At 42.9% G+C, this 72,089-nt stretch overlaps 1 protein-coding gene and 1 non-coding gene across 4 annotated transcripts; one reads left to right on the top strand and one right to left on the bottom strand.

Annotated features, from left to right (window-relative positions):
- Positions 1-32,357: 32,357 nt before the first annotated feature.
- Positions 32,358-44,058, top strand: LOC142776669 (uncharacterized). 3 transcript variants are annotated; one of them, XM_075880726.1, is made up of 5 exons: positions 32,358-33,059; positions 38,042-38,096; positions 40,239-40,327; positions 43,488-43,647; positions 43,745-44,058. In XM_075880726.1, the coding sequence occupies exons 1-5, from the start codon at positions 32,913-32,915 to the stop codon at positions 44,005-44,007; spliced, it is 714 nt and encodes a 237-aa protein (XP_075736841.1). In that variant the 5' UTR covers positions 32,358-32,912; the 3' UTR covers positions 44,008-44,058. The 3 variants fall into 3 exon arrangements, with proteins under 3 accessions (XP_075736841.1, XP_075736840.1, XP_075736842.1); XM_075880725.1 differs by having other exon boundaries at positions 32,364-33,059; positions 40,239-40,465; XM_075880727.1 differs by having other exon boundaries at positions 32,921-33,059; positions 38,034-38,096; positions 40,239-40,465.
- Positions 44,059-45,138: 1,080 nt separating this feature from the next.
- Positions 45,139-45,211, bottom strand: TRNAF-GAA (transfer RNA phenylalanine (anticodon GAA)). Its single transcript has one exon. It is a non-coding gene; the product is annotated as a tRNA-Phe (tRNA).
- Positions 45,212-72,089: the final 26,878 nt, after the last annotated feature.

Genomic DNA, 72,089 nt, shown 5'->3' with positions numbered 1-72,089 from the left:
TGTCATTATGCGTTTATCACATATTTTACCAGTGTCATGAACCGCCTAAGAGATTTGTTTTATTTTCTTAAATAGCATTTACTTGTAACTAAAATTTTGGGCTCGCGATGTTTTTGCATGTTCATCTTCTTGCCCACAGCCTTTTCTGGCTGATGTTCTGTTGCCTCTAATGTTATGGCTTATGTCTTTATTCCTAAAGATCCTTGGTGCCTCCAGACAGTAATGTACTGCACCTTTTTGTTTCCATCATTGCTTGCTCTTGTGTATGTGGTCATGCCTGTAAAATGCAGTGTGGTATACAGTAAAATGCCCGTGTAGAAAATATTTTCGAACACTGATGACTCTTCATTTCACATATCTCTGCATTATCTACATTGAAAAGTTCAATGGACACAATGGACAGAATAGAGCAATTAAGCATTACGAGATGGAGGAAAAAGGTGGTCCACAGCAGATTGAAACAGCATTTGCCAAAAAAACACTTTTCTTCTTCACACCAGTATTACTTGTTGAGTGGGCAACCACAGCTGACGTGATGCCATCGAGATTCACGGCATGCTGGGCTGTGAGATTATGGAGTTGGGAGATATAGATAGGTTTCTGTCCCTGTATGGTTGCGCTGCTGGTCCATTATGAAGTACAACCAACTGGCCCAAGTTATTCTTAATATATCTTGGACGTTCACACTTGCATGTGATTTTCAGCATGCCCCTGCACTTGCCTACTGACCCGTCATGGCCCTGGCACAAGAGTAAAACACACCATCATTTTTTGTATTCCCTTAATGTAAGCATTCTCTTGCAGGCCTATTGCTGTAATTCTTTGTCAGACAACAATTCAGTGATTGAGAATGATTAATTTGCTTTGTTGAACTAGCAAATTAGCTATAGTAGACTCCATTGTAGTTGCGTTCATCACACAGACCAACCAGGCCATATCTTGTGCTTCTTCTACTGGCTATTTCATAGTATAAAATTCATTGCAGTGGTGTTCGACTGCACATACTATGAAGTACCTGACAGTTCTCATCTCATGTCGACTGAATATTGTGTTCACCTGTGCTCCGTTGAGAGTCGAGAACAGCCAGGCTCTCCGCTGTCAAAAGACCCCCCTCCAGGTAATGGCATTGCTGCGTCATTGTGACGATTTAGGTGATCAACTTTGTGCCGCACTCACGCAAGCAATTGCAAAGCATCTCACAAAGTGGCAGCGACATCTAGCGGCTCAGAGACACCATTGGCTGGGGGGAGAACCTTTCACAGCCAAAAGGTTGAATTGCTCTCGACTTGTAACTGAGAATACATATGAATACTTGTACGGTCAAAGCAGCAAAAACCAAAATAACGGCCAAAAAAATTTCGAAGCAGTGCTGCGGTTCCCGACACAAGGTGCCACTCGGCAACTTCGATCTTCCTGGTCGCGAGGTAGGAATTATTGCTTAGGTATGCTTGGCTGTGGTGCAAAATACATTTCATGGAAAAGGTGGCAATGAGAAATGTATTTTTGTTACAGCCAAGCATGCCTAAGAAATAAAATGTAAGCACCATTTTTTTCTTAAAAGAAAACTTTTTTTAAAAGAGTCATTGTGCCGCTGGCACGTTGTACCTGGAAGCTAGTGGATTGCCCTTATCAGTCTTGTAATGGTGGCAGTATAGTGAATATTTGGCTAATGCTAGAACCATAGGTCGACAAAAAATTGTTAAACTCACTCAGACTTGCTCGGACTCAAACTCAGACTTGCTCACTCTGACTCAGACTAACAGCTGCATCTGAGTTTGAGTGAGTCGACTCATGAGTGAGTTCGCCGAGGTATTGCTGGAACATGGGGAGGGTCCGGCCCTCAAGGTATAGTTTTCACAACTGAAGTTTCGGAAATGCCAATACTCTGTGCTTGGGCAAAAATAGAATTTTTCTCCGTAGAATGTTCGTGTGAAACTTAGGTTATTGTGACTCTCATTACCAGAGGCAATGCAGCAGGCAACACTATTTACATTCTTACAGAATTGTACCCTGTGAGCCTCACATCACCTTTGAGCGCTGTCATAATGGCATTTGTACACTACTTGGAGGCCAGATATTATGTGAAATCATGTCAAATGGAAAGTAATTAAGCGCAGGAAAGTAGAATTTGTCTAAAATAACAAACCAATTAGACCGCCTTAAGTAAGTGTACAAGAGAAGCTCATTCAGATCAACAATAAGAAAACAAGAACACTGGTCGATGAAACCAATGAACATGTGTTCCCAGAGATCTGTCTTGGTGCCAGGTTGGAGTTGATAAGTGCACAGTGTATCATGCAGAAACACATGTATACCCAAAGAAAAAAACCGGGTCTTTCGTTGCCACCATGCCTTGTCTTTCATGAAAACCTACCTAGCCCTTTTGACAAAATAAATGGTTAGTGAGCACCAAGCATGTCCTTCCATGAATGCAGGGAACTTAATATGCAGTACATTAAGTACAAAAATGTAAATGTGAACATATTTGACAGAAATCTGTCTCATTGAATAAATATTATACGAATAAAACAAACTCTCTGGCCGCTCTTTAATTTAGGTTTTTAAATGTGAAAATTAAAAACTAGCCCTACGTTTCCAGACCCATTCAGTCTCTTCATCAGGGAGTAAACGTCCAGCTGGTTCTAAAGCTAGCGTATTTGCTTAGTAATTTTCCTCCTCTCCACAGTTATTCTTCCCGCTCTCCTTGTTGCTGCTTTGTTTACTCTATTGCTTTCAAAGACCATGAACATACACACTTGGCTAGATTCCAGTTGAGCGGTTGATCTTTCCACGTGTCATTTGAATGTGCCAAGACTTAGAAATGCCATTTAGTGTGGCTACCTTCTGTGTCGATGACCCGAGCATTGTCGAAGTTTTTAATTTAACATTACAAACAGACTAAAAATTGGCCGGAGAATTTTTTTCTTAAGATAGTGGCTGTTTCTTGAACGGGTGTCTGATAGGGTGAATTTAGTGAGGCTGTTGTGTTGTTAGCCAGCACTCAACTTCAAGTAACTTTCTCCTCCACCAGGTCTGCAAGCAGTTTTTGTGATATAGTTTAAATTATTTCCACCTTTTTTTATGAAAAGCAGAATTGTAATTCAAGACTCCACACTTCGGTAGTCTCAACAGATTTACAGGATATGCTTTCTGCAAGCACAGCATACCCACTCTGCAACGTCAAAACATGAACCTCTATGGCATTTGCATATGATTGGTGCTTCTAAAGTTCAGTTATTCAAGCTATGAGTATAGCACCAGTTCACCCATTCTGCAGTCCTCTTCTAATCTGTGGTAAATAATAGTGGGTACATGGCATGACATCATGTACAACCTACATATTATTACAAATGCAATAATTGGTATGGTCACAAAAATTTCGCCTTTTGTTTACTTCTGGAAAATACCTTTTTAGTAAAATTTAGGTATGTTTCACATTTTTTAGCTGTTTCTCTGGCTGTGCAGTTTGTGACTCCTGCCCAGTTTGTTCAGTAGTGGTTATAAAGTGCTGCTAAGTGGTAAATGAAATCGGCAGTAAACAGGCTCTTATTTCAGCTTTATGCTAAGCAAGTATGTCCTCCATAGTTCTGAATAAAACGATGTTATTTGCTGGAGGAAACCTCCACATGTTATGTCAAATCGAAGTCATCTTCAAAGCATAATGATCTCTTAATAGATTAGTTAATTATATATAAAGAATTCTTCCGTTTGTTCATTCAGTATGTGCCTCTACGTTTGCCTTTTCATCATTTTTTCTCAGGAAAGTGCATGTTCTACTACAATTCCTGCATAAAACTGATCAAACTAAATTACACTACTTGTTCTACAGCAGTAACTGGGCATCGCCAATAAATAAGGTTTTGCATGACCTGTATGCATTCTTGGCAGCACTGAAGATGGAACAAAAGGAGGGAAAATAAAGAAAAAAAACCGCAATAATTGCAACAGTACAGCAGTATATATAAAATGTGTATATGCACGCGTGAATTAATGCATAACAAGCTAGGAACACTTACAATATTTCCATGCTGGCATTACATTCTTCCTTTGTGACAGCTTCTCCTTTGATATGCATTGTTAGAATGAAACACATTCACAATTGCCCCGTGCTACCTAGTCCTTTTTATATTACTAGATGCTACATAAAAGTGCTGCACCATTGCAGCGCACCATAGTTTCAGTTTGATTATGTCCTGAGATTTCTTTGTGGGAGCATAATTGCCATTGTCATTTCACAGAAGATGTTGCCCATTGTCACTTAGTTGCAGATGTCATCACAATCTGTTTCTCTCTTATGCCTGTTCAGTATCTCTGAAAAACCCAACACTCAGCACCTTTATAACAGTTTGACTGCGGTAACATAACCCATGCCATTGACATCGTGATTGTTGTCAATATAATAATCATCTCATCAGCTCCTTGCCTTGCACTAACGGCATCATATTATTGTTGTCAATGTAATAATCATCTCATCAGCTCCTTGCCTTGCACTAACGGTGCTACTCCCAAATGATGCTACATACGCAGTTACCTGTGAAATACTTTGCATAATCTGTGTTTCAACAGCGCAGAAGTTGTGAAAATTATTTTTCACTGTATAGGCATTTTGGCTGTGCCAGCAAAGTGGGGCCACTTCACTGTATGTTCGCATTTTTTTAAATTTGTGTTGGCAGAGACAGACATGCAAGTAAGTTTCCTGCCATGTACAACTATTACTGTTCTTGTATTTCTTGGGTACCCTTCTTTCTAATACGTGCAATCTACAGACTATGGTTAAAAAGAACTGGGGTTTGCCATGACTGAGGTTGGCAAGCCCTTCTAACTACGGTAACACACTTCAAATTCAACCCATACCATCATGTGTAAGATCTTTGCCTTGCTATAACTTTGGTGTTATTCTCTTTATATAAAATGTAGGAGAAAAATAAAGTATGTAATATTGAACTCGTGGGTGCTGTCACATCTGTCATAATTTGTACAGGTGTAGTCCTTTTCTTTTGTATATCCATACCACGTCTGCCATAGAAATGAGGGTAATAATATGTTCACTACAACACAGTGTGTGTACAGCACGTGTATGTGCCCCTAATTTTTCTAGAAATTTGCTGTATTTATAAAAGTATAAAAAATTGGGAAGACAATAGGTGTTTTTTTACTAAATTATTAAGAGGAAAAGCAAGACTTATGGTTAGTAAGTCCTACATCCTGGGGAGAAGGTGGGGAGGGGGCATTCTGACCTGAACAAATTTCTCATTTTATTATATGTATATATATACTCATGAACATATTTAAAGTGTGACTGACCAACACCCTTCTCCAAGATAGCATTTCTGGCTATGCCACTGATCTTGCAGGTATGTTATTTTGGACAGATTTCTAAATTCTTCAAATACTCAAAACAGGTCCTGCAAAAGCTCTTGTTGGGAATAGAACCAATACATTTATTGAGACTATTTCAATATGCCATGTTCAAGTGGTGGAATCATATAGGGATGAATAGATAATGATAGATTGCCAAAGTCTCAAACATCCTTGAGTTAGATATTGCAAAGCAGCTTATATTCTCTTTGACGGTGTTGTGTACTATTGCACACACAAACTGCTTTTACTTCAACTCACTCGAAATGTGATACGCGGACATGCACACGATTTCCTAGGAGACAGCTAGGGCTTATTTAACTGCAGTGTGCCGCGCATTTCTGCAAACAAGGACATTGCTGAACACCCACTATACTTGACGAGCTCTTAGATGTGCCCCATTCAAGAGGCCATGCCAAAATTACAATTTGTTTGCTTAGACTGGGAAAAGTGACGCAGTTTCCCGTATGCCTTGAAACCTCTTTGCTCATATACTTTGAGCCCAAGAGTTGATAACCTTTAATCAAAAACAGAATAAGACTAATTTCAGACTAGATATTTATTTGCACACCAACTCAGATTAGATCCTGAAACTTCGCAGATCAATACATTGCCACTTTCTCTTTTCTTTAATGAAATATCAGGTGCCTTAGAATCGAAATGCATAAATTTGACACAATTATGAAAAATCCATCATTAATTGTCCCTGAAGAGCATATATTAAAACGGGTTTGAGCTTTCGTCAGTATGTCTATACCATAAGTCATGGTGGATCATATTGACTCACATTTTGCATGTATGAAGGTGAGGTTATAAAATCTTAGCCTTTATTTATAATGTTATGAAAAGCTAGTAATCCTAATATTAGTTTATTGAAACTATAAATTACAATATTTCTCAGCCCTTTCTGTACTTACATGACTGGGCTTAAGTACTGCTTAGGTATCCTTGTGCAGGTAATTATGTCATGCATAAGCTTGTACTAACCAGACAACGCCTGTCTTTTTTTTCTTTTTCTATTGGTCCTGCACTTAAAGCTCACCTTGAACTTGAAATGTCGCGAGTTCCGAGAGTCTGGCGTTTCTAAACTGCTTGCCTGTCTCTGAGGCAAATTATGTAGACAGAACTAAAAATGCGTGATTCGGCACGTGCAGCGCTAAAGTGTGTCACGTTGGAAGCCCTGCTTTACACACATACGGTTGTTTGTACTTCGCTGCTAACAATAGAAATAAAGCGAATAGCACTTTCATTCACACGGGACAAAACTGTTGCAACATTAGTTTTGTTCATGAATATAGGCGCTTCGTCACGACCCGATAGAAACAGCTGTGCGCCTTCGGCCTCCCGTCAACATTCTAGGCCTAGAGGCTCAGAGCGATATCAGCGGCTGCGAGAGCCGGCAATCAAAATTTGGGCGGCACACCAATTCATCACTGCGGAAAGCTCACCGCTAGCGTTGATATGCCAAGTAACACCATTCACGTAAAACGAAGCTGCGCTCAACATGGATATTTTCTTCGAAGCTGCTTGTATGCCGATCGTGCATGCAGGGGCTCGTTCTCGTTTACTGGAATCGCCGTGGGTGTACTGCATACAACGCGCTGCATTACGTATCGCACGACGTAAACAGAACACCACAATGGGCACAATAACGTGATAGTCTAGATGTTAGTCTGTGAGATGGTCGTATGTTCGATGTGCGACATTCGGGTTCTGGCTTGAGGAATGGGGCCGGTGTTCAGTGTGGTTGAGCGGTGCGAAAGATCTTGTCACGTTCACAATAAACACTAATCAGCTGTTACAATTGCTTAGTGTGCATTGATTATTTGTTTTCTGTCGGCAATAGATCATACGGTGCCCCACAAAAGCCACTGAAGCTTCACACGACCATTATTAAACGGACGCTCGCACGGAGACGCCAGTGAGCGAACCCGTGGTGACACTTCCGAAGCCCCCGTCGCCGGCGCACACCGGTCACCGGCAACATTGATGCCGGGGTCTAGAGAAGCCTACTTCGTATCGCTTCAAAGTTTTAGACGGTTAAATTCCAGAGACAAGAGCTGACAGTCGCAGCAGCTTACATTTGTTACCACTGATATCATTATTCGCCATTAATTGTAACTCGGCATATTGATGCGAACTATTCGCGGTATTTCGGTGAGGAATCGAGCCGATATCCAGCGCCGATCAACGGTGCAAAATACCTTGATGCGTTCACGCTAAACACCAACCGGCCGTTGAAAATACTCGCTCCACTGATAATTTCATTGTCCGTCAAGAAATGCTCACATGGTGAACCGCACAAGGCACTGGAGCTTCACACCAGCGTGCTAAATAGATGCCCATATACCCTCGCACAAACTGACATACACACACGCAGGCATGTCGCGACCATGGTGTCCTTTTTAACTCCTATAGGGAAATTGTAACCACGTGATAAGCACGTTTTGGCCAAAAGTACTTTTAAAAGCTCCCACGGGGAGTTTCTAACCTCGTGACCTGAAACTCCGTAGGGAGTTTAAGAAGGTTTTGTCGTACGTAAACTCTGTCATTAAGCAAGGGGCGTTTCACGACATGTGCCGGCATCACTCCGCTACTACGGAGTAAATAACTGGGGCATGGGAGTTTTGATACGTCGTATGCTGGTAAAACTCCCATTTCGGCTAATTTCTGTTTACAGTGTAAGGGACCCTGAACTGAAACCTGCCGTCCCAAATTTTGACATTTTTCGGTGCTATGGATCAGCTAAACTTGACGATGGCGTACTAATAGCTATCCATGCAAGTTTACAGTGCTCAGCCATCAACGTTTCTTCCCCTCTTGAACTGCTCTTTGTGCGCTGCAATGCTTGTTGCCCACCAACTATTATTGGCGTTTGCTACCTTCGGCCCGACGCTGACCAATCATTTGTCATTCATCTACACTGTGCGCTTCTTTCCTTAGTATCTTCCTATCGCCTGGCGTCCATTCTTTTGTTCGGAGACTTTATTCTTCCGCAAATAAACTGGTCAAATCTTGCTGCGACAACAGCTAGTCATAACACGGAAGCTGAGTTTGTGAACACATGCATTACTCTTAGTTTAACACAGATCGTTACTACTTCAACTAGACAGACTGACAACAGTTCCACGATCCTCGACCTTGTGCTTTCTTCAAATCCAGATAGCGTTACGTCCTTTAACTTTCATCCCGGGCTATCTGACCACTTCATTATCCACATCCCAGTTGAAGGCCATATGCCAGTTCAGCTGCGAAGAAAAAATGATAACGCTGTACGATAAAGGCGATTGCTTCAGCATGAATTTCAACTTTATCACTTTTTATAAGAAAATATTGCCGGATTTTCTCCACTGAATGATTATTCAGTGGACAGTAACTGGTTACTTTTGAAGAAAAAAATGCAGACTCTCCTTGAAAAATACCTTCCCATTATTTCTGTAAGTGAACCACCAGCTAACCCTTCGTTTATTATTTAACTCAAACGCCTCAAGAACAAAAAGAAACTCTAATGTAAAACAGCAAAGCTCAAAAATAATCCGAGTGCTTGGGATACCTATCACCAATCTGGGAAATTTCGATTGATTGATATGTGGGGTTTAACGTCCCAAAACCACTATACGATTATGAGAGACGCCGTAGTGAAGGGCTTCGGAAATTTAGACCACTTGGGGTTCTTTAACGTGCACCCAAATCTGAGCACACGGGCGTACAACATTTGCGCCTCCATCAGAAATGCAGCCGCCGCAGCCGGGATTCGAACTCGCGCCCTGCGGGTCAACAGCCGAGTACCTTAGCCACTAGACCACCGCGGCGGGGCAATCTGGGAAACTTTACCTCTCGCTTTCCGCTAAAGCCAAGTGATCTTTCTATAACACGTCCCTATCTAGTATGCTACAGAAAGACCCTAAACAGTTCTGGAAAATAATTAATCCGAAGCATTCAAAACCGGTCTGCTTGCGTACTGAACGCAACAGTTCTATTCCAGCTTTTCACGTTGCCCAGAAATCGAACTGTGCCTTTGACTCGGCGTTCACCAGAACCTGATACAGGATTACCGCATTTTATTCCCGGAATTACCTTTTAGGCTAATGGTATAATCAAACTGATTGGATCCCCGAAACTCAATTCACCATCGGGTGTTGACAGTATCAATTCGAAAATCCTAAAAAATACTAAACACATATCTAGTGCAATACTTTCACTCGTCTTCTAACAATCACTATTATCTGGAGTTGACCCAGAGGACTGGAAGGAGGGAAAGATCATTCAAGTACCAAAAAAAGTAATTCAGCAGCCCAGAGTAGTTACCGTCTGATCTCAATCACCTGAATATTGTGTAAATTAATAGAACATGTTATTTATTCCCACATAACAATATTCCTATTGTACCAGCACTTTTTTCACCCCACTCAACATGGCTTCCTAAAAGGACTCTCGCGTGACATTCAGTTAGCCTTATTTATTAACGACGTCAGTACCAGCTTTGATAAAAATGTTCCTGTAGATTCCCTATTTCTCGAATTTTAGAAGACATTTGACAAAGTTCCACAGAACTGATTTTTTTCTGAAGCTATCTCGTCTAAACCTTGACCACGCTGTACTGACTTGGTTACAAAAGTTCTTAACTATTCGTAAGCAGTTTGAATTCGCTGACTTACCCTCTTCTAGTTTATCTTCCGTTCTCTCAGGAGTGCCTCAAGGAACATTTTTGGGGCCCTTACTAATTCTAGTTTACACTTTTCACTTGACAAATACTATTCAATCTAACATTAGACTATTTGCTGAAGATAGCGTCTTGTATCGTCCCATTTGCTCTTGTAACGACAATTTAGTTCTCCTGCGTGACCTGATTATTATTATGAATTGGTGTAATACATAGCTAATGTCTCTTAATGTCTTCAAAACTTCATTACTGTCTTTCCACTGCAGAACGACATACGTCCCGCATTGCTACGTAATTTGCAGTTCTAACGTTTCATCTGTCGAATCCTATAAATATCTGGATGTTTTCTTAACGCAAGATCTGACTTGGTTAACTCACATATCAAATTTGACCAACGATGCTAATGGCGTTCTTGGGTATCTGTGCCGTTTTTACGTTTTTGTTCTTCACCCGTCAAATTGCTCGCATATCAAACATTGGTCCGACCTAAACTTGAGTACGCGTGTGCGTTCTAGGATCCCCCTCTCTAACTCATCTCATATATTTGAATCTGTGAAAAACCATGAGGAAAGGTTTATTCGGCGTACTCCTACCATACAAGCATCACTAAACTAAAAAGATAAGCTAATCTTCCCCTACTCGTAACAAAGCGTTAAGTCAAGTGGCTCTGCTTGTTTCAAAAGTTTTATCATTCACGCATTGCTACAACAGTCATTGAACAAGTCCATCGTCACTCTGACCGCATCAACCACCCATTGACTGTTTACTCAGGAAAGACCCTCACCTCTGCCATCAGCATTTTTTATCGAAGCAGCAAAACACTGGAATGATATGCCAACCGACGCGTTGTAAACTGCAGCCTCACCCATTTTCACGAAGCAATCGAAGACATTATGTACTGAAACTGTTTACAGGCCACCAATGACATTGTTCACAATAAATGCCAACCCCTCAATTAAGACCCCTGAATAGGGGCCTTCGCGGTATAATAAACAAATAAAAAACTACTTCAGCAGATGGGAGGACACTGAAACCAGGATGAACCAGTTGTTGTGTTTCGATAAAAATGTCTTATGATAGCTGTTGCGCATCATTACATTTTCTTCTCGCTGTTCGTTAGCTTTTGCTATGCGTGCTGCCACACTGCATTCTAGATTAGTATTTCCTTACCTAGCATCTGTGTTCACCTGCATAATTGTTTCGCTCATGAGAAATGTTGGAACAATTCTTGTATACGGATGGACTTAAATAAGATCTTTGGATGCCGAAACCCGAGACAGAACCAGGGACCTTTAAATCTTCTTTCTAAAGGTCCCTCAAACCTTGACAAAGAAGATCGAGAGTGAACCGGGGCTAAACAATTGTTGCGTATTGGTAAAAATGTCCTATTATAGCTGTTGCACAATAATACATTTATTTTTCTTTGTTCCGTTACCTTTTGCAATGTCTGCTGCTGCAATGCGTTACGGATTAGCATTTCTTTATCAAGCAAGTGTGTTGACCTGCATAACTTTTTCACTCATGAGATGTATTTCGAAAATTATTGTATACCGACAGAATTGTCAAAAAGTGCTTTGGATGCTGAAACGCGGGATCTAATTTGGTACCTTTTAATCTTCACTCTTACCCCCGAATGTCTTGAGCAAGTCGGCGGGAAGCAAGCAGCGGACTTGAAAACGCTCAAGCCGGCCTTCGCGTTTAATAGATGCTCAGGCTGTCTTGCTTGGTCAAGTCAGGAACGTGCTTCAATACAGAAACACGTTGCTCGCCTGGTAACAAGGCTAATATTGAAGTTGTTCGCGTAATGCACGTGTCAAAGCAAAAAAAAGTTCGTATATTTCGAAATACATATCTGTTCAAAGTGCTAAAAGCATATTTTTGTTGTTTTACTGCTACCGAACGCCCCCGTGATGCCCGCCGCGCCGCGACGCGCAGTGTTGTTTGTGGAAAGCGTCCTTTTTCAGCCGGTTTCAGTGGTATCCCAAAAAAGGCGCGTTTCTCCAGGTGTTCATTCATCGTATTTTGCTATCGAATGCAGCGGCACTTCTTTGGGTCGCAAGTGTTAAGAAAGCATAGCGATTTCTCGTCGTACTCGCCTTTCTATTCGCCATTGGAAATGCCTGTAGCGGGCTACGTTGTATTTATACTGTATTTGTATATATTGTATTTACACATATATTTATACAAAAAAAGCAACGCAGTGTACAAAACACGCAATGTACAAAGCCCCTGTGGGTGTGCTGACACAAAAAAAAGCTAAATCAAATCGGAAATGCTAAAAGTTAAACTACATTCATTAAGAAGATAAAAAAAGCGGAGGAGGATTGCGGTGTTCTACGGTCCTTTTTTTCTAGGGGGAAGGGTCATAATAGTAATATTTAAGTACTTTTGATTTGCATTGTCAATAGAAGGCATTACAGCAGAGATCATATGCGTTATGAATCGAGGGTTTTACGTCCCAAAGCCATGATGTTACTATGAGGAACGCTGGATGAGAAAGTCCCAGAAATTTCGACCACCTGGTGTTATTTATCATGCACAGATATGGGCCAGTATATGGCCATGATATTTCGCCTTCACCAAAATGAGCCCAAATTTGTTTTACATGTTAGTGAGGTGAAGGGTGGAGGGGGGGGGGCACGATCACGGTCAGCCTCAGGATGCCTGCTGGAAGCTTTGTCAAGAACAATGAAAAGGGCACAGGCCTGCGAGGTGAACGAAGGGTTTATTTGCCCTTTTGCAATGCATAGCTACGAGGAAATACGCAGAAAACCTTCATGCTTCTACCCAAAAACTTGTTGTAGTCTGGGGAGAAACCACGAGAAAGAGCCGCTTTTTTGTGAAGTTTTTGTAGATTTGTGCTGCAGATGGATGTCTGGCGTTTTTTGCAAGCCCACACGGCTGCACGAAACGAGAAAAAAATTCCTGGAATGTCTGCTAGGAAATGACTTTTGGGTAAAGCAAGGCCCACCTCGTCACTTTTCTGAGCGACATCGTCGAGTCAAGGAGGAAAAACTACTCACTCCGAGATGTCGCAGCAAAGTATGCTATCGTCCCAAGAGACACCTACACGCAAGGCGGCACCGCGCTTCACCGAAGACGAGAAGACTGTGCTTATGGCTCTCGTGGGAGAGTTCAAGCACATCATCGAGTGCAAGAAGACTGATGTTGCGTCGATAGAGAAAAAAAATAAAACATGGAAAGAGATTGCCAAGCGCTTCAATTACAACCACGGAATCACCCGGCGCGACCACGTGCAGCTCAAGAATTGCTGGAATAACCTGAAACAAAAATGGAAAAAGGGAGCTGCAAGAGAGAAGCGAGAGCGCCGCAAAACTGGTAAGGGAAACATAATATGCATGGCTGCATCACTTTTGATCTTCAACACGTTTTGTATTCGGTAGAAATGTAAGCACTGAATGCAAATTGTCATGACCATTACATTTTGCAGTGCATGGCAAGAAAAAGAAGTACTCAAAATCACATTTTCCTCGAAGAACTGCCTTGAAGTTGGCATATAACATGCATAATCAGTGTAAACACTTTTCGAGAACTTTAATAGGATGAAATTGTGCACAACTGACGCATTTCGTTTTTTTAGGGAAAATGCGATTAGCGCGCTTTTGTTTGTTCTTCGCAATGTTTTGCTATTTTTTTTTTCTTTGAGTTGAACCAGGTAAACTACATTACACTCAACTCAGGGGAGAGGAACATTGGAACTGCAGAGTTTTTTTTTTGTACAAGATGTTTATGAAAACTTGCTTCATTCTGCGATGAAACTTTATTTCTGATTAGGAGGGGGATCTACACCTTCGCCCATGGCTCCTGTCTACGAATTGGTTGGATCCATAGCTTCCCACATGGCGACAAGGGTGGAAAACGCCTTTGATTCGGACGCCACAGGGTACCACCCCCCGTCAGAAGTCTGCCTGTGGTGAGGCTGCTGCAGCCTATGACTGATAGTCGAAATGAAGCGGACTTTGATTGCCAAGGTATGGTGTGTTGCATTTTAGAGCGTAATGATGATCTCAAAAATTTAACGATATGTATTTCCCAGAAATGCCTCTTCTTTACATGTGGTGTACAGGTGTTTGCGTTATAAACAATGCTCCACTAGTACCATTATGCCATCTTTTCTTTATTGCAGACAATCTGTGGCAAGGTGCCAACCCTGTCGAGCCGTCACACTTTCCGACAGGCACAGATGCCGACGAGGACAGCAGGTGCACTTCTATAGCACAGCCTGATGCAGAAGCAAACATTTCTGTGGAAGGTTGTGCAAACAACCACCAAGCCACCGGAGCTGCTGGAAGCAGCACTCCTGCAGCAACTGTTGCTGCTGAAACATACAGGACACCCAGGGGCCAGATGGCTGTTTTGGAAAAAACACTGGCCACAGAAAATGCGATTCGTGCAGAACTCCAGAAAAAAGAGCACGCAATGCGTATCTGGCTTATGCAAGAGGACCACGATTACAAGATGCAGGAACGGGAAGACAGAAGAAAGTTCGAGAATCAAGTGCGATATCTCGAGCTTTCAAAGCTCAAAAACGAGCTTGAAAAGCAACAACTTGAAATTGACATACTGGAGATAGAAGAAGAATTAAAGAAGGAACAGCTCCACAGGCTGCAATGCAACGTGCCTCAATTATAAATAAATGATGGGATATCTCATAATATGATGAAAGCATGTCAGTGTATATTTATTTTCATGCATGGTTGATAAACGTATGAGCGTGCACAGCCGCCATAAAAAGAGTTTGTATGACCGAGTGTCGAAAGTTATGCAGTTTTTGACTATGTGAAGCTCTTGCGTATGAGCAGGTCCCGTGCTTGATTTCCTGAACGGCTGTCGGTGAGGCGATCAACAGGTGGCAGGTGCACTGTTCTGGTTGCCACTTACTGATAGGGGAAGGCTGCGGAACCCTTTGAGCGGGTGGTTCTGGTTCCCTTAATAAGCAGGCCAAGTTGTGGAGTGCAGCACAAGCTGTGATTATGTGCACAATGTTTTTGGCCTTGTGCTGCATTCCCATGTCCAGGTAAGGGAAACGCCTCTTCCACACGCCGAACGCCCTCTCCACGATGTTCCGAGTCTTTCTTTGGGCTTTTTGGTACCTGGGCGAATGAACGAATATTGTGCATCCCTCCACAAGCGACTGGATTCAATGTCACACCACAAAAACGTGCTTCGGCTTTTTGTGACCATGAACTGACACGTGAACTTACCTTCCCTTGGGTGTGTTCATGGGGCCTGGTTCTGAAAACGGTGTAAATAAATATGGCTGGCATGCGTATCCAGCGTCGCCCAATAGCACTCCAGGCACCCGGTTTTCTTCGTACAGCACCCGCAAGCGGGAGTTGTCAATAATTCTGCTGTCGTGAACAGAGCCGCATTGTCGAAAAACTGGAGTTTTGCTCCAGCCACAGCCTGCATCAGCATACAAACAATCATAAACACGGCATTGTATAGCGCCTTTCACTTTGCGGGTTCGCTATAAAGTACATGCACAGCGGAAATGTTTGTTGTTGCACAGAGTCATGGTCGGTCAGAGTGTATTTTGATGACAAGATACAAACAGTACTGTTTCTTCGAAAATATTCACGAAACCTGCCTTCCGGAGCAAAAACTCGAGTTCAGCAAAACACAGCACGAAGGCGCGAGTGCCGGGCCCCTCGAATAACTGCTGCATTATTTTCTCGCTCTACTTATTTCGCTAATGCATGGAAGCAATGGCTAAACACAAGGACGTTGTTTACTGTATGGAAAAAAGTTTACGACCCGAGTATTATTTGAAAAAAAACGAACGAACTAAACTGTTCAGAGACTTTCAAATTTCATTGCTTACCTGCACATTAAAGGAGAAATAGCCTTTGCGGTTGCGAAACACTTCGGCATTTTCACCGCCGGGGCTTTTAATCTGCACGTGCGTGCAGTCTATGCATCCCGTCACTCCAGGGGATTCGGCCACTTTATAGAAGTCCCGAATAACTTGTTGAAATTCCGCCGGCTGCGGAAAGCGCAGCAGTATGGAGTACAAGTGCTTTGCTATCAGCATGGTCACTTTTCCGACTGCACGGCACACTGTAGACTGCGGATTGCGGACGAGGTCCCCGGTCACTGTTTGAAACGCCCAGCGCCGTAAAATCTCAGCACCATCAACAGCCGCAGCATAGGTGGCACAGGCTGACCTCGATTGTCCCCGCTTTCTTGGAGCGGCAGCATACACAGCGGCTGCCACACGGCGTGCTTCGTGAACTGGTAGCGAGCGTGAAATTGTTCCTCGTCATAGAGCTCCATCGGATTTCCTCGGTCACGAAGGGCGGGCCGTGGAATCTTCGGCAGGTAATGGGCCTCCGAAAACACAACATCCATGGCGTGGCACGCGAACTCAAAAGCGGCCAACCTCCACGCGACGTCCATTCGAGAGGTGGCCATGTTGGAATAACGCATGAAGTCGCTTTCAAGCTAGCCCCGCAGCTGACATGAAACTAGTCCTGACTTGGACCAAGCCAAGTCGCCTTCAAGTCATCCTCAAGTTCGAGAACGATTTATGGTGACCGGCAAGACTGTCTTGAGTCAAGAACGAGTCAAGTACGAGTCAACTAACATCTTTGCATTTGGGGGTTACACTCTCCTAACATAGCTATTTCAGCAGATAGGAGGAGATTGAAGCCAGGACTAAAAAGTTGTTGCGTTTTGCTGAAAATGTCTCATGATAGGTGTTGCGCATTATAACACTTTATTCTCTTTGTTCCGTTACCTTTTGCAACACCTGCTGCCATGATGCAATATGAATTAGCATTTCTTTAAAAGCATGTGTGTTCTTCTGCATAATTGTTTCACCCATGAGATGTACTGCCAAATTAATTGTATACCGAATTTAACAAAAAAGATGCTTTCGATGCCGAAACCCGGGATCAAAGCAGGGCCCTTCAGATCTTCACTCTAACGCTCTGCTAACACAGCTACTTCAGCAAAAGGGAGGAGAGTGAAACCGGAACATAACAGCTGTTGCGTTTCGCAAAAACCACTTTATTATAGCTGTTGCATATTATTACAATGCTCTCCCGCTGCTTATTACCTTTTGCAACGCGTGATTCCTTAGTGCATTCTGAATTAAAGTTTCTTTATCAAGCATGTGTGTTCACCTGCATAAAAGTTTCACTGATGAGTTGTCTTGAAAAATTTTTATACCAATCTTAGTAACAAAAAAGTGCTTTGGATGCCAAAATCCGCGACGAAACGAGAAACCTTTATATCTTCACTCTAATCCTAACCTAACATATCTATTTTGAAAGATAGGGGGACAGTTAAACTGGGACTTAATAGTTGTGGAGTTTCGGTAAAACTGCTTTATTATAGCTGTTGGACAGTATTCTGTTTCTTTCTCGCATTCCCGGTAATTTTGCAATGCCTGTTGCAACTATGCATTCTGAATAAGCATTTCTTTTTCAAGCATGTGCGTTCACCTCCATCATTGTTTCTCTCATGAGATGTATTGTCGAAATTCTTGTATAACAAAACAAGTGTTTTGGATGTGGAAACCCGCGATCAATTCAAGGACTTTGAAATGTTCAGTATAACGCTCTCCCATCTGAGCTATTTCGGCAGACGGGAGGAAGGTGCATCCGGGGTTAAGCAGTTGTTGCGTTTAAGTAAAAATGCCTTATTATCCCAGGCAGCACAGAAGGTTGGCCCAATATTGGGGATAGATCGGCATTGCCTGGCCCATGAACGGCCCAGTTTTCACAACGTACCGCCAAGATTGGCTATGCCAGCCAAATAGAAAGGCGACGTTGGACCAGCGTTGACAACGTATCCCCAATATTGGTTCTGCCAGCCGAATAGAACGGCTATGTTGGACCAGCATTAACAACATTCCGCCAATGATGGCTGTGCCAGTCTATTAGATTGGTTATATTGGGCCAGCTTTCAGAACTTTCCGCCCATATAGGCTGTGCCGGCCTATTAAAACGGACACATCGGGCCAGGTTGTACAAGTAGCAGCCAATATGGGCGGAGCCATCCAATAAGACCGGCATTATTGGCCCGCCGTTTGAACGTTATTGCCGGCGTCAGCTGAAAAGTCAACATCACGATGTCATAATATTAGAATATGAGCCAATTTCTGCGTGTGCTGCTTTTTGGCGCTGTTCTGGCCCCAATTCACGCGCCGATTTTTCAAGTTAGAGAGAGAGTAATATATGTGCCGGGCACAATATTAGAACTATCTTTTCGTCATTAAACCATGCCCCGCCGCGGCGGTCTAGTAGCTAAGGTACTCGGCTGCTGACCCGCAGGTCGCGGGTTTGAATCCCGGCTGCGGCGGCTGCACTTCCGATGGAGGCGGAAATGTTGTAGGCCCGTGTGCTCAGATTTGGGTGCACGTTAAAGAACCCCAGGTGGTCGAAATTTCCGGAGCCCTCCACTACGGCGTCTCTCATAATCATATGGTGGTTTTGGGACGTTAAACCCCACATATCAATCAATCATTAAACCATGCACAGCTCGTTGAAATTCATAATCGTTGGTTGAAGTTGTGCAAGGTAGACTTTTTAAGTGAGAAAAAATTACCGATCAAGTTTCTCTGACAGACGTGACGTCCGATGCGGTGCTATTCGTACGTATGACGAACCTGCTGCGGATACCGCTGTCTTACGCGTGCATGTAGACGTCGAATATCTGACGCAAATCTTATCGTATCATGTGTCGGGCTAGCTATCTACGCGACCTATTCGAATCTGTTTTGCGTTCACAGCACAGTACGGTTAACGGCGCTTGCTGCTGCTTGACGTGTGGGAAGAGCGGGGGTCGTCAGTTGCGTTATGGTGACTGAATCATACAACATATGCAGTTGCCGTGATCTAACACACAGACGCGCGTGCGCACGCACGCACGCGCTATATTCATGTAACGACCACACGAATTCCCAACAACATCGCAGCGAACGGTTGGTAAGGTGTTGCGGAGTGTGTGGGCGTCGTAGGGCACCCTGTCGGTGCCCAGCTCGTTGCGAACGCGAATTTCGGCGTGGAACGCATCTTTTATATGTACTTTTTTTACGTGTCCCCTAAACGGTAGGCTGCGCGATACGAGAAGTACGACACACAAAAAAAAAGAAGAAACGTGAATGCGTAGGGCAAATCGTTAATAACAAAAAAAAAAACACGCACGCTCACGCCACTGTGTTTTTTTGTTATTAACGATGCACATGTGCTTCCATAAAACATGACAGCCAAGAATGATGAAGTATTCATTTACATACAAATTACTATGAGTTGCTGAAACTCACGCAAAAGAACATAATTTTCTTCCTTGGATATTGATCGAGTGCCTTGGAATTATGCTATGTGAATTTGACACATCAACAGTGCATAATGATTCCCACCATAAGGGGCCACAATCTTGGCAAGTAATAGAAGTACTCTTCCCACCTGATGTGCACCTAACGTAAAGAGGCCTTGTTTCTCAAGTTAGCAATATATATATATATATATTTATATATATATATATATTTATATATATATATATATATATATATATATATATATATAACCACTGGAAAAATATACCAGGTGTAACCAGAAAAAGGTGTACCTGCAGTTTTAAAGTTTAAAAGAAGCAATGACATGCCAACCACCCAAAATAGAATGCCCGAGAAAGGAGCATCAATCAGTATTACAGCAGCTAAAAGCCTGCTAACAGCTGAAGGTAGTCATGCTGCTCTTCCATTCAAGTATAGTGTACACTGAGAAAAGATACTGAAGATACACCATCAGCAAATGACAAAAGCAATACAGACAGAGCTTTCTCTTATAATACAAAAAGTCTTTAGCTGAGGAGGCAAATAAGTCATTGGCACACAATAAGTGCACAAAAAAAAAGCTGTCGCACGAGGCTGTCAGCGCTTAGACAACACAGGCAAAAATACAGTAGACTGAAGAAGGGAAAACCCATAGCAAAAGTTACCATACTCATGAGTTCTTGCTTTGCGTGCAAATGAAGCTAGCGTGAAGTTGAACACTAGATTAAAGCACCACAATCAAAATCTGGAAGTCAATGCTTTAGGAATAATACAAAGTACTGAAAAAGCATGCAAAGAGCATTCCTGTGAAGGCAAATATAAAAAAAGACTGAAAGCTCTGTGGCCCTGAACAAGACAACTCCACAACCAATCGAAGAGCCGTTCGGACACACCAGCAGTTCTGGCCAACACTAAAAAGTCACAAAAACATACCTTTAATGCCTTTTTTCAAGAGAACTTCAAAAGAAATGTGCATACACCAATGCCAGAAGTATCGATGGAAGCTATTACTCATATTCAGCTCTTCATTGAAACACTGACAGATGATACTTGTAGCTGGATGCTTAATTACTTTGGTACAACCCAAGAGCGTCGACGCCAAGTGGCAAAAAAATTATGATGGAAGACTACAATGTGATCAAATGCACACGTCAATCACCAACCAAGGTCCTATGCTAGAGTGAATATCGCAAAAAGTCTTGAACGCCTAATGTCACTGGCTCATACTCAGCGTTCTCAATCAAAATCTTGACCTCCCACACAGCATATCATTTCAACAACCTGCCACCTCTCACCATGTCATGAAACAAGCTCGAGTATACACAAACCCTCCTCACCGTTAGGTAGTTAGATAGCTCCACTAGTGCTTCACTCTCGGAACACATAGACCAGGGCCGTAACTAGACGGGTAGTGAGGAGGTTCTGAGCCCCTGAAGTGTTTTCATGCTCTGACTTTTCGTCAACAATAGCTTAATCTGGGCAAGTTGGTTCATCGTGGTTGTGTTCTAGTAACAGTGAGAGAAGTTCAGGAAGAGACAAAAAGGACAGGAAAGAGCGCTGACTGCCAACTAAATTTTATTGAAGGTACTACGCCCACTTTTTTACAGAGTACAAGAACAGTGCTCATGCACAACGACACATGTGAGACCATGATAATATAATCTTAACTGAGAAAAGAATACTCTCTCTCCGAATGGATGAGTGAAGGTATACTGATGCACTGATCCATGGCCTTCCTGACAAGAAAATGCTTTCACAGTCTCTCTTTCATTTCTTATTCTTGCTTTTTTCAAAAACAGTGTTTTATGAAACATAGAGCTGCACTTACATTCTTTACAGTGTATGGCCATGCGACTACCATAGCCATTCTTAACATTTTAAGCATGCTGTCTTGCTCAAACATTGGGGCATTGCCCAGTTTGTCTTATGTTTACGCTTCCACGTGTCAATAGTATCTCATACACAACATTATATTGGCATTCAGTATACCTATTCTCGTGACGAATGGTGAAATAATGGCTATTCCTGTTGCTTTTTAGTACACACACTTTTGAAAACTTGCAAGGGATGGCAAATAACAAGATAAAATCATATCGGCTCGCTATTTTCTTTATATTGTGAAACACCTTATGTACGTACGGTATAGCATGCAAAGATCTTTGGTCATTCTGTTTTTATTTTGGTCCTGTTTTGTTTAACTTGACTTTCTGCAGGAGGGTTTAGCACACGGGTGTGATGGTGCTGTTGGGATATCCAGCATCCTTTAGTCTTTTAATCTGGTTTTTAAGGCTTACCTCATCCTTGTGCTCACATGACTTCTGAAGGGTGGCCTCAATGCACGTGGTGGCAATTCCTCTGTGTAAATTGTGTAAATGTGTAATTATGTGTTATGATGTACTAAAAAAGATGTCCCAAGAATCAGAATAAGTGACAGTAGTCAAAGTTTTTGTCACTGCCTTCATACAAATACCAGTTTATTTGTTGCCTCCTACAGTATTTTAGGGCCTCTTATATAGATAGGATGTTTTCTCACTTTTATTACATTTTTGTATTGATGATGCCATATGCTCAGGAGGTAGAATGTCGTTATGTTCTTTCTGATAACTTCTAGCTTCTGAGCAAAGATAATGTTTCAGAAAAATGAAAAAAGGCTAGCATAATATTAAGACATGAAAAGAAAGCAGAGTTTATCAAAAATGAATGCATTATTTAGGAATGAGAAAAAAAGATGGATGACAGGTCAGTAATGTCAATTAATTTATATTAGGACACATGAAATGTAGCAGAAGGTGGCAGGTGATTAGTTCCAATGAGATCAAGAAATTATCAGCCATAATATGAAATTGGCTCATACAGGACAGGGAACATTGATTGGGCTTCCACCCTGGAGTGGACATAATGTAGGCTTAACGCTAACAATGAGCAAAGCCTGTGAAATTAATCCTCCATGAAATGAGCAGTACTGCACAGATTGCTGTGCTAGACTTCCCATTTTGCATGTTTTTACCAGCTTATCCTGCTCGCTGTTCAGACACAAAGCTTCACCAGAAAAACAATGTTATACTTGGTGAGGATAATGCCAGTGAATGCAGTGTTTTATCTACACCTTTCCTTGCATAAGTCCTCCTCCAAACTATACGATTTTTCTTGGAAATGTTCTGCTTACAGCACACCAACCGATCAAGTGAAACAACTTTATTGGGGTCCTGCAAGACGTGCTCTAGTATGCAATCACCATTTCACTTCACGTTACAACATACTGGTGGTAAAAATATTCTCTGGCAGGGTACAGAAGTGCATGCACTGAGCTAGCTTGTGCAGCGCGGTCTATTCCAGAAAGCTGAACCTATGTTTGGTACAGAATTTTGTAACCACACGATGCTTGCACAGATTAAATGTGGCCCCACATAGCAACTTCTGAGCTTTTTTATGAAATGATCTCGCAGTATCTGAAAACATTTGTTTTTTTGTTTACTTCATAGTTCCCAGTGAAATATTTCTCTTGTTCCTCTCATTGAATAATGGCATTTGGTGTGACTAAGGTGTTCCTAATGCCTCACTATGAGATCAAAAAAACGATTCTCCTTGACATTGGTTCACAAGCATTTCCTAAGATATTGAATGACACTGCTTGCACATGTACAAACATTTGCTAGTTTTATTGAGGGTTGATGATAAAGGGAATCAGTTGGTGCATCCAAGCCGGACAGAGATTGACTGGCCCTGAAAAGGGCCGTTTAGTTATATATCTTGCAGCTTGTTCCAGGTAGACAGGGCTTCATTCTGTAGAAATGGTAACTCATCACACTGGTTCCCCAGCATGAAGAACATAACTTGATGCTAACACTGACTCAGATGTTCTGAAATGTCGTAGAGGGTACATGAAGGCTGGGTACATGAAGGTTGCAGTTATACTAACTGTACAGTCAGCATGCTTGTGTGATATGTGCATAGCTGCATCAAAGCCACGTGTGAGAATTGCGTGACCAGCTGAAAATCTCAATGGCAGCATAGCTTAAGAAGTCTGTCATCCCTTTTTTGCCAGTTTCCAATATCATCCTTCCCTTTTCATGCATCTTCTTTCAATATATCTGGGGTTTTAATTCCCAAAACCACGATATATTAATGAGAAGCAAATTTTGAACATCTGGTGTTCTTTAACATCTTCACTTGTTTGCAGCGCAACACCAGAAACACAGGACAGGGAAGGAGCAAAAGAGAAAGAAAAGACGGCGCCGACTCTGAAAAAGACGGCACTGACATCATGACACGCACATGTCGTGATGTAAGCTGCCCAAAGAGTGGCCTCCCGTGAAAATAGTGAAGAATTGGGAATAGGATCTACCAGTAAGGGCTTTGTGTGCAATTCACAAACAGTGAAAAAGATCCACCAGGGGTGAACCACAGGTACATGGTGCACTCTGGTTGAGAGAGAGCAGAGTAAAACAGATGTGCCAGACAGGAGATTATAAATGGTTTTGTCTGGAGCTGGTGCCAGACCGAGCTCTGATTAAGCGTAAGAGAGTATTGAGCGCCAGGCCAATCTGATCCCATTCCTGTGATGGGGTGCAATATGATGACAGGTGCGAATTCCATTTTCTTTTTTTTCCATGGGTTTAGGGAAATAATTTTTCAGGGATCAGATGAAAATACCTCCGACATACATAATAACATGCTTATTCTTGGGCGTAGTCATGCCTAGCCACCAGATTGGGAGAAAAAGGAGTGTTTCCCGAAATGTGCGATAAAGTGTTTGGTGCTACGCCTTGACGGAAGTATTGATAGGTGCTTTGGAAATCGGTACGCCATTTCTGTAATCGTTAAATATGCAACTGCATGTGCCACTGCTAGGGATAGCGTGACACTCCCAGCCATTTCGGGGTAAGCCATTTTAATCTACGTGAAGATGTTAATGAGCCCGTTCTCCATCACAGCAGTAGCTGTGGCCATTCCTTCAACTAGGCCTACTGCAGCGCGAACTAAACGTCTGCATGAATTTGCAGCTAGTACCGTACATAATAATCAGCACAGGCCTTGGGTTCACTTCGATGGTGTTGTGAATTCATCTTGCGTGACAATGGTTTAAGTTGCATGCGTGCCTGAATCATTATTGCAATAGGAGACCATGATTTATCGTCACGCATGGTGTTGCTTAGCTCGGTCCTCGGTGTTCGAAACAGGTTCCGCCTTGTGTGTGCATGAGAGAGGCACAAGAGTTGATTTCTGCTCTGTGTTTCTATAATTCCCTAGCCTGTATTATACAGGAAGCGGATAGTGCTGGTGTGCGTCAGCTGCCTCGGTGCGCTCTCAACCGCCTGCCTGGTAAGACTGATACCTCATTCTATCAGCGCCTTGTCGTACTCCCTCCTAACACTGCGACATGTCCTCCACTTGGAGGACATGATGACGGAACAAGATGATACGAAACCCAAAACCGCAATGTTTGCAAGCCACAACCCGAGCAAACAATTCAACGGTGAGGCCAGAAAATCTACCTGACTAGGCCTGGAGCAACAAGCCAGAGAGCATATTCTTGGCTGGATAGATGGATGGATGTGGCTGTACCCTTTAGATCGGACGGCGGCTAACGTCACCTTGCCGTAATGCTTAGTGAACTAACCACTAGATTTTTTTTCCCCTTTAAATAGTAAAGTTGGACGGGTACTTTGAAGTGAAGGGTTTAATTTTCAATCGTGCCTTGACTTTAGCCACCAATCAGATAACCTCCTTCTAGTTAAGTCTACCCGCTTAAAGTCTATTTTGCCCTCCCTGTCCCTAAATACCAGTGCTTTGAAAAACTCTGCGCCATCATCTTGAACTATAAGGTGAAGCCCATTACACAGCATTGTCAAGTGTTCGGCAGTTTTTTCTTTCTTTTCGCACGCACTGCATATTGTGTCTACCTCTTCATATTTGGCCCGATATGTCTTGGTTCGCAGTACTCCCGTCCTGGCCTCAAACAGTAGAGAACTACCCCGAGTATTATCATAGGTCCTTTCCTTGGCGATTTCCTGCTTAAAAGTTCGATAGATCTCTAGTGCGGACTTCTTAATCATGCCCATTCTCCACATGTCAGTCTCCGTTTCCTTTACTTTCTTCTTAACCGATACTTCTTTTTGGTTTGGCCACCTGCTGTTTTCTAAGTATTTACCAGTCAATTTCCTGGTTCGCTTCCTTCATTTTGTATTGACATTCTTCATGTACAAATAGCTGAAAACCTTCATAGCCCAACGCTCCTCCCCCATTTCTCTCAATCGCTTCTCAAATTTTATCTTGCTGCTAGCTTCCCTGCCATCAAATGATGTCCATCCCATATCACCTTGTACTCCCTGGTTTGGTGTATTCCCGTGAGCTCCTAAAGCAAGCCTAAATATTTCACGTTGCCTAATTTCTAATCTTGCTTGAACTTCTGACCTCATGCACAAGACCGCGTTGCCGAACGTCAGCCCAGGAACCATGACCCCTTTCCATATTCCTCTCACAACATTATACCTATTGTAATTCCACAGTGCCCTATTTTTCATCACTGCTGCATTCCTGTTATCTTTAGTCGTCACGCATATTTCGTGTTCCCTCAGGTGCTCGGTCCCATTGCTTATCCATACGCCCAGTTATTTGTATTTATCTGTTATCTCTAGCGTGACTTCCTGTATTCTAAGCTCACTACCTCTGTTATCATTAAAAATCATGACTACTGATTTTTTCTAACTGAATCCAAAATCTAACCTATCTCCCTCATTACCACAGATGTCCATCAACCTCTGCAAATCTTCCTTGTTGTCGGCCATTAGCACTATATTGTCACGGGGTCGTGACGTGGCCGAAGACAGGAGACTTCGTTTTGGGATTTAACTGTTTATTTGGGCGAACCTGCGCCCGGTAAACGGAAAGTCCAATTACAGCAGCAGTCTCGCACAGATAGCAGTCTCGGACTGATAGCGGCGAACGGAGCGTCGGCCTTCGATCAACAACTGACAAGCGGCGAAGCGCGTCGGCATTTATACTCCCGCCGTCGAATGTTCTAGCGCTACCGCTGGCGGCGGCGTACGTTCCAGAACAATCTGTACCATTCGCACAGTGGGCGTGATCTTATCGAAATGATCTACTACAGTCCGGAACCCTCTCGAAAACTGCAGGCGCGGTTTGCGCTGAGAATCGTGTGGTGTTTTGGGACGATAACAAAAGCTTGGAAAATGGAACGTGGCATTGCCCCCCTCTGAAAAAGGCATCGTCTCGATGCTTTAACTAAAGATGAAGGTACAATAATAATGCAAGAAAGTACAATGAATAAATTATAATACAACAATTATACAAAAAAAGCACTGTTTCAGTTTGTTAACGCGCATGAAACGGCTTTAGGCGTGCGACATGGACGACTTCAGGTCGCGATCGGCGTCGTTGAGAGTTCGTGATGCCGTCGGGGACAACCTCGTAATCAAGTGGGCCGAGACGTCGAACCACCCTGTACGGTCCGAAGTACCGTCGCAGAAGCTTTTCACTTAGTCCACGTCGGCGTATCGGCGTCCACACCCAAACACGTTCACCGGGCTGGTATTCCACGAAGCGTCGTCGAAGGTTGTAACGGTGGCTGTCGGTCGTCTGTTGATTCTTGATACGGAGCCGCGCAAGTTGTCGGGCTTCTTCGGCGCGATGAAGGTACTCGCTCACATCGAGGTTTTCTTCGTCGGTGACGTTCGGTAACATGGCATCGAGCGTCGTTGTCGGGCTCCTTCCGTAGACCAATTTGTATGGAGATATTTGCGTCGTCTCCTGCACCGCCGTGTTGTATGCGAAGGTCACATACGGAAGAATGGCGTCCCACGTCTTGTGTTCGACATCGACGTACATTGACAGCATGTCGGCGATCGTCTTGTTAAGCCGCTCGGTGAGGCCGTTGGTCTGTGGGTGGTACGCTGTCGTCCGGCGGTGGTTTGTTTGGCTGTATGCCAAGATCGCTTGAGTTAAGTCGGCAGTGAATGCCGTTCCTCTGTCGGTGATAAGGACCTCCGGGGCGCCGTGACGTAGGACGATATTTTCGACGAAGAACTTAGCTACCTCGGATGCACTGCCTTTTGGCAGGGCTTTTGTCTCGGCGTAGCGGGTGAGGTAGTCAGTAGCTACCACGATCCACTTGTTTCCGAAAGCCGACGTCGGGAACGGCCCCAGTAGGTCCATACCAATCTGCTGGAAAGGTCGGCAAGGTGGATCTATTGGCTGCAGAAGTCCCGCTGGCCTTGTCGGCGGTGTCTTGCGTCGCTGACAGTCCCGGCATGTCCTTACATAACGAGTGACGTCGGTGGTAAGACGCGGCCAGTAGTACCTTTCTCGTATCCTCGCGAGCGTGCGAGAAACACCGAGGTGCCCTGCCGTCGGATCGTCGTGCAGGGCCTGCAGGAGTTCTGGTCGCAGAGCTGAAGGCACCACAAGGAGGTACTTAGCCCGAAGCGGTGAAAAGTTTTTCTTTTGTAGAAGACCGTTTCGTAGAAAAAACGACGCAAGTGCGCGCTTGAATACCTTCGGGACTTCGGTGGTCCTGCCTTCGAGGTATTCTATTAGGGCCTTAAGTTCCGGGTCGGCCCGCTGTCGTTCAGCGAAGTCGTCGGTAGTGATCGTTCCCAAGAAGTAGTCGTCATCCGGGTCGTCCGGTAGCGGTTGGTCGACAGGCGCACGAGAGAGACAGTCGGCGTCGGAGTGTTTTTTGCCGGACTTGTAAATGACAGTAATGTCATATTCTTGAAGTCTCAGGCTCCATCGTGCGAGGCGACCTGAAGGGTCCTTCAAAGTGGCTAGCCAACACAAGGCGTGGTGGTCGCTCACAACTTTGAAGGGCCTGCCGTAGAGGTATGGGCGAAATTTCGACGTAGCCCAGATGATGGCGAGGCACTCCTTTTCTGTTGTGGAATAATTTGCTTCTGCTTTGGATAGCGATCGGCTGGCGTAACTAATAACCCTTTCATGTCCGTCAGCCCTCTGCACAAGAACGGCGCCAAGACCTACGCTGCTTGCGTCCGTATGTATTTCTGTCTCGGCGAATTCGTCGAAATGGGCAAGTAACGGAGGCGTCTGGAGGCGATGTTTAAGCTCCTGGAAAGCGTGTTCCTGTGGCGTTTCCCACTTGAACTCCACGTCGGCCTTGGTAAGGTTAGTGAGAGGATCGGCGATGCGGGCGAAGTTTTTCACGAACCGCCTATAATAGGCGCACAGGCCCAGAAATCGGCGCACGGCTTTCTTGTCAGTGGGCGGCGGGAAGTCGGCGATGGCGGCTGTTTTCCGTGGATCAGGACGAACTCCAGACTTGCTGATAACGTGCCCCAGAAACAAGAGCTCTTCATACGCAAATCTGCACTTTTCTGGCTTCAGTGTGAGTCCGGAAGTCTTGATGGCTTGAAATACAGCTTCAAGGCGCCGAAGATGCTCGTCGAAACTCGAGGAAAACACGACGACGTCGTCCAAGTACACAAGGCAAGTCTGCCACTTCAATCCTGCCAGTACTGTATCCATAACGCGTTGAAAAGTTGCAGGCGCTGAGCAAAGGCCGAAGGGCATCACCTTAAACTCGAAGAGACCGTCCGGTGTTATAAACGCCGTCTTCTCTCGGTCTCTTTCGTCGACTTCGATTTGCCAATAGCCAGTCTTAAGGTCCATTGACGAAAAGTACTTGGCGTTATGGAGCCGATCAAGTGCGTCGTCTATTCGTGGGAGAGGATACACGTCCTTTCTTGTGATTTTGTTCAGGCGGCGATAATCGACGCAGAAACGTAGGGTCCCATCCTTTTTCTTCACTAACACCACGGGGGATGCCCATGGGCTCTTGGACGGCTGGATAATGTCATCCCGCAGCATTTCATCAACTTGTCTCTTCATGGCCTCACGTTCTCGCGTCGAAACCCTGTACGGACTCTGACGGAGTGGTCTGGCATTTTCTTCGGTTATGATGCGATGTTTTGTGATTGGGGTCTGCCGAATTTTCGATGACGACGAAAAGCAATCTTCGTATTGCAGGAGCAGGGCCTTGAGCTGTTCTTGCTTATCGTTCGGAAGTCTGGGATTGACGTCGAAAGCTATGGGAGGGGCTTGGTTCCTCTGAGCAGGTTCCGCAGAATCGGCGAGGGCGAAAGCACTGGTGGCGTCCACAATTTCTTCGATGTATGCGACCGTTGTTCCTTTGTTCACATGTTTGTACTCATTGCTGAAATTCGTGAGCATAACCGTTGCTTTGCCTCCCCGCAGCTCTGCAATTCCTCTTGCGACGCAAATATTTCGGGTGACCAACAGATGCTGACTGCCTTCAACGACGCCTTTGAAGTCAGGTGATTCAGGAGCGCCGACTGAAATAATGACGCTTGAGCGAGGCGGAATGGTGACTTGTTCTTCCAGCACATTCAAGGCATGGTGTCCAGACGGCGTGCGCGGCGGTAGTGCTTCTTCTGTGGATAACGTTATCGACTTTGTTTTTAGGTTGATGACAGCACCATGGAGGCATAAGAAGTCCATGCCAAGGATGACATCTCTCGAGCAACGCTGTAGGACTATGAAGTCTGTAGGATAAATACGTCCGTTAATGGTGACTCTCGCTGTGCAGATTCCTGCAGGCGTTACGAGATGACCTCCGGCTGTGCGGATTTCAGGGCCTTTCCAAGCTGTCCGGTGGATTCCTCATTAGTCCCGCGAAGAGCTCCTGTTTGACCCCTCGCATGAGGAAACGAACTTTCTTCTCCTCAGGCATGTCTGGGTCAGCGTGACGAAATAGGCGGGTCATCTCCTCTGTGAAAATTCCAACCTTCTCATTCGGTAGCTGAACCCGGGTCTCTAGTTGAGCAGCGGCCCTTTCTTTGCGAGCGACGCTCGCGAACGTTTGCAGAAATGCGCCGCAGAAGACATCCCACGTTCGGAGCGTGGACTCACGATTCTCTAGCCAGGTCCTTGCGGTGTCTTCCAGGTAGAAGTACACACGCCGGAGCTTTTCTTCGTTGTCCCAGTGGTTGAGGGCGGCCACACGGTCGTATGTTTCTACCCAGGACTCCGGGTCTTCGAACGATGACCCATGGAAAATTGGTGGTTCCCTGGGTTGATGCATGACCATGGTGGGCAGGGATGCGGCGGTTGTCATTGTCGCTGCAGTCGCGGTCATGGCCTTGGTCTTCCGCGCCTTGTCTTCTAGAATCCCGTATTCCGGTGGTAGCCCTTGCTGTCGGCGGCTTGTTCGCTGCTCCTGGTTGGCGTCGGTGTCTTCTCCGCGACGTGGGCTGGGTTCACGGCTTGACGGGGGCGTGCGGTACATGAACGAAGCAGCACCTCCACCAGATGTCACGGGGTCGTGACGTGGCCGAAGACAGGAGACTTCGTTTTGGGATTTAACTGTTTATTTGGGCGAACCTGCGCCCGGTAAACGGAAAGTCCAATTACAGCAGCAGTCTCGCACAGATAGCAGTCTCGGACTGATAGCGGCGAACGGAGCGTCGGCCTTCGATCAACAACTGACAAGCGGCGAAGCGCGTCGGCATTTATACTCCCGCCGTCGAATGTTCTAGCGCTACCGCTGGCGGCGGCGTACGTTCCAGAACAATCTGTACCATTCGCACAGTGGGCGTGATCTTATCGAAATGATCTACTACAGTCCGGAACCCTCTCGAAAACTGCAGGCGCGGTTTGCGCTGAGAATCGTGTGGTGTTTTGGGACGATAACAAAAGCTTGGAAAATGGAACGTGGCAATATCATCTGCGTAGGTTAATGCTGGTAGTGCCTGATCAATGAGTTTTCCTTGTTTGACTAAAGAGAGGTTGAAGCCAAGTCCCCTTGCCTCTAATTTGGCCTCTAATCCTTGCAGGTACATCATGAATAAGAAGGGTGACAGTGGGCACGCCTGCCTAAGTCGACGTTTCACCACTGTGGGCTTGGATACCTGTTTTTCCCACTTTTTAACTACCTTGTTAGTTTTATTGATTTCCTTTAAACGATTAGTGACTCCATCTTTTACACCCAGTGTGTCTAGTATTCCCCACAAGTCCTCTTGAACCACGCTATTGTACGCTCCCTTGAATTTCTGCAGGCCGGTAGGAAGCTTCACAGCGCAGCGCCTGATCTTGTGAAACAGCGCAGCCATGCAGGCAGGGCATTCAATTCCCTCCCTATTTTTTGTATACTACTGTCCTTGTGTACATCGTAGAACACATAACAGTAATGATAGCAAACAGATCATTGATTCGGGTAGGCTTGGTGTTTTTATTTAAAATGGAACAACGAGGAAGCTGCTGAAGCTCGTGCCTGTATACAGCTGCTTTATATGGAGATGAAACTTTAACGAAAAAAAAAAATGTAATGATAAACAGTAGGCTCATAACAAACAACATTTCTCTGAGGGTGCATGGAATATATGTCCCATGCAAGGCTATGCATTGCAGTCCTTACTGCATTAATTATGTACACGTACTGCAGGGCATGCAAGTGTATGCAGACACACGCTGACGAAATGACATTTTTTGCTACATACAAACGTGCACCACACCAAATAAGACGCACGTGTTTGTATAGTCAGGGAACACTCGTGAATACTGATGAAATCACACAGCTCGCTTACAGTATAAAACAAACACAATTGCGAACAATAAAATGCGACGCTGTTTAAAGAGGCGGACCCAGGTTACGAGGAGAATTATCAGTATGGCATACACACCACGTGTCAAGCTTTTGCAACATTTAAAGAGACTAAATATGGAAAGTTGCCTTTTTAAGTTAACATGACAGTACCAAATGGAGAAGCCACACGAGAGAACAATTCATCGTGGGCTAAAGAATGTGTTTTAAATATATACACAGCTTTGCAAGACAACATCGACGAGTTTTACTCGTCTAGGTGTGGGAGGTGTAGGCCTGATAAAATGCGATGTTGCTTCGGAGCCTTTCTTTCGTAATATTGCAATTTTATTCAACTCTTTCAAACGCGGCCCCGTAAATTTCTACTGGGTGCTCGAACACGGCAAGCAGGTCGCGGGGCAAACTCTTTGTAACATTTTATTACCGAAACAGCGATACTAGCAATGCTTGAGCTGCACTTGCTGTTTTCTAAATTGTAATCTCCTCAATCTCATCACTGTGATCAGGAAACAGAGAGGAAAAGTACAGCAGTAGTACGTAGAGAAATATTTAATTTCAAGCCCTTTAGCAATATCATCTAAACAAATTGCCAGTTCACTGTTGAACTCTCGATGGAAACAAACAGCTGATCAGGGACGCAAGCTTGGCTTGGCACTGGCTTGGCCGTCCATACAGAGCCAAAAGCCGCTGCAGGAAACTGGATTGCGGATCGTATTGAGACAAAATATTTTATACATTTTTGTTTTCTTTGTTTCATTTCTCTAATTGCTCTTGTGATGGCGTGGACCGCGCTTCGTGATCTCATGTACCGGCGCACTGTTTTTAAGTTTAGTATGGCGCACGATAACACATGATTGCGTGCTTTAATTTAAAAAGGTTCGCGAGTATGGCAGCAACACTGCAATGCCGGGAAGAAGCACGGGGAAGAGGATAATAGCAGAACCAGTAGCAGCTGCATGCCCGGGTGGAGCGACTGATGCCCAGATGGAGGAATGTCAACCCGATGCCTTTTGTGTTGGCCGTTCTGGCAGTTCCGCCGACTTTATAGAAAGAGACGACCCCGTCGCTTGTCCTCTTCTCTTTTCCTTCGGGCATCAGCGACAACATTGACGGACGACGTGTTCGACTTCACCGTGCACGTGAGTATAGGTTGGTTTTTCATTCGAGTGAATTCTTGTTCAGATTTGCAACTTGTCGACTTCATCCTGATTACCTGTCACCGGCAATAAGTCACATACGTGTGATATTTAGGTGAAATGAATGATAATGCACATTTCTGCTCCATTTGCGTGACTTAGCTACACCAGGACATGAGGTAAAGCCTTTGTCGCCTAGCCACTAGCAGGCAAGATTGATCACTCGCATCCTTCAGTTCACGAATCAACGCGCCTGCCTTAAAATTAGTAAGCTGCTCGCAAAGAAATCTTACCGAGGCAATTTTGTTTTCTGTGAACAATGCACCGTAGATTTGTCTTGAATAACAAAAAAAAACAACTTGAAAAATAAATGTCGCGACCTTTTAGAAAACGCCGTGTCTAAGAGCTAGACGCGGCATTTTGTAAAAGGCTCATTAAATTCAGTATGTTTTCGTAGTTTCTGCATGAAATTATTATTGTCTATGAATTTCATGGCCCAATCTTTTGCTTTGGCTGAAAATCTCGGCGGCAAAAACTTTGTTCAGTGTCCCTTTAAGGGCAGGTGTAGATGCCATCATTTCAGTCGCAAATCTTTTTGCTAGTCGGTCGGCTGGTTAACAATAAGGGTACTAACTAGAGTTCCAGATTTCATCAGCAACACATCATCATGGCTTCATCAGATGCTGCATTATATACATTCTATCCTCATTTTTAAATAGGTGTACCGTATGGTCCACTGTTACAGGAAACAAGCGAGCTCATGGACAGTGAGCCATGTGGTGCTAACTGGCAGCGAGGCTTGTGAATGGGACGCATGCGCATAGAATCGGGGTGCGCCCAGTTTTGTCTGCCATTTCTCCGCATGTACGCATCACAGCATTGGAAAGCGCATCCGTATTTTAGCTGTGCAATTTATCTAGCCCAGTGCCTCCTGCTTCAGGGATTTCCTGTGAGCACAAAAAATGCATGATTTTAATCGTTGCTGCAGTGTTTTGCAAGTTGTCACCGTAAAGCACATCATATTTTTTGCATAATGCTCGCTGCAACTAGCAAGTTTCGATGACTCAAAATGCTGTTCAGGTCTGATGTAGCAAACATTTTAAGCTCGTCCTCATGACCATGAAATATTGGTTTATTAAATAATGGAAGGCAGAGTTGGTATCAGTTGATTTACAGTGTGAAAATGAAAAGTGCGAAGGACCGTGCCTCGCAAGTAAGCCCCGAGAGCATGAGCAGAGAAGTAGCAGATGAGGATGCTCATGCGCTGCATTTCCAAATCTCACCAGCACTAATGCTTGACGGACTGCTGGCCACGCACTAGCGTGATCTTTCTGAAACAGGACTTTGGCCCTGTAAGCATGTTCTTGAAGGGCATAAGTAAAACGTAGAATGGGCCCCCTAAATGCACCCATCCTTGAACCATTGGGCTTATAAATTAGTGCCCTTTTCAAAATACAACTATTCTGAGCTATAAATTGTGACAGAACAGTGCACGAAGTTCAAAAATGGGAAAAAAGTCTTTAAATGTCCCCTTTATACATAGTGTTCTTGTGATGTCACTTCTGCCGTTGTCGCCCTCTCCCGCCATGCCCGGGTAACTCCCTGGGTACCTACGGCAGTTCACGTGCTGCAGTGCGGTTTGTTGGGGGCTCGTCATCTGTTGCTGTGAACGATGTAGAAGCATTGTGTTTTTTTGTTGTCTTACTTTAACGAGCTCATTGGATGAGGAAGGCCTCGCTCGTTCACTCGATACAAGACCAGATAATCAAGATGTGCGACACATATACCAGCCACGGCGTACACCGGCTGCCCGCATATACCAGCCACGGCGTACACCGGCTGCCCGCCACAACCTATGAGGGCCTATTATCTTGCTTTCACTACAAATTGCCTGGCCCAAAAACAAGTGAAAGCTCAAAATCTCTCGAGCCGCAATTTTAGGAGTGGATGTGCGAAGCGCAGCTGCTCCTATCGAAAACTAGTCGTGCAGAGCTAGGCAAGTTTACAAGAGATATAATATTATGAATATATTGTCACGGCCTAAGCCACCAAAGTAGCAATGCCCCCCCCCCCCAAGTGTTTTAAACAGTGCTGATGTTGAGCTTGAGCCTCTTTGATTGCAATTTGTGGAAATAGTCGAGGAAAATATTATACAAGCCAGATAGCGACTTTGCGTGGTGTGTGCCGCAGTAATGCCAGTCATCACTTTATTTTTCGCGTATGCTTTAACACACTTTTCACTTTGTATTTTGTTTTTGTTGTACGCTAATGTACAGTGGAGTCACTGAACATGATAGAGACCGTGTATAGAAATAATTGACTAATAAAAAAAAATCCTGACGCCCAACTTGAACCGATTGGCTATACTTCAAAGTGAACTAATATTGTTTCCCATTCTTTATAGTTTGTTTCAATGCAATACCAAATCTCCGCGATCACCATCACGATTTTAACCGCCTTCCTCGCCATCATGATTTTAACTGCGGACAAGTTTCTATGTACAGTATCTTGGTAAGCTATATCTGTTTGCAGGTAAATACTTGGCTATGGCACTTACCCGTAATGAAGTTGCACCTGAAGATGCAAATATTGCAAAGTTTCTTCAAGTAGCTTTTGTTAATCTGCACCAGCCAAATACGCTGGTACTTTTAGGAAAATCGGAATGTGCGTTCTCAATTTTAGGTTATAACTTTCAGCGAAGGAACACCCTAAGCCCTGCTCCCTCTGCGTGGACTACTAAATCAACTTGCCTCACTAGCAGGTCATAATTTCTCAAACTTGCATCGTGAGGCAAAACTAAACGGGCGCAAGCACGAGGAGACAACATGGCAGTTGTAGGCAATAGATTCGGTTGGTGCCTGGGCATGTTGGTGGCGCATTTCGGAAGTGACGAAAAGGCGCTGCGAGATGCATGTGCACACTTTGTATAGATGCTGTATTGGACAGCAAACTTTTTTTTTTATCTGAGCAGTTTTACCAAAGGAAGCTTCATCATATGGCGTGATAAATGAAGCGAATCCACAGGTTGAACCACATCATAGCCTCGCTGTGCTTTTGTACTTTTTTTAGCTCGCAAAATTTATTGACGGATAAGGCAGCACTTGTTTCTTTACCATATGATCATCTCCGGTGTGCTGCTGCCTTAATATTTCAAATTCTAAGCATTTACACCATTGTATGCTAACTTTTCCTTCAAAGTGAGACAAGCCACATGTGTATCGTAGATCAAGAAACATGCCAGTTTTACGTAATTGCAAGGTAAACATCAGAAATGCACAGTTGATCAAAAATACTAGTTTAATGGTGCATCTACATAGCAGAGCACCTGTGGCACTTCGGGAACAAGATAATGCCACACATGTTACAAGAGATAATTAAAAAAGACAGGGGACGTTCCGTGAACAAATAGAAACAAAAATAAAATGGCACGTGGCAGCGAGCGAAGGCGGCAAGGGGGGGGGGGGAGCCTGTGGGACTTCAGCGGATGAACGTAAGGTGTGTGTTTAATATGTGGAAGAAAAAAAAATTCAAAATTTTGGCGACTGAAATGAGGGTGACTTAGTGAGTGCGCTCATGACGAGAGTAAACACGGTTATTATTTTTTTTTCAAATCTCTTCTGAAAGCCACAAAAAATCTGTATGTGGTGCAGCCTAACAGAAGGTCCGTGAAGGCAAATTATGCATTCGTCGTTGTACAAAGGCTATTTTTTTTTTCATGCGCACCATCCCCGCCGCGGTGGTCTAGTGGCTAAGGTACTCGGCTGCTGACCCGCAGGGCGCTGGTTCGAATCCCGGCTGCGGCGGCTGCATTTCCGATGGAGGCGGGAATGTTGTAGGCCCGTGTGCTCAGATTTAGGTGCACGTTAAAGAACCCCAGGTGGTCTAAATTTCCGGAGCCCTCCACTACGGTGTCTATCATAATCATATAGTGGTTTTGGGACGTTAAACCCCACATATCAATCAATCAATCATGTGCACCATAAATAATGCTCAAAATTTATTTGCATATGTTGTTTTCATCCTCGCTGTATTCGGTGCTGTTTATGATGTAAAAAAAAAAAGTAGCACGCTGAAGTGGTGCTGCTTTTGGGCAACAGTTGAAAATGGCGGGGTGCATGAATGCGGAATACTGTTGCTTACACTCAAATCACTCTTGTGGTCACCTCCCACTGTTTGCAGCGTGTGTTGTGTATACACAGCTGCATATTTCCTAGCTAGAAAAATTTGATTTTAGGTGTTTCACGCCATTTTCCATGTAACTATTCCACAATTGCACACACTGATCAGCAGGCTTTCAATTGCGCTGAAGGACACAGGTGCCATAAAATTCATAGTCGATTCTTTCAAGAAACCGTATGTAAAGGCTGAAGCTTCATGCGTACATACACACATACATACCATATTGTTTTTTGTACTTTATGAAAGCTGCGAAGGTCTCATGTGCCTCCAAGCGTAACCTGTCTTATTTATTCTCCATCACCACAAAAGTTTTGTGAGTTTCAAATAAAAGTACTTTGCGCATGGCCACTTTTGGGTAATTTTTTGTGTAGGTGTTATTTGAGCAGCCTACAGTGTTTACTTTATAAGCCTGTATGTATATGTTGCATTATAAGGATGCAGAATGTGTGTAGCTGTACAATATAGATGAAGTGTAAAAATTAAGTGTGTCTATTGTAGTGTTCATGCAACCAATCTTACCCCCGTATTCTAGAACGTCCCTCCACTCAACGCTTCACCTTCACTTGAGATGGCTGATGGGAGCGCCGTCTCTAAGCAGAGAAAATTGCTGCATGTCAGCAATAATCTGCTGTGATTCTCGAGTAGCGCAGCGTGGCTTTCAAACGAGCAGCGGCACAGTGCTCAACTTTGTCAAGTGAAGGGTGAAAGTCGAGTCGGGGAGCGTTTATGAATATGGGGGTTAGTTTTGTTGTCTTGTTAACCTGCCATTAACACTGGATTGATGCTACTTTGCTCTAGCTGTACAGTGCTCTCCAAGGCTCAAGGAGGCATCGCACGTGGAAGGCTCGGAGCAAACCATGCGTGAGTTTCCTTTCATTGTTACACTATGCACGTATTAAGTGATAGACTTTAATGTATGCTATTTGTATTGTGCAAGTTTTTGGGGACATACAACTTCCAACACTTATATGTTCTGACGAAAATCACGCAAGAATGAGAGAAGCTTGTGCAAAAATTATGCAAGAGTGTAAGAAGCTTTTGCAGAAGTCTGTGAAATGAAGTTTTGAAATTTTGTGGCAATGTGTCATTGTACAGTGGTCAACAGTCTTGCTCAGCATGCTTGACTGCAGGGCTTCCGGCTGCACAGGCGCATCTACGGAGTGCCTGATGCATGATGGGCCAAATGTCAGCCTGCACACTGGTGCCTCTTATCCCCGTTTGTCTGTTACATCAGTGTCTCTTGTAAAGGGGATCAACTGTGCTACCTTTTTTTTTCGAATGTAATGAGTTCTTTTTCCAGATTATTGTTGTTTTAAGGTAGAGCCTCACATTTCTATCAAATACTGAAGATTCTATTTTTCCTTCTAGATGCTATGAAGTCACTCCTTGTGTTACAATAGAGTGAACACTGTTATGAGAAAAGCTACTTGATGGAGTTAACTCACCCCATATTGACTTAACACACAGAATTGGTGAAAACTACACTCCATTCCAGCTGCATTAGGAATAATATTCATTTGCATACTTCTGTTTCTTTTGTTTGTTTGTTGGCTGGAGGTTTGGAGTATAGGGTGGCCAGAGGGCACTGTGTAGTCTTTCTTCATCTTCCCAATTTTGTGAACATCAATTGATAGCCGTATGGGAAGCAGCCAGCATGCTGAAACAGCGGTGCAAGCATGCAAGATGTTCACCATTGCATGCAGTCAATTGCTGAGAGCAACCTACTGCATACAATTAACTGCGAGTGGTGCTGCACTATGTGTGCCTCCTGGAAAGCTGCAATGGTAAAGTGCCACAATCGTATAGTAACATGGATAACATCGCAATTTGTTTGTTGAATAATTTTGCAACAGAATCAATGGAGTTTTGGATAAATTTGTGTATCTGCCTGGTTCATCAAAGCTACAGAGTCAAATGCGGTATATACTCGCGTATTATGTGTACTTGTTTTGTCAATCCGGTCATGTGCGAAGCTAGTATGAATCGCTGGCCTAAAAGCTCAACTGGGAATATATGTTGCAGGCGCTGTCACAGCTGTCTCAAAGCGGATGGTCATTTGTTTGCTAAGCCTGTTCAAATGCCCCCATTTTCTTGAAGTTCTTCCGAACAGTGCGCACAAAAACCAGTTCCCATGACAGGGTTATACCAGAGAACATAAGTACTCTCCAATAATTGTCGGGAACCCAACGTAAAGTAAGATGCAGACAAGGAAGCGCGATGCCAACACAGTGCTGTGTGTGTCGCCCTTCATGTGTGTGTGTGTCCATTCCTTGTCCCAGTCTTCTATTGCGTTGTGTTCCCTCCGATATCTAACCAACACACCCAAGCTTCTATGCTAAGTCTTATTCAACGCACTCTTCTGCTGGCTCCCATACCGAATATTGCATGTCGAAGAACTCCACGCTGATGTGCTTAGCGGTAGCACGGTTTCAGTTTTCTTCGGTAAGCTTTATAACAGCAATCTGCCTCGTATATAATTATTGTAGCCTATCACAAGGAATGGTAAAAATGCAATGGCCAGATGGCGAAACCGAAAAAAAAAAAGAGTGTGAACACCTGCCTCATCTAGTTGATGTGACAGGTCCTTGCACGCGTTCAACATCTGTGCTGTGTCTCGGGAATACATTCTTGCCGTGGAAGAGGTGGGAAGATAGGAGGCAAACCTTTAGGCATTTCGGACTACACATAAACAGGTTTCGGTTTTCAAGTTCGATATTCTAGGGAAAGCATAAAAGTTCATGGAAGAAAGGACCTTGCACTCAGTCCATTTTGTGTAAGACTGCACTCGCCTGCTCGACAAGAGATGTGCCTGACCAGAGCATCATGAAGTCAAATGTGTCTGTGTGTGTGCTGGCAAGGTGGCTCGGGCTGGTTGGGGAGGGCAAAGTATGCGAGCAAAAAGTTTCTTGTAGTAAAGCAGGCTGGCTAATTATACTGGTGAGCAAATTATGTGAGGATGCAAATTGTGCGAGTAAATATGGTATGTACTCTTGTATGTTTCAGCTCTATTGCTACGGATCCTGCAGATCCAACTTGGCATCCGGCAGCAACAAAGAGAGGTTCTGCAGGAGGTGCGACAGCTGAAGCACGAGGTACGGCTCTTGTCCGTGCCTCAGCACGCCCAGCCAGCACAGCGCCCCTCTGACCTTCCCCGGCTGCCTGCTGGTACAATTGGAGAAGTGGAGGCAGCAGAGGCAGCTGTGCAGAGTAAAGCTGTGGCTGTGGCTTTGGTATATATTTCTTGATTTTTAATATGCCTATGTAACATGCAGAAATTTAGTACTGCTTTAAGATACTGTGTTTCGGGAAACAAACTAGTCAGGTTATCTCATGAGCCACTGTACTACAGTTGAATATGAATAATTCGTACTCAAAGAGGCCAGAAAATTTGTTCAAATTAAAAGAAGTTCAAAATAATGAGTTACCGTAATTACTTGAATCTAACACGCACCTTTTTTCCGGTTAAGAGAGTTCATAAATCGCATGTGCGTTAGAATCGAGTACGACAAAAAAAATGAATATGGTCGTTCTATTGCCATCGCCACTTACAAAATGGCCGCCCCCTACGTGCGTCGACATGGCGCGTCGGTCATTTCTGCCTATGTGTTTCCCATGCGCGGCACTTCATACGTGTGCTGAGGAGTTCGTCATCTTGTAGTACATTAGCATCGACGGCATGGTAGGGCCGACTCCAAAAACTCGACGAGTGCACCACAATGCTGCTTCTAAAAGAAAAGTCGTCGCGTGTGCCGGAACGGACAGAAATCGGGCCGCATCGCGGTCATTCGAAGTTCCCGAAACGTGCGTGTGGTACTGGCGGAAACAAAAGCAGAAAATTGTCGACAGCAAAGATTCACGCAAAGGCTTCAGTGGACCACAGCAGGGTCGGTTTCCACAAATTGAAGAGCTGCTCGGCGAGTATGTGATTAAGCAGTGAGCGGCACAGCGGCCCGTGACGACAGAACTGCTCCAAGTGCAGGCTATGCAGTTAGCCTTAGAAAAAGGGCTAATGCAGAGCCATTTTAAAGCGAGCAGGTGCTGGCTAACGAACTTTATGAAGAGAAAAGGCTTTTCCCTCCGAAGGCGAACGGGCATATGCCGGAAGTTGCCGGAGGAGTACGAAGAAAAGCTTCAGAGTCTTCAGAGGTTCCTCCTAAACTTGCGGCACAACAACGGCTACCTGCTTTGGCAAATCGGGAATGCCGATCACACGCCTCTTTACTTCGACATGCCTGGCACCACAACCGTCTAGGAGAAGGGGGCGAAGCAAGTTTGTGTACTGACATCGGGCCACGGTAAAACTAGAGTGACAGCAATGCTCTGTTGCACGTCAGATAGGCATAAGCTTCCCCCGTACTTCATATTTAAACGGAAGACGCTCTCAAAAAGAGTCGTTTTCGCGAGTGGTGTGATCAAGCGGGCCAACGAGAAAAAAGGGTGCGCGTTGCAACCGATGTCTTAGTTTTTTTTTTTTTTGTCGTGGAAATTGGGTGCGCGTTACAATCGAGGGCGCGGTAGAATAGAGTAAATACGGTAAACGAGCGGAGGGCTCACCATGCAGTAATGCATGTGCATGGAGTTTTATTCACAAATTACAGGACATCGATCATTAATTAGAGTAGTCAATACATGTCTGTACACGTTGGCCTTGCAACGAGTCAACAAGTTTTGCGTGCAGTTTGCAAAGCATTTGTACTTCGGCTTCAGTATTCTCCTGGCAAAAGAAGTTGCGCGCGGCAATGTCCAGTGCTGACACTCTTCGAAGACAACTGTGTTTCCACTGTTACCATCTGCGCTGCAGCCGGAGCGTGGCCAGCGCATGATGAGAATGGAGGAGCGTCTCCACCTGGAGAAAAGCAGATCGGCATTCGAGAGAGAAGCACTCCGCGGCAGCTTTTTTTTTTCTCTCTTCATGCGCGGTGTTGAAAGGAGAAGAGTCTCTACATAGCAGGGACGGAAAACAGGGAAGCGTGACACCGGCGCATTGCAGATTGGCATGAGAGAGCCAACTCTCTGCGACAGCTTTTTCTCCCCTCTTCCTCTTCATGCGCAGTGTTAAGTGGAGAAGGGTCTCTACGTGGCAGGGACGGAAAAAGCCGAAGCGTGGCACAGGAATGTCGCAGATTGGCATTTGGCAAACATTCCACCGCAGTCTTTTCTTTCCTTTTCTTCATTTTCTTCTTCAAGCACAGCGATGAGGTGTCTGAAGTGCCACCGCAGGATTGGGCGGGGTGCTGAGAGCATTTTCGGAGCGCGGTATAGCTTTGATAGGAGCACAGCGTCAGTTCGAATTAAGTGTGTTGGAATTAATGAGATTTGACTGTATTTACTATAGTCTGTGAAGTCCGAGTGAACTGTCCTAAGCTAGCAGACGATGTAGGCGGCATCGTGTGTTTGATGGGCAGTGACTAGCAATAGCCTGCTTAAAACAGACATTCAGTAATTTTGTTAATTTATCACCCTATTTCGTGTCCGCTGCGGCTCCCTCTACTTTGAGCTACAGTTCACCCTGCCTTGTGTTAGCCGATTTCTTACTTTTTTAAAAATCTAACATGCACCCAATTTCGCAGTGTGAAGAAAAATGCACCTTTGTTTATTGTGATGAGATTTCTATAGCGACATGCCTCTTTGTTGGCTATCACAGAAAAATATAAACAGCAAATGGTGCGACCATCTAGTGCGACCTTTATTTTTCTATCAGTTTCATCTATGACCAAGATTTGGTCGCTCTAAGGTTGCCTTTTAGTACGCCTTGATCATGTTCATTTATCTTGTTGTGCTCTGCTTACAATGCATTTGATTAAAAACATGTCCAAGCTTCTTTTTGAATTCCACATATTTTATCGTTTTTCACGTGTAGAAGCTACTCCTGGTCAACATTCAGGCAAAGACATTGTAACCTCGAAGAAACGTGTATAGGAATTTGAGCACTGTGCAAAGTAATTATACTATTTCATAGCTAGAATCAATATTTATTAAGGGTTATAACAGTGTTGTATTTGATTTCATAACAGCGAAACTGCATTCAGAGAAGGACTCTGAAAGGTTCTCACACTGAGTGTGAGAGGGCTGATGTGGAAACCATTTTAGGTCAAGTGAGTTGAAGTTAGCGTAAAAAAACAATGAAATGTTATGATGCCCAAATATTCAAGTTGTTGTTTTCAGTGTCCTCTTCTTGCAGATTTTTATCATGAAAACATTTCGATGTGCTGTTGCGTTTACTCCATCTATGCTTCTTGCATTTTTTTACAGCGCAAGCACCTCCTGCAGATTGGGGGACGTGGCCTCCGAGAAATTGGTGTGAATGCCATGAAGGCTGTATTGGCACATGACGTGCAAGTGCTGTACAGCCTTCATGGCAGAAAAGGGAAAAGGGCCTTTGTGAACCTGAGGCTCTGTAGATTAGTGACAGGTTAGACTTGTTCATTGTTTTGTGTGTGTGTACCCTTGTGTATTCTCTGTACTGCAGTGCTTCATGTGTACTATGGTATTTCTGTTCTTGTATGCAGATGTCATCTGCCAAAAAGCAGGGTGCGCCCAGGCGGAGGCCCTCAACTTTATTAAGAGGTGGCTACCAGGGTCTGGTGATCGCTGTGGGGGCAGGAAGCGGCGCTTCAGAGAAACATTTGTTGTGGAGCAGCCCGATGATCCCCACTCTCAGAGTGCAGATTATCGGCTGCTCGCGGCAGCTGGCTTTCTGCCCAGCCACAGCAGCCAGGGTCTTGACAGCACCACTGTCACTGTGTCCCCAACGCAACCTGACCTGCAGTAGAGCGGGCCTTTTTTAGTTGTGTATATATATTTTTCAATGTATACATTTTTTGTTGTATTAAATAAATAAAAAAGACAAAGAATAAATAGTCTGCAGACTGTCGGTGGTGCAGTGTTCGGCTAGCTTATGCTGATTCGGAAGCACCATCACCATGTTTTAGTTACAAAAAAATGCTCTAAACTATGAATATTATCGATTACCATGTGGGGGACATATGTGGGGATTGCAAGTGGGGGACATACGCTTTCAGCATTTACTTCCTAACGACTTTTTTCGATCTGCTGTACCAAATACCAGTACCAAATAAAGCACTCGCTATTGCAAAAGATAAATTGGTAAAAAAATAAACTACACTTCTAGTGTTAGCAAAGGGAATGAGGTATAAAAGATGAAATAGATCGAGTAACTGCTTTCAGTTCTCGGCATTCAATTTTCTGTTGCCCCAAGTATACAGGGCTGCAAAGCTACAAGAGCGGGTCATCGAGGCATATTGTTTAAATCTTTCGGTAAGAAAAATTCCCTACTAATAATGGTTACATAATGGCAAGCCAATCAGTAGCCAATATTCGTCGTGCAGGAAACATCGGTGTAATAACGGCATTCGATTGGCTGCAATCTGGCCCTGGATTGGTCCAATGTCGGTCGTACATCCGTAGCCAATATTCGTCGTGCAGCAAACATCGGCGTAAAAATGGCATGTGATTGGCTGAAATATGGCCCGATGTTGGCCGAACATTGGCAGCTTTGTCGGCAATACGATGGGCCTTCGTCGGCCCAATGTTGGTTGCATACTGGCTAAAACATCGGCAAAACGTCGGCCCATCATTGGCTTGAACGTCGGCCCGACATTGGAAGAAGTTGCACTTCCGACGTCGGCCCGACGTCGGTGCCGATGTTAGCCGATGTTGGTCCAAGATTGGTCCAACGGCGGCGTGCTGCCTGGGATAGCGGTTGCGCATTTATTTATTTAATTATCGCTGTTCCGTTGCATTTTCCAATGCCTGCTTCCGCGATGCATTCTAGATCCGCATTTCTTTATCAAGCATCTGCGTTCACCTGCATAAGTGTTTCACTCAGGAGATACTTTGCCAAAATTCTTGTATACACACATAACAAACAAAATTCTCTCGATGCCGAAACCCGGGATCGAACCAAGGACCTTCAGATCTTCAGTCTAATGCTCTCCTATTATAGCTACTTCGGCAGATAGGAGGAGAGTGAAACCAGGACTTAACAGTTGTTGTGTTTCGGTAAAAGTGTCTTATTCTAGCTGTTGCGCAATATTACTTTTCCTTCTCTTTGTTCTGTTACCTTTTGCAACGCTTTCTGCCGCAAAGCATTATGAATTAGCTATTATTTATCAAGCATGTGTGTTGACCTGCATAATTGTTTAACTTATGAGATGTATTGCCGAAAATTGTGTACTGACAAAATTGAAAAAAAGTGCTTTGGATGCTAAAACCCGGGATCAAATCAGGCACCTTTCGATCTTCCCACTAACGCTCTCCTAACATAGCTCTTTCGGCAGATTGGAGGATATTGAAACCAGGACTAGTCGGTTGATGTGTTTTGCTAAAATGTCTTATTACAGCTGTTCCGCATTATTACACTTTATTCTCCTTATTCTGTTACATTTTGCAACACCTTCTGCCGCGATGCATTAGGAATTAGCATTTCTTTAGCAAGCATGGGCGCTCACCTGCATGGCTGTTTCCCTCGTGTGATGTATTACGAAATTCTTTTGTACCAACAAATTTAACAAAAAAGTGGTAAGGATGCCGCAATCTGAGATCGAGCCAAGGACCATTAGATTGATTGATATGTGGGGTTTAACGTCCCTAAACCACCATATGATTATGAGAGACGCCGTAGTGGAGGACTCCGGAAATTTCGACCACCTGGGGTCCTTTAACGTGCACCCAAATCTGAGCACACGGGCCTACAACATTTCCGCCTCCATCGGAAATGCAGCCGCCGTAGCCGGGATTTGAACCCGCGACCTGCGGGTCAGCAGCCGAGTACCTTAACCACTAGACCACCGTGGCGGGGCGAATTTAGCTTTCCCAAAGCACCGAATTTGTCTGCTGTGTTTGTTAGAAGTTGAATAGTTGTCCTGAACACGCTACTGAAGCAAACATACATTGTACCTATATAAGCCTAAACGATAGTTGTTATAGCCTTATGCCTAAATGGAAGTTTTTAGGGACTATTTTAGGCACCTAAAACATTCTTTTTTGTGCCTAAAGTTCCGTTGTCTACATATAAGTGTTATGCTTAGGCCAAGTTGGCTTGTAGTATGTTGAAATAAATAAACAAATATGGGCAAGTCAACAAACCAACCAATTCTCTCAAAAGACAGACAAAAAAAGAAGAAAAAAGCCTTAAAGGGACCCTGATACGGTTTTCAGCGATTTTTTACAAGCCCATCGGGTCGGTAGAGTAACTCCTAAGTGTCGCCCCACCGCGGTTGTCTAGAGGCTAAAGTACTATGCTGCTGACCCGCAGGTCGCGGGTTCGAATCCCAGCTGCGGCGGCTGCATATTCAATGTAGGCGGAAATGTTGTAGGCCCGTGTGCTCAGATTTGGGTGCACGTCAAAGAACCCCAGGTGGTAATGCTAACCAAAAAAGATTTTGAGTTTTGGGAACAGATGGTAGTCTGAAGGGGCCAAGGCAGAAGAATAGGGTTATGCTTCAATAATTCCTTCTTTGAATCAAGCAATTCAGCCATCGCAAGATGCCGTTTGTGTGCCAATGCATCGTCTTGATGAAAAATCATTTTCTTGTTCTGCAAATCCGATGTTTTCTCACGAACTTTCTGATGCAATTGAGCTAGAAGGCCAGAATTCTCTCCAGGTATGGTTTACCCATTTTGAAGATAATCCCCTAGCGGACTGTCTTAAGCGCCTCAAAATATGAAGGTCATCACCTATCTTGCGAAGGAAACTTACGTCTTTTAGTACAGAAGACACAGCGTCAGTCCATTGCATTGATTATTGATTCGGGTATAGAAGGGTCAATGCAACTTTCATCCATTAGTATAAATCTGCAAAACAACCGCTGGATTTTTGTTACACAACTCCAAAGCATGCTATGACATTGCTATAGCATGCTTTGCGTTCTTGCTTTGGAGGTTGCGTTCTTGCTCAGGAGTAAGGATGCACGGCACCCATATTGCACAGAGCTTGTCCATGTGCAGTTCATTTTGCAAGATGTGACACGTATTCCGCGGAGATGCCAACAGCCTCGGAAATTTGGCACTTCACTCTCCTGTCTGCCAAAACCATTGTGCATATGATCAATCAATTCAGAAGTTTTTGCACTTTTTGGGCGCCCTTTTCTCGGGTTGTCTTCAATGCTCTCTCTTCTCTGCTTAAACGCAGCAGCCTCTTCTTGTTTGTGGAGTATAAAGGTGAATTTGCTACTAAACATTTACAAAGCTTCAGTCCATTTCAATTGGTCAATCTTCCTTTGAAAAGAGTTTTATGACTGCAAGGTACTCGACCTTCTTGATACCTTGTGGTGCTTCACTCTGCATCTACTTTATTCGACTGTCAAAACCAAACTACGGATCAGCACTAGATGGCAATTCATCTGACACTTGCAGAGACATTTATGAACATGCACATGAGTCCGGCATGTTCTATGTAGTTACATGTATGCTTTTAGGGTTGAAGATGTCAGCTTTTCTTTGCTGCGGCTGGTTGTTGTGGTATGGGTGGCATGACCCAGTCATAAAATGTCGCCTTTGACCGGGTTCCTTTAGTGTGTTGAAGCTGATTCCAGTTTGCTATAGTTTTCAGGAAAAAGCTATTCTTTAATGCCCTAGTTTCTGTAAAAATTGCTTTCAATTGATAAAGTTAAGTGTGTCTAGTTTATTGCAATGTAAAGGGATGAAGTTATGGGAAATCATTTATGATCAAGCTACCAGCCAATGTATCACCAAGGTATTTTATACAATGAAACTACCTTTCGCTGTGCCTAACGAGCTTTTCGGGTTTCATTGCTTATTCACTTATTTATGTAATGCAATATCTTCTGTGCCATTGAGGCTTTCACTGTCTTGCTGCAATGCTGTAAATGGGAGTAATGCTCAATTGTAGCTGCATCAATTGTTAATGCATTTAATGCAGCACTGGTCCTGTCGGTTATTTCTTCGTCATAAGTTGTAGTTCGCGCTGTTTTAACCTTTTACCATGTTTTACCAACTAGTCCGACAAAACACTTCTGCAATGCAATGAGTGTTCGGAGTGACAAAATTGGCTTGCAGCATGATTATGAACAATTATTCTATAAAAGTTATTCTTCATATACCTTGTTTATATGGGCAGTTTCTTTTAAGTATTTCGTAGTTAGAGTTTCTGATTGGTGTATTGTTAGAAAATTTTTTGATTTTTATTCTTGAATGCTAAGGAACAAAGTTTCCAAGGTTGCGACCTCTACTAGTCAACAACATTGTCTTTCGTAACTCCGTCTTCAGAAGTGCCACTGTTATTACCATTTCGGTTAATTTTTTCTTCAATGTGCAATAAGTGTGTGCAATATATTTGAAATAAATTTCATTTCACAAATTAATAAATACTTGCTTTCGTTTGAATTTCTATATGGCAAACCTTTTGTGCATTGCCACGCATAAAAATCAAGTAAAGATTCTGAAAGCTGCTTATATTTCATGTATGCTAACAAATACTCACAGATTATCCTTCATAACCTCAGTTATACATACAAAAAGTTTCATGGTTCCCTGCGAAACTTCCCTGATGGATCTAAACATATACCCTCATGGCTGCATGCTTGCAGAACCTCCCCGATGGATGCAAAAATATACTCCCATAACTGCCTGCGAAACCTCCCCGATGAATGTAAACATTTACTCCCATAGCTGCACGAGAAACCTCCTCGATGGAAGTAAATATAAATTCCCAAAGTTGCCTGAAAAATCTCTCTGATAGATGTAAATTTAAACTCTCATAGCTGCCTGAGAAACCTCTCTCATGGATGTAAATGTAAACTCCCATAGCTGCCTGAGAAACCTCTCTGACGGAAGTAAATATAAACTCCCATAGCTGCCCGAGAAACCTCTCTGATTGATGTAAATATAAACTTCCATTGCTGCCTGAGAAACCTCTCTGATGGATGTAAATATAAACTCCCATAGCTGCCTGAAAAACCTCCTCTATGGAAGTAAATATAAACTCCCACAGCTGCCCGAAAAACCTCCCCGATGGAAGTAAACATTTACTCGCATAGCTGCCTGAGAAACCTCCTTGATGGATGTAAATGTATACTCCTATAGCTGCCCCAAAAAACTCCCCGATGGATGCAAACAAAAACTCTCCTCATTCCTTTAAAAAGCCCTCCTAGAGGAAGTAAATTTTTACTCCCTATGGACGGAGTTTTTAAAAACCCCATCTGGGCGTGCGCTAGAAAACAAGTCAATTACTCCCATCTTGGCTTGTTTTCGTTTACAGTGTATGTCAGTATTATGCCAGGTTTTGGTAAGGGCGACAAGATTACATTCCATGGTATCAATAAGGTTGCGAAGTCAGTCACACTTCGGCTTAACACTAAGGATATTAGTATAAAAACATGACAAGCAAGTAGCATTCGGAAGTTCCTTAGTTATGATTGGTGGCTACATCCCGCAGGAATGACACTTTGAGAGCTGCTGTCGAATACATACATTGTGTTCCCGATCACAAGCTTGTCGTGGCAAAGCTTGAAGGACTTAATTGGGATTTGGCAAACTGTTGCAGATTTTTACGGTCTCAGCGAGTGTTTGGGGAATAGCCTTCGGAGATACTGAAGAGCGTATCTTTGAGGCGATTGGCGTTGGTTAGGATAGAGTCTTTAACTTTAAAGTGGAGAAATTTAACAATCACAGGCCTGTTGTTTCCGGGAACAAATTTCCCAAGTCTCAGTGCACGCTGGATGTCTTTATGTGCCACATCAAGTTTCAGGTTTATATTGCAAAGATCAGTTATCGCACAATGTGACTGCGCGCAATTCTCATTTGAGTTGTCGGCTACACAAAAAATAACAGATTTGATTGCTGTGCCCTGTCGTCGGAATCATTAATTCTTGCAACTAAACTGGCAAGGACTGACGCGTTGTTTTCTGCAAGGGTTGGGGCAGTTTGAACCTCAGTTTTAACGTTGTTTAATAAAGAGCATTCTTCCTCAATCTTGAAGAGTCTCCGTTTAATTTAGGCAAACGCGGTATCGGTTTCTGACAAATTGCCTTTATTTGATTTAACTTTAGTGAGACGAGATGCTTGACTAGACTGAAGATTCGGTAGGGAGAACGTTGAATGAACACGTAAAAGTCCTTGGCTCGATCTCAGGTTTCTTCGTCCAAAGCACTTTTTGTTAAATCTGTCGGTATACAAGTATTTTGCAATAATTCTAACGAGTCAAACGGTTACGCAGGTGAACACACATGTTTGATAAATAAATGCAAATTCAGAATGCATCACGACAGCAGGCGTTGCAATTGACAACGGAACAGCGAGAATAAAATGTAATAATGCGCACAAGCTATAAAGAGACATTTTACCGAAACGCAACATATGTTCAGTCCAGCTTTCACTCTCCTTCAATTGCCGAAATAGCTTTGCAGGGAGAGAGTTAGACTGAACATCTAAAGGTCCCTGGTTCGGTCCTGGGTTTCGGTATCTAAAGCACTTCGTTAACTCTGTAGGTATGCAAGAATTTTGCAAGACATCTCAAAAGTGAAACATTTATGCAGGTGAACACACATGCTTCGTAATCAAATGGTAATTCATAATGCATCATGGCAGCAAGCGTTGCAAAACGCACCGGAACAGCGACAAGGAAATTTATAAAGTGCAACTGCTATAATAATGCGTTTTAGCGAAACGCAACAAGTCCCTAATCCCGCTTTTTCTCTTCTCCCATATGCCGAAATAGCTCAGTTGGGAGAAGGTCAGAATGAACATCTAACGGTCCCTTGTTCGATCCCAGCTTTCGGCATCCGCAGCAATTTTTTTAAATATATAGGTGTACAATAGTTTTGCAATACATCTCATGAGTGAAAAAAATTATGCAGGTTAGTACACAAGCTTGATAAAAAATGTTAATTCAGAATGCATCACGGAAGCAGGCGTTGCAAATGACAACGGAACAGCGAGAATAAAATGTAATTATGCGCAACAGCTATAATAAGACATTTTTACCGAAACGCTACAACTGTTTAGTCCTGCTTTCAATCTCCACCATCCGCCGAAATAGCTATGATGGCAGAGCGTTGGACTAAACATCTTAAGGTCCCTGGTTGGATCCCGGGTTTCAGCATCAAAAGCACTTTGTTAAATCTGAGGTATGAAAGAGTTTCGCAAGACATCTCATGAGTGAAACAGTTATGCAGGAGAACACACGTGTTTGATCTTGTCTGGCACGACATCGCACCAGACAAGATGTCTTCATGCCGCTTGATGTTTCAGGCCGCTATCACCTGGACTATCTGGTCATGGCTCATCGATCCAGATCATCTGCTGTCAATGTGCTTGCCACCGACTGCGCCGAATTCGACGCAGCATGCGCCAGTCCTGGAAGAAGCCTACCCACCCGTCTGGTAAAACCTGGATCTACGACAACTGTGTTCGAGGCGGCCGGTGCACAGTATAAAAAGCACCCAACAAGCTTACATACACTTCGGGCACGACATCGCAACAGACAAGATGCCTTCATGCCACTCGATGTTTCAGGTCAGTTACGCAAACAGCGCGGCTTTAATAAGAGTAGCAACTGCTGTCTTCTTGCGGTGTTGTTTCCACGTGGTCTTGAAGGCATATTGAAGCGAACGCATGTTTTTTTAGCTGGCTTTCTTTCTTTTTGTGTAACCTTTTGCTCTTGCTTGCTGGCGATGTCAAGTCAAACCCTGGTGCAATGTGAAAAAGCGAGGCTGACGTTTTTGCCGCGGTGCAAGAAACAATCCGACAACATGAGGAAGCACTGAGTTCTTTGCTAGAAGAGGTAAAAAGCGTCAAAGAAAAGCAGGAAGCCTACGAAAACCGTGTTCAAATACTTAGTGGCAAAATGGCGAGCTTGTAAGCCGCTGTTGCCTCGCGTAGCACTGCAGAGGAAAGCAAAAATGACGAAACCATTTGCGTCTTCGATCAACTGACTGCTATTGCGTCAAGATGTGATGATGTAGAAAATAGGATGCGCCGCTCGAATCTTCTATTTTTACGCATAGAACATGAGACGGGTGAAGACTGGGCATTGTCTGAACACAAAATAGTTAAAATCTGCTCGGAAGAATTGCAGATGACAATAGCATTCAGTTTGAGCGAGTTCACTGCTTAGGAAATTATACCCCTGAAAAACCAAACTGACCTATTTCAAGAACAAAGCACTCATATTCTCATCGGAACCTAAACTTAAGGGAACAAATTTTGCGATATGCGAAGACTTCTCGCCTGCAACCCGCAAAGCCAGGGCAAAACTGATAAATTTCGCAAAATTGCAGAAAAAAAGTACAAGTTGTCACATGAAAAACTCCGCGAGGACTTTAAAACTTATATTTACTATGTGGCGACTTATATCATTATGCAGTTTCATCAATAGCTCATGTGCAGTGAACGTGCGCGTATGTTAAAATAGACAAAACCTGTCATCATCTCTTCCCCTTTGTCAATATTATTCACTAACATTCGAAATATACTATCTAAGTGTGCTGAAACTTCATCTTTTTCGAAGACAGTGGTTCCGATATCATCGCTTTTACTGAAACGTGGCTACACCCAGACATCTGCGACTACGAAGTTCTTTCAGACTCCAGCTTATTTAAAATATACAGGCACGATTGAACCCATATGCGAGAGGGGGGGGGCGTTCTGCTTGGCACTAAAAATTGCTAACATCATTTCCTAATAATACAAATTCAGACCTGGAAACCATATGGACGGCCTGTTTTACATCTTCCACCAAATTATTGATAGCCATGTGTCACCGAGCACCGAACTCCGATCACTCCTTCTCGGACAAGCTGCGGGAAAGCATTACGAGATCACTTGAGCTCTTCCACGCAGATGTCACTTTTCTCTTCGGTGACTTTAATTTTCCGCAGATTGACTGGGCACTGCTGTCATCTTCATGTACTGTTTCATGTAGCCTCATTGACCTGACTTTAGATTTTAACCTATTTCAAGTAGTTACCCAACCTACCCGTTGTCCCAATACACTACACCTCATCTTTACGACAGCCCCTGATACAGTGAGCAGCATATTTTACTTGGATGGACTGAGCGACCATAAATTACTTCAAGTCACCATTAACATTCCGCTTCCTCTCATGGGTGTACAAAGAAAACAGATTCGAGACTACAACTGAGCTAATTACCATTGCATTATTGCCGAGCTGCAAGTCTTTTACGATAACATCTTGATGCGCCACTTTCTTAACAGGTCTAAAGAAAGTACCTGAGTTATTTTTAGAGACAAGCTCACCAAATGAATATCTATGCATGTTCTGCTTATCACAATTTCTAACGATAAAAATAACCCTTGGTTTACGAGAAAACATCAGCACATTCGAAAAAGGAAGAGGCGACTGTACGATGCCGAGAAGCGTGAGTGTACGCCAGATGCATGGTTTAAATATGAAAACTACCTGCAATCGTGATGTTCTGCCCTTTCTGAAGCCAAAGATAAGTATTTTACAGAAGACCTTCCCGCTATACTAAAAGTAATCTCAGTAAATTTTTGAAAACGACAGGTCAACGTAGCTTGAATAACAATATTTCAATACATAACGCTAAAAATACCCCATACCGGCAAGCTGACATTTCCATTATACTAAACACGTTCTTTGCATCTGTTTTTACTAGAGAAGATATCCCTTATGTCCATGATTTCGATTATCACCACATGGCACCTGTTGACATTACACTTAATGGCATTGTACATTTGATCAATAACCTTAAACAGTCCTCGTCCTCCGGTGTCGACGAAATAAATTCAAAAACACTAAATAATAACATATAAATGTCCAGCGTCATAATTATTCACCTCTATACGCAGTCATTATCAACAAGCGAACTCCCCAGAGATTGTAAAAAAGGAAAGGTAGCACCCATTTTCAAAAGTGTTAATAAATATTCGCACGAAAATTACCACCCCCATCTCACTAACATGCATATGCTGCAAGGACCTCAAACACATTATGGCATCGCATATACAAGATCACCTAGAATCTAATCATTTCTTCTTCCCAAACAAACGTGAATTTCGAAAAGGCTTCTCCTGCGAGTCACAGTTATTTGAAATCACTACTGACCTTCATTACAACATGAACACTCACTCACAAATAGTTGCACATTTCTAGACTTTTCTTAGGCATTTCATCGCGTAGCACATAGCCGACTAATATCTAAACTTTCTGCGCTTAAATTAGATTTGCTAGCTTTGTCGCGGGTATGAATATTTCTTTCTAACCACCAGCAGTTCACTGTTGTTTATAATTACTTATCTCCTCCTTCCGATGTCACATCAAGGGTACCGCAAGGTAGCGTCCTTGGTTCTTTACTATTCTTAACTTACATTCATGACCTGCGAAATAATATATCATGTAGTATACGTACTTTTGCTGACGACAGCATTCTTTATTGCTCTATAAAAAGTGTGGATGATCACCGATTCCTCCAAAGTGACCTGGGTAGCATTAACAACTGGTGTAAAAAATGGCTAATGACTCTTAATAGTTCAAAATGTAAAATTATCTCATTTACTCGTAAACCAGCTTGTTCGCGGTTTCGTTACAACATCAGTAACAACAGATTGGCTAAAACTACAGAGTACAAGTATCTAAGCGTTCACCTCACACAAAATTTTTCATGGGTCGACCATATAACTACCATTTCTGCTAACGCTTCAAGATCATTGGGGTATATTCGCCGCAGCCTAAAATGTACTAGTCCTCACGTACGTAAACAGACCTATCAAAGATGTGTTCGGCCTCAGTTATAGTACGCATCATCCAATAGGTCACCTCACAAAAAAGTTTAGTACAGAAATTAGAAGCTATTCAGAACAGGGCTTGTCGTTTTATCACGCTGAATTATAAGAACTTGTCCAGTGTAACCCAGCTAAAGCTAGAACTTTCACGCGATCCATTAGCACTTTGTTTTGACATGACGCTTTTGTCTCTCTTTCATAAATATGCCTTCGCCACTCGATCACCGCTAGCGCAATTACAACTTTCCTCTCACGTATCGCACAGGTTTCACAATGACTTCAGCTACACCCGCCTCTACGGCACCACTAATGCTTTTAACTACTTGTCATTCCCGCGTGTCATACGACGGTGGAATGATCTTCCAAACAGCATCGCCCTCCAGCGTAATCACAATGAATTTCGCGAGCATCTTCTCAACCATTCCACTGATAATGCTTAGCTGGTCCACTTACTCCCGGGATTCGATCCCCTTTTTCTTTTTATTTTCATCATCACAGTGAAGCTGTTGTTTAAACTTTTGTTCATTAACCCAAACCAGCACGGTAAACTGCGTAGTCTCTTACACTACGCTTCATTTTGATCTGTCCAGCACGTTATTGCATTTCTTTTACATGTTTTAAACTTACCTATTCACGTGGAATACATACGACTACTTCTGTACGCGGACATATCTTTGCTGTTGTTGAAGCACTACATTGTTCTCCGTGACTTATTAATGCAGTTTGTTATTACTTTGTATGGAACCCCTTTACACAAGGCCTCTGCGAGGCCTGTAAAGTACTTGTAAATAAATAAGAAAATAAACAAATAAAAGATATGGTAATTCAGAATGCATCACAGTAGCAGGCGTTGCAAAAGGCAATGGAACAGCGAGAATAAAACGTAACGATGCGCAACAGCTCTAATAAGACATTCTTTACCGTAACGCAACAACTGTTTAGTCCTGGTTTCACTCTCCTCCTATATGCCAATATTGCTCAGTTGGGAGAGCATTAGAGTGAAGATCTGAAAGTCCCTGGCTAGATCCTGGGTTTTGGCATCCAAAGCGCTTTTTTGGTAAATCTGTCGGTGTACTACAATTTTGGCAATACATCTAATGCGTAAAACAATGATGCAGGTGAACACCCATGCTTTATAAAGAAATGCGTATTCAGAATGCATTGTGGCTCCAGGCGTTGCAAAAGTACCGGAACAGCGAGAAAGATATGTAATAATGTGCAAGAGGTATAGTAAGACATTTCTATCAAAACGCAACAACTGTTTAGTCCCGGTTTCACTCTTCATTCATCTGCCGAAATAGCTCAGTTGAGAAAGCGTTAGTCTCAAGATATGAAGACTGTGGCTCAATCCGGGGTTTCGCCATCCAGAGAACTTGTTTTGTTAAATCTGTCCGTATACAGGAATTTCGGCAATACATCTCATGAGTGAAGCTATATGCAGCTGAATACACTTGCTTGATAAAGGAACACTTATTCAGAATACATGATGGAAGAAGGCGTTGCAAATGAAACAGAACAGCGAGAAATAAATGTAATAATGTCCAACAGCTATAATAAATCGGTTTTGATGGATCGAGTAATATGTGGGGTTTGACGTCTAAAATTCACCTTATGATTATGAAAAACGCCGCAGTGGAGGGTTCCGGAAATTTCTACCACCTGGGGTTCTTTAACATGCACCCAAATCTGAGCACACGGGCCTACAACACTTCCGCCTCCATCGGAAATGCAGCTGCCACTACCGCCATTCAATCCCGCGACCTGCGGGTCAGCAGCCGAGTACCTTAGCCACAAGACCACCGCGGCGGGCTATAAAACGGTTTTACCGAAACGCAACAACTGTTATGTCCCAATCTCAATCTCCTCCCATCTGCGGAAATAGCTCCATTGGGAAAACGTTAGACTGAACATCTGAAGGTCCTTGACTCTATCTCAGGTTTTGGCATCCAAAGCACTTTTTTCGTTAAATCTGTTGGTATACAGGAATTTCGCAAGACAATTATTGAGTGAAAGAGTTATTCAGGTGAATACGTGCTTGATGAACAAATGCAAATTCAGAATGCATCACGGCAGCAGGAGTTGCAAAAGGCATCGGAACAGCGAGAATAAAATGTAATAATGCGCAACAGCTATATTAACCCTACTGAAAGTTCCTTCCTATACAGATAGGACCCATATCATACGATGTTATTGAACACAGGTGATACGGGGATTACGGCCCATATAGGAGGTATAGGGCAGGGCTTATAGACGATATAGGGCATATGGGGTATATCGGACATACAGGAGTTGTAGAGTTTATGGGTAATATAGGTGAGTTGGGTCCGATGAATTCTCTGGTTCCTGCTAAAAATCATATTGTAGTGCAAAAAAAGAGAGAACGGTCACACAGAACCACACACCGTGTAATTTTAAGCAAGCATAAACTAGCCCAAGAACAAGTTCTTCTGCAGAACATCCCCGGTTCCTATGGGCAAGTAGTAAGGGTCATATGTAATGTTTGCCTGAGCATGGCAATAAGGCAATGCCAGTTCATAAAGTGCAAAAAATACGAATATGCCGTAATGGGCAATTTAATGGAGCTTCGAATGTGCAGTAGACTAAATGGGTGGAACAAAGTGTTGTGTGTAATGTAGTGTCGGGACATTAGAGAAAAACAAGAAGGCAAATATTTTTGCATCCTAGAATTTATTTATATGAATAAACATTTTGCAAGGAAGTGTTTTTATCTTTTTCAGCCTGCTGGGTACATGCATATCTGCGGGATGATTCACAAATTTTGTAAAACCATCAGCACAGTAATTGGCAAATACATGCAGCACTTACGAAATACTCTACTTATTTGCTTACCTGTAAGTTCAAACATAAAGCAAAATAATATAAAGAGTACTGACACAAAATTTTACGGCTCATATAGTCTGCGACATCGATTCTCATGAAAATGCGTATATCCGCAAATTTGATGAACAATTATAGCTTAGACGGCCAATTATATGTATATTGAAGTCTGCGTGCCCGATTCAATGCTATGTGCCGCACCTCGCATGATGAAATCACTGAAAGTGACCTGAAGCTGAGTCGCAACTTCCAGGCACCACCATTGTTGGCCAGCTCAGACTTGGCACAGCTACATCATTGGCATCGTAGTCGTTGGTGCCTTTGGCCACACTTGTGCTAGCAGGCTACTCTTAAGTGACTGCTGTGTCCATGCCTGTTGTAAGCATGTGGAACGTGAGGATGCCTCGACAAAATCTTTGCACCCAAACGACAACGATTAAGTTGACAACAACATTGTGCTGCATATGCAGCAGCAAAAGAATGTGAGCACACGATGCAGGCAGCGCGGAAGTGCATCAGTGTTCTGTGTGTTTGGAGGAAAAACGTTATTATGCCTTGGTGGGCCATCTCTTAAGGCAGAAGTGCCGAGCGTGAGCTGTTTGCCCCAGCGCCTTGATTACTATGTCGGTTGTCACCATCCACTTTCACTATTAGTGGACCTGCTGTGCAAGTGCTACTTACGCCAGGAAACCTTGTTTTATGTGTACCATTTTGCACGCTAGCTTGCATTTGTTGCACCCGGTGGCTCTTGTTCTCAGGGCTGTACCAAGATTAAATTTGTCTGTAATAAACAGACACAATTGTCCATCTGTCCCATGCTGCAGCAAGAAATCCACAACATTGCGACTAATAGACTGTCAATAATGTTAATATAGCAAGACAAAAATTTGTGTCAGTACCCTCTTTCAGCAATAATCACCAGCAACCACCTTCAAATTTATCACTGTCAGGGCCCCGTTCACGGGCACCTGTTTGTCCTCTCGACGCGCAAATACTCCAACGCGGGCCTACTATGAGGCTCTTGTTCTGAAGCTGAAGGACACTCCACAGGAGCTTTGAGGCCTCCTTGCATCACAATTGCAGTCAAGCCCACTGCTCTTTCTTCTGCCACTCAGATGAACCTGCATTAGAAAAATGTCTCTGTTATCCTTTTTTTGTGTGTGAGTGAGTTAACACTGTTGCACTCACTATGAAAGTGTTGCTAATACACTTAAAATTTATTAGCACATACTACTTCATAGAATAAAGTTTCAATAGTAAAAATTGATCCAAGAGTTTTCACAATTTTAAATTCAAACAGGTAAATAGAAGCTCTCACAGAAGAATACGCGTGGAGCTCTAGGCACGTACATGAGTACTGATCTGTGGCTTTAGCAAAGCATTTAAAACGACAAATGTCTTTTCTACTGAGAACAAAAAATGGGATAAAATTGTGAAGTAAACAATAAGTAGGGGTAAACAAATATTCGTATTTTTGATTATCTTTCAAATAATGTGTGCTATTCGATTCAATTCGTATTCAAATTTGTTATTTGAACTATTCTAACTTACCAAAAACAAAAAATACGGTCAATGTCTGACGGAAATGGACATTCCAAGTTTTTAATATATTTCACCTCATCACACTCATATTGCATGAAAGCTGCATTTCTGGCTCTGCTACGGTCGCAAATGTACTGACTCTAGAACAGACTTATTCTAACAAGGAGATGAGAGAAGTGGCAGATGTAGGGGCTTATTTATAGTGGTTTTCGACCTGAAAGTAGATCAACTCTTTGGCTGCATAGATTTGTGTATTTAACACATTCGTGTAAATATAAATTCAATTGCTGCATTGCCTTATTCCTAATAAGGCAAATACAAAACGCTACCCTACCAACACTTCATCAATTTTGCCCAACGGAACACTTTCATCTCTCAAGAAGAAACTTTGGAAGTCTCTTCAACTTTTTTCTAGAATTTCACTTGAAGTATTTGTAAAAAAATTCTAGAAGTATTCGAGAACTTTTAGAAAAATATTCCATTTGCACTCACACTTCAATATTCAAATTCACTTTGGCGCCAAAACTGTAACAGTAAGTTTCAAGAGAAGTGGGAAAACCAGAAAAATCTGAGCATTTTTTCGCAGACTCGTGCCACAGAAAATTCTTCTTTTTGTTCTTCAAGCACTTTGATAATGTTGAAGAAGGCAAAACTATATAAAGCAGAGCCAATTAAGGGCACACTTGCGCCAGAGAGACCTTTTCCTCTTTTTCTTCGTGTGCCTTGATGGTAACACAAAATGTCAAGCAGTTTAATGGCCTGGATCATCTGCTGTCATCATTTAAATTGTTTTCAAGTTGTGTTTATAAAGTGTAGCAGATGGCAGATGTACAGGAATTAGACATGCTAAAATTGGCATTTCTTTCAACAATTTCAGTAAAATATACACAACACCCTTCATGCAGCAATTGAAGTGACTCCGCAACACTTTTTGAGCATGGTCAGAAAATGCTGCCGAGGGCAGTCATGGCACCTGAGAGCATGCGAGACAGACATTATAGGGCAGCACGCAGCCTGTTATTCATCATTTATTATCAGTCACCTGAAAAACAACGCTGTTTTCCCTCCACAAATAAGGCTCCATATTCAAATGACTGCGCTTCAAGTGCAATGTCTACAACCGCAACGGGAGGCTGCCACATGCCCGTGCACCTGCTTGTGATTACAAGAAGAATAAGCCCCATATTTTAAGAAAAAAAGGGAGAATAATAGCGCTCAGGGTCAGGATGCACGTTTGATAAATATGCGTAGATTCTTGCCCCCTAGTCCTCCCCTCTTGCGTGGCTTTGAGTGTGCTCACTCGAACGAAAGGTGAAGGAAAGCACATAAAACATGTGATGAATTCCTGTAGCTCCGCTAGTACTTCCCAGATTGCAAAATTTTTTCCAACAGTCGATTTATGATGAATTAAGTTTCTCTATTGAAAACATTTGAGGATTACTTGGAAATGCTTTTCAGGGCTTCTTCATTACAAGGCAATGCGAACATGTGCCTGTAACATGAAGGTAAGCACTCTTCAACCAGATATGGTTTGGTTATGGCACAATGTAGCCGTCACTATTTCAGCTTCCAGTTTTAGATTCAGTCGACCTGTTCCAAAACTTTACCCACTGTACAAAGCACACCAATTAATCAGTGAATTATCCAAAATGAAGAAAATGCGATTATTATGTCATCAAATAGAGTACATGCATACAAGAAAGATAAGTGGAAGCAGCAGGAGTGTAAATAGCATATTCAAGCTGTATGAGGAATGTCGTGGAACTGGTAGTGATGATTACTAATGCAGCAACAGCAAATAAACACTTTCAAAAAAGCAAAGCTTCCAACTTTGGTATTTATAAGGGCAAAAACTGTAAGAGGCAGTCCTCCCACTGCCACCTTCCCCTTGAAAAGCAAAAAATGGATAGTTTATTCAACCGTAAATTAAGGCGATTCCACACAAGCACGCAACCATAGCTGAGCCAAACGAGCCCTTAAACAACATTAAAAAAGAAGCGCCCAAGCACAGCCCCTAATGAGCCCTTTGCAGCTACACGAGCCACAACAGCCGCTTCTATGAAGCGTGCATGCTCCTGCACCCTCCTCTGAAAGAAGGCAACGCGCCAATAGCCAGCATGCTTCACATCAAACGCTGGCGTAAGAGCACAAAAAATGAGAACTCAGGACAAAATGTCATATGGAATCCACTACATTGCTATGAGAAAAGCATGCAAGGAACTTGTTCCTCTGAAGGTTTTGCTACGCATGAATGAGTCATGTCAATATTCCTCGAACCAGGGTGCAAATGGAAACTATTGGTACCCTTGTTTAAGAATTATAGCAATTGAGAATCGAGATTAGCAGTTACCACTTTTAGATTCAATCTCATTTAACTCTACAAAACAAAATGCTGGTTAAAGCAAATGTGAGCGCTCCTAAGAGTGAAGGGTGTTTTGTGCTGATAGTAGTTTACCAAAAACTAAGCGCTGAGAGCACATGTACCATGTAAGCAAGCCGTCTAGTAATAATTATCAAAAAAGCACGTGCCAGCACTCGCCACTGCACCTTTAAGTCCATATAATTGTCAATGCAACAATGCAACATGGACCTGGGCCGGGCATGTAGCGCGTAGACAGGATAACCGCTGGTCGTTAAGGGTAACTAACTGGATTCCCAGAGAAGGGAAGCGGGTTAAGGGGAGACAGAAGGTTAGGTGGGCAGATGAGATTAAGAAGTTTGCGGGTATAAATTGGCAGCAGCAAGTACAGGACCGGGCTAACTGGCGGAACATGGGAGAGGCCTTTGTTCTGCAGTGGACGTAGTCAGGCTGATGATGATGATGATGATGATGATGATGATGATGATGCAACAATGTATTCGAAATGAATAAAGTATTACCAGCTAACTGTACGCTGGCCGCGTCTTTCAGGACTACAAAGTTCTACCATCTATCTATCCACCCATTCGTCTCACATACATGCACACACCTAGTTAAATTACTATGCAAATCAGATGGCTTTATCAATATTGAGGAAACAAACAAATTGTGTTCAGATAGACTCCGGCATTCCAAAATATTAATCAACTTTTCAAGCAATAATTTCACATTCGCCAGCACGACCAGTCCCACCCCGTAGATTGCAATGCTGAGCAGCGGTTTCCTTTTGGATGTTGGTGAATTCAGACTTATGGCTCAATGCAATGACCAAGTCTGGTGAGCCGACTTCCGAGTCCGTTAAAATATGATTATTGTTTTCAGCTATAGTTTGAATGCTCCATAAAAGCAATATATTGCATAATCGGTGCTCCAGTTGGCACCTTGCATTGTCTCGTGGCCGTGTAGCGGTCTCCCTCCACATGGCATTGCGCCTTAAGCTCTTAATTTTCACAGCTCACGCATATCTCATTGCACAGCATCTAACGCATTCTCAATATATATAGTGGAGAGGCCAGAACTACAAGGAAGGAGGGAAGAGTCGATGTTCCTTAACATGCCCTCCTGTTAATTTTTTCCCGGGACGTTCTCATGAAAATATCTACTGCGCCATCGCTTTGAATAGAGATGACTTTACTGGGTTGCAGTCACTATTTAAAGGTGTGAAATTGAAAGGTTGTAACTGGAGCACCAATTATGCAACACATCGCTGTTAAGGAGCATTGAAACCGTGTGTGGAAAAGATCATCAACTGGAGCACCAATTATGCAACATATTGCTGCTAAGGAGCAATGAAACCATGTGTGGAAAATATCATCATATTTTAACGGACTCGGAAGTCAGCTCACCAGACTTGTTAGACGCAATGAGCCACGAGTCTGAGTCCTCTAGTAAGGTGTAAGGAAAAAATATATTTCATGAGTGAGTGTGAATGACTCCCATATTTCGTTTTAACCTATACCGGGTGCTGCTCAATATAAGCACGCAGAGACAGGGTAAATTCATGGTTCAGTTGGTGAGGCACTGTGTTATGATATGGAAGAGTGCTTCGGTTGTCCAGAGAAGTGTTACATTATTAAGTAGTACCATCGATCTTCTTACATCACTTCCGAGAAAAACACTGACCAGAAAAATTTGAAACAACGCAGTTCGATGGGTTGCCTATGAAACAGCTCCTAATAGCACCTTATTAGGACATCAATCAGTCAGTCTATAAGACTTCATAGATTATGCTGTGCAGTCACTGAGGAGGTGTTTTAAAAGAAAGTTTCACACAGTGACCCTGAGGAGTAACAAGTATTCACCGACTGCAGCAGGGGCGCCCCTGGTCAACACTGCACTCTACATGGAGGTACTAGTCCGGCTGGTGATGAAATTATTGCTTGAAGGATTGAATACTCTGGAGTGCCTGAGTTTCATGCTTGTGATAAGCAATACTTGATTGTTTCACCATTATTGTTAAACCCATTTGAGTTGTTCAGTGATTTAACTAGCCGTTCATTTTGAAAAAAAATATTGCAGTGGCAATTATATGGACACTTTCAGCAGCTGCTACCATTGAACATGAGGGCGCAGTTACGAGTGCTGGTGCGTGCTATTTGGAATAATTTCACTACACGGCTAGTTTACGTTGTGTGCTCTCAGCACTTAGTTGAGGCTACTGACAGCACAAAAACCCATTCACTCTCAGCAGCATTCACATTGACTTTAACTAGTGTGTCGTTTTGTGAGACTGAATCTTAAGAGTTAGGTGCTAATCTTTGTATAGCATTTTCATTTGCTCCTATTTTATTCATTGCTTCGTGCTTGTAACGAAACTCTTGAGCTCAGACTTTATCTTTGGACACCTACTGGCATTTGCTGGTGTGCTGAAACAGGGGTGCAATAGCCAAAATACCATTTGCAGCAATTTTCGGAGCAGCAAAATGTTACTTTAGGAGCACTATATTCAAAGTTCAGAGCAGGTTATGGAGAAAAAACATCATTTCTATCATGACATAGCGAAATCAGAGCAGTATAAAAAGAAGGCTTACATTTAGAGAAAAAAACTTGTATAAACAATTCCACATAAACTAAATGGTGTAGTGTGAGCATACTATTTACTGCTATTTCAATGAAGGTAGTATTTTTAACCACCTCTCTAAGGAACCAACGAGAAAGTCTATATTAGCATTTACTGCATCTGTTAAATAATTTGAGAAACTCTGAAAATTTCAATATCAATCTGCCGAGATGGTGACCTTGAAATTTGGGAGATTCGTAAAACCGAGAAGTAGAGATGGTGAAAAAAAACTGGCGCACAATTTACTTGTTTCTGTAGGGAAGCATAAATGTCACACACTGCTTCAAATTATTGCCAGTAGCTCATTTAGACGTCAGTGATTGTACTGGTACTCAGAATTGAATGGTGTACAAACGCATGAGCAACTGTGCAAAAGTGAAGTGTCCCAGTATAGCGAACAGCCCCTTGTAAATCTCAACACGCTTTTTCGTAGGGCATAGGTCTAGTGCGGCAAAGGTCACCCAAGCAGCTTTAGAACCAAAGTCAACAAATTTTCTTACCACTCCCGCCCCCCTTTTCACCGTGGGGCTATGTGCCGCTTCAGATACCTTGCAAGGCGTGTTCGACGAGATAAAGTAACAACGGCGCGCACCCGTGCCCGGCAACGGTACCATATATCTATCGCCACGACTGTGGGAAGGACGACGCAGCTTCAAGACAAAAATGTTTTATGTGCCACTGCTTAAGGTAGTCAACGCCGGCATTCGCAACACGTTGAGCTTGTTCGAGCCTTGATAGGCCATAGCCGTGTTTCCTGGCAAAAAAACTTACATTTTACAGGAAGCGCTGGTGGCTACATCAATACAAATTGGCGCGATTGGCGCAGCAGTTGAACCCTGCTAAAAGGACCTGATATCAAACTGTTCAAGCTTTAGCAGTGCATTTTAGGGCCTGTTAAGTCAGCTGTTTGAGTATACCCGGTCACTGCCACCTATTAAGGGGTTGTGACAATAAATTTTCTGCACCATGTATCCACTTTGCCATTATTGAATAAGACAGGTCTGCAGGTGTGTATAAACTCTGCCTTATTTGAGAACACTGTGCCGCTTACAGAAGGGCGGGCAAGTCCTAGACTTCCACGTATTTTTGACCCTATTGTAATCATGTTTGAGCATGATTATTGATAGAGACCAGATGTTGATATTAATTTCTTCAGAGTCTTGTGTTCTATTGAGCGAACCAACGTATGATTTATTTTACCAAAAATTGCATTTTTTACTTTTTTACATGATTTTAGACAAGTTTTGCACACATTTCTTCAAATAAAATGATGGGTATTCAGAAACATCAAGTTCAGTTCAGTACACCACCATGTGTTGATTGAGTATGTGCACAAACACTCAGCATGACATCTTTTGCCATTTTAAAATTATCATACTGACATAACAAAAAAGGCCACTTCGAGAAGATGGGTTCAACTTATGAAATGAAATTTGCACATATTTTTTTCTGTGCCCTCTATTTTTTTTTCACTGTGCTAACTTATCTATTTCGCTGTGTCTGACTTCGGTAAATGTTTAAACATTACTAGTTGAACGGCTTTTTCTTTTACCTAAAGAATGCTAAACTGCATGCTTTTTTTGTCAACTCACAAAGAAAAGGAGTTACAAATATACCATCTATAAAAGGGCCAGTATGTTTCAGGTCGCTTTTTTCAGTTGATTAAAAAAAGATACGCATGATGAGGAGAAATAATGTAATATCACAAGTAAGCGCCCCCCCCCCCCTATAAGCAAGTGTCATCCTCTCCCTTTTAAAATGTTTAAAACATGCGCGAACAACTGAAGAAGCACCTTCCCCACGCCTTCTTGGCATTTCTGCATATTCCTTTACTTTCTTTGTTTAAAAGCGCAACGATATTGCAGAATCATAGTGAATGCCTGCATATTTATTAAAGTATTAGTCTCGCTGGAAACACATGCGGCTTTATCCACCACCTTCATTTTTTATGCAAGACTAAGCAAGGACCCCCCCCCCCCCTTCCAAATCTCGTCACTTTCACCATAGTGGGAACACTTGCTCAGGATTGTATGGTACATGAAAATTGTGGAAAAAGAATCTGCTCTCATATCTAGTAAACAATGAACTATTACTTTTTTCTAATTTTTGCTTGCCCTGCTTCCTTCATACACAAAACCATTAACATAACCCTTACAAATCATAATTATTTCTGCACACCATTTCGCAATAAGTTATGCTGCCCACTGATATTGTGAACTGCTTCTCTGTCGAATTCATGAGCGGAATTCAGAACCTATATGAACACCTTGTTTACTGTACAATGTGCTTATTTCTTTCTCTTTACATAAACTCAGTTTTTTCCCTCCCATTTTGTGTATTCAAGTTCAACCCATTCCTGCATGGGCTCGAGAAGGGGCCTACAGTATTGTAAAATAAAATAAAATTATGCTACTTTGAAATTAACGTAAACAATGTTTCCTGCACTGACAGACACACGTAGTTTCAACCATGTTCAATCAGCATTAAGTTGGCAGACTTGTCAATTATTCTGCCCATTGAAAACATCAATGCCACGGAAAGCTAAATTTTTTAACAGTGCACACTTCCCTGATAACTTCCTTTGGAAGCATGTGAAGCCCTGCCAAGGTTAGGCATCAGTTGGAAAAGCTGTGATAGCGGCTCAGAAGTGGTAATACTGGTTGTGATGCAGCAATGGCTGAATTTAAATGTAGGCCGTGGTGGTGGTTGCAGCAGCTGCAGTGCTTGTGCTGAAGGTGGCTGACGTGGAGGATATGACTGAAACTTAGGAGTGACAGACAATAGGTACCAAGAAATCATGAAAAAGAATGTTCACTACATTAGAAAAATTTACAACTTAGAGTGATGAACAGCTGAGCTTGTTAGTAGAGATTCATGTTGGACTTCTGTGAACATAAGTGAGAAGCGTAGCAAGTAATAGGTGTATCATCGGTAGTCTTTACATTCACAGCATAGCTCAAAGGCTAAAGAAAATGATAAATAGATACAACATCAATGTATTATGGCCACCAATAGACTAGGTACTAGGTGAGATATGCGCCATCGCACTGAGAAATAATGAGAGGGGACAAGAAGCTGGACTCCCATTCGTTTCGTAAACACACCATAAAATTTGTTAATCACCAGACAGGGGCAAAGTAAAATGTTCTTTTTAGCTTCGGCCCTACCTACATAGGGCATATGGGCCAGTATTAACCGGAGAATAATCAAATAGAAGAGAGCACGAACTACAGGCTCTTAAAAGAATCTATCTTTAGATTGTCGAAGGTGTGTTGAAAGCACAGGCCAACCAAAATATACGAAGCTTACTCAATCACCAAATGTATTTGCACATATGGCTCATTCATATTCCCGTCTATGACGACATTAGAGTTTGAGTGACTCGACTTGTGAGGGAGGTTGCTGATCTATGGCTGAGAGGGGTTCTAAAATCTGCCATTCATTTCCTCCAAAGCCTCTATTTGTTGCTCAATTCACTCGTCCCATTGTAATAATTGTCTTCTCTTTCTGGAGGAGGCTCAATCAAACAAGCTTCTAATTGCCAGAGCCATCTTTCAGGGCTCTTTTTCTTTCTTGAATCACTGCCTCCTGTGACTTTTTTTGAGGAGGGAGGGGGGTCTTGGAGTGTATATATAAACCCAAATATTACCACCCAGTAGAAATGCTCTAAATGCCATAAAATCTAGAGTAAGCACTCCTAACAGAACAAGCACCTCCCTACTTTATTCAAGAGGCGTTCGATAAGTAGCTTCTTCTCCTCTACCACTATTTTCAATGTTTCTATTTCCGAGTGAGTGCGAAATAAAACCGTGCATGCATGGGAATTCAAGAAAGTGCTTAAGTAGAAGCACAGGTGTGAATTTCTTTATTCTCAGTGATTCTTCCACTTACACATTAAATATTGACGAATGACTTAGCAAGAGCCTACTCTTCAAACCTTGTCGAATTATCATTTATTCTCAAAGAACAGTTGCTGAGAATTTTTCGGTAGACACAAAAAACTAGGGAGTCTGTACTTTTTAGTAACACATACCTCAAAACTAGAGTTGCAGTAACTGCCTTACTTAAGTCATCTATTACTTCATAGGTTGCCCTTAATATTCACTTGTCACATATCATACTGGCTGCTTTGTTGCTGACCGCAACAGCTGCATGTGTTCCTTAATTTGTAACTAAGCAATGGTTGCACACCACATTTGCAGGCTGATGTTTATGCAGTGGTTTAGGCAAACTAATTTATACAAATGTTTACAAAATAACTTCTTAATGAACGTAACAAACTTACGGTCAGCGTGATTGTAACTTGAAAATCTTGATTTGGCATGTTGACACTCCAGAAATACGTTCTAGCTCATAAAATACAATGCCTAAATTTTTCAAAATATAGCATGCAGAACAAGATACAAATGATAGCATAAAAACAAAGCGTGGTAAATTGTTTCTTCTTATCCAACTTCTCAGTGATAAACACAGCGAAGTATCACAAACAAGAATTCTTGTGTCATAAAAATACTCTCATCAATAATCTGAAGCAACACGGGAAAACACAAAATGAAAAATTTGCATCTTTTGTTTGCAAGACTTGAGTACCGGTACAAATAGGTGCCCAATGGAGATGATGCTATACATGCAAACACATAACAAGCCGTTCTCAAAGGTTCAGATGGAAGCGCACAAAACGAAGCCTGGAGAAATATTTGCTGTTGTGCACCTTCTCTGTGATAGCCCAGCCAAATATCACGAAGAGGAAAGCTTGTACCACCTAACACACTTATAAACCATTTAGAGCAATGCGTAGAAGCTAAAGCAACAACATTAGCCACACTTGTTTGCAAGACATGAGTATTGTGACCATTTGCCGTTTGGTTGAAATGATGCGCTACGTGACTGCGCACAAGTATAGCAGTATTCAAAGTTCCCATGGAAGCATACAAAACAAAGAGTGGAGAATTATTTCTTTTTGTCCACCTTCTGAGTGATAAACACCGCCAAGTATCACAGACAAGAACTCTTGTGCCACAAAAATACTCTCATCAATCATTTGAAGCAACACGAGAAAACACAAAATGAAAAATTGAGCACCTTTTGTTTGCAACACTTGAGTACCGTTACAAATAGGTGTCCAATGGGGATGATGCTATACATGCAAGCACACAACAAGTCGTTTTCAAAGGTTCAGATGGAAGCGCACAAAACAAAGCATGGAGAATTATTTGCTGTTGTGCACCTTCTCTGTGATAGCCCAGCCAAGTATCAGGAAGAGGAAACCTCGTGCCACCAAACACACTGATAAACCATTCAAAGCAATGTATGGAAGCTCAAAACAACAACATGAGCCACTCTTGTTTGCAAGATGTGAGTATTGTGAACATTAGCTGTTCAGTTGGAATAATGCCGTAAATGAATGCTTACAATTATAGCTGTATTCAAGGGTTCCAATGGAAGCATACAAAACAAAGCGCGGAGAATTATTTACTCTTGTCCACCTTCTCAGTAATAAACACAGCCAAGTGTAACCAACAAGAATTCTTGTGCCACAAAAACACTCTCAACAACCATTTCAAGCAATACGTGGAAACTCAAAATGAAAAATTGAGCCCCTTTCGTTTGCAAGACATGAGTACCGATACAAATAGGGGTCCAATGGTGATGATGCTGTACATGCAAGCCTAAAACAAACCATTTTCAAAGGTTCAGATAGAAGTGCACAAAACAAAGCGTGGAAAATGACTTGCTATTGTGCACCTTCTCTGTGATATTGCAGTCAAGTACCAGGAAGAGGAAAGCTTGTGCCACCAAACACATTGATAAACCTTTAAAGCAATGCGTGGAAGCTCAAAACAACAGCATGAGCCGCTCTTGTTTGCAAGACATGAGTACCATGACCATTAGCTGTTCAGTTGGAATGAGGCGGTAAATGAGTGCATCCAACAAGAAGTTTTCAAAGGTTCAGATGTAAGCAGACGAAACAAAATCTTGAGAACTATTTGCTCTTATTCAGCTTTGAGCAATTTACACAGCCAAGTGCATTTCACCAGCAAGCAAGCTTGTGCTTTCATGCCAACGTACAACAAGCTGTTTTTAAAGGCTCAAGTGCAAGCACACGCAACGAAATTTTGATAATTATTTGCTCTTATTCTGATTCTGAGGAATAAACACAGCCAAGTACCGTTCACAAGTGAGCACGTTTGTGCCAAGCCACCGAAACTCTCATCTCGACAATTTGGAGTAGTGCATGGGAACTTGATCTCAATATTTGATGTAGTTTTCTTTCAGCAACACCTGTACTGCGAAACATTCTCAATTTGTTTTCGTGATTATTTTGTACTTGTATATATTTATGACTTTATTGATATCTTTCAGTGTGTGCGTTTAGACCACAGAGCGCAGTTGCTATGCCACAACAGAGATGCCTTGCCCTTCGACCGTGTCGTGTGCACTTATGCCTCGACGCAAAGGACAGGGCTGTGGCTCAAGGTCGAAGTTATGTAGAGTTCATTCGCACTCTTCCTTGGTAGTCCTGCATGGTCCTTTGTGCTTTGTGCCTTGGGGCAGTGGCAGAGCATGTGAGCGATACTTGGTTTATCTCTCCTGAATCTAAGGGTGAATTGTCTTTTATCTTCTTGTGTATTGTTTATATAATGGAAAATTACTCAATCACTCTCTACCGTTGGAGATTTCTGATAAAAAAGAATATTTATTGCACAAATACATTTAAATAATTGTTTTTTTTGTAAACTTCACAGCAATATTTGTGCAAATATAACACGTATACAACTAAACTGATCAAATAAAATAATCTACTTTGGTAATATTCCGATATACTTATCAGTTATACCTTAGCACATCATTGCATCTCATGATATCTACAAGTTAAAATTAATTATTTCTTGAGGTTGTGAATAGCAAACTAATGGAGCTGAAAAACTGAGTATTTTTTACCTTTTAGAGCCAAAAAAAAAACAAAAATGTTATGCATGCCCAGGTATTTGGTCTAATGAGTTTATTCATGTCCTACATTGACTATTAGGCTGGACATGGAGCCCTATGCAAGTCCTATGTGTGGCTCCCATTTAGCACCAGTAGCTCCTATATTGTGCTAGATGGGACCTACATACCAAACATATAATTCCTACATAGCTCCTACATACCCCTATTAGACCTGCCCAGTTCTCAATCAGCTCCTTCATACCACCATATATGTCCTGTATAAGGCCTATTTAGCCCCATTTGGTTCCTTTACTGGTCCTGTATTAACTCCTGTAACTCCTGTATTGAAGCATGTGAATCCTGTATGGAACAATATAGGTTTTATAGTAAGGAAGACATTTTCACCGAAACGCAACAAGTGTTTAGTCCCGGTTTCACTCTCCTCCCATTCTTAAGTAGCTCAGTTGGGAGAGCGTTAGACTGAAGATCTAAACGTCCTTTGTTCAATCCTGGGTATAGGCAACCAAAAGACTTTCTTTGTTAAATCTGTCGGTAAACAAGAGTTATACAAAACATCTCATCAGTGAAACAGTTACGCAGGTGAACACACATGCTTGATAAAGAAATGCTGATTCAGAATGCATCGCGGCAGCAGGCGTTGCAAAAAAACCGGAACAGTGTGAAAGACTTGTAATAATGCGCAACAGCTATAATAAAGCGGTTTTACCGAAACGCAACAACTGTTAAGTCTCGGTTTCACTCTGCACCCATTCGCTAAAATAGCTATGTTTGGAAAACATTAGACTGACTATCTAAAGG

Source organism: Rhipicephalus microplus, chromosome X (genome assembly GCF_043290135.1).
Source record: "Rhipicephalus microplus isolate Deutch F79 chromosome X, USDA_Rmic, whole genome shotgun sequence".
Taxonomy (NCBI): Eukaryota; Metazoa; Arthropoda; class Arachnida; order Ixodida; family Ixodidae; genus Rhipicephalus; species Rhipicephalus microplus.
This window is presented reverse-complemented; position numbering and strand designations above follow the sequence as displayed.

Coding starts and splice junctions, on each gene's coding strand:
- LOC142776669 (XM_075880725.1), top strand. CDS start 32,913: ATGTCAACCCGATGCCTTTTGTGTTGGCCGTTCTGGCAGTTCCGCCGA. Junction 33,060..38,041: donor TGTTCGACTTCACCGTGCAC/GTGAGTATAGGT, acceptor CTAGCTGTACAG/TGCTCTCCAAGGCTCAAGGA. Junction 40,466..43,487: donor AAGCTGTGGCTGTGGCTTTG/GTATATATTTCT, acceptor ATTTTTTTACAG/CGCAAGCACCTCCTGCAGAT.